This window comes from Haemaphysalis longicornis, unplaced genomic scaffold, assembly GCF_048455015.1.
Source record: "Haemaphysalis longicornis isolate Haplotype H1 unplaced genomic scaffold, Haemaphysalis longicornis Haplotype H1 scaffold_8, whole genome shotgun sequence".
NCBI lineage: Eukaryota > Metazoa > Arthropoda > Arachnida > Ixodida > Ixodidae > Haemaphysalis > Haemaphysalis longicornis.
The window spans coordinates 151,840,603-151,910,209 of record NW_027526445.1 but is presented as its reverse complement, the minus strand read 5'-3'; the positions used below and the strand labels follow the sequence as shown (position 1 = coordinate 151,910,209).

Below are 69,607 nucleotides of genomic sequence, written 5' to 3'. Positions count from 1 at the left end.
AAAGTTATATCTGGGCATCACAAACATAAGATGAGCTATTTGAAAGCAAAATATAGTTCTTTTATACAATTACAACATTGATTATTATTAGCATACCATGCTCTTCACCTTCAGGCGAATCAATCATTGCAAAATAGACAACAGAATTGCAAACATTGCAAAAATAGAAAACCAATCAAAATATCGAAGTGTAAAACGCTGCAGCCTAACGGCGTCTTTTCTAATTTATTTAACACTGAAAATATAATTTTGTAATCTCCGACTTTGTTGTACAAACTAGTTTAGAGCCACGGCAAAAGTTTCTCAAATAAGCTGAGTTCATTGCACCCCCCCTCTCTTACAATCGTTCTCCTACGCGCACGTTCCCCACAATCGTAATTTAGGTAACCTTGCTGTGGTTGGCCACTTCGTTTTTCCCATTAAATTTCACTTCGCGTACATCGATTATTATTACTCGCGTGCAATAGCAACCGATCCCGCTATCGGCCGCTGCCCGAACACGTCGTGCCAATGCAGCGCGCGCCGCAACTTCTGGCGAGTCGGTCATTCCATTCTCGAAGCTCGCGAGCTCGTTGTGAAACACAGCAATAACTCAGCGTTTTATAACATCGCAGTGCTCGCAATGCGTCCAAAAGTTCACTTCACGAACCGCAATTGTAGACGCACGGACCGCGCTTCCCACTCAAGGACAGACCACGGCGATGTCGCGGGCACGTTTTCGATGCATCTTTCGAGCCGCGCACTTCCCTATCTGGTGCACGATCTCAAGCATTATCGCCGCAATAACAGTAATGTCACTGTTCAGTACCGCAACAGACAAAACGAGTAAACTGCAACCGAGTCGACCGGGAAACTTCGAAAACATCGGCGGAGCGCAGTCAGCGTAAAATGCGCAGCAGCGCGGCGGCCATGTTTTTGCTGTCATGGCGACGCCCAATCAGGAGAGCCGTAACAAAAAAGGAGGCCGGACAGCCAATCGCGTGTTACAATCTATCGGTTTCTTCGTTTCACTACCTTTCTCTTTCTGCCGTTTGTGCGTCTATGAGCCAGCGATGACAGAAGGAGCGACCGGGAAATGAAAGTTAAAGAGTCGGCCGATCTAACGCGACCAAGATGGCGGCGCCCGGTGGCGTCGTTCCGGAGATACAGCGCTGCGAAAATTGCCGTGTTTTCGTCATTTTGAGGAAATATTTTGCCACCTCAGCAGATATAAATATTTTTCTTTGGCACTTCGCGATCGTTTGCGGCAGGGTAATTTTGTGAACGCATAGAATATAAAACGTGCAATCCGAAAATGTGACTTCCGAAAAAACGATTTTTTGGTCACTTTTCACAATCTGATCCCCGCGTCCCCCCTTAAGTACTTGTACAAGTTGGAAAGTCGGTGGATGTATGCTTTTGCGCGAATTCTCTCTCTCGGTATAAATTACGGGTTGTAGTTTACCAAACACATGCACACTGCGAGTTCTTGTAGCACACCCTAATCTTTTCGTCTAATGTGAAAGCGTTTTCGTTCTCAGCGCAGCGAACGAGGAACGGCAACCGTGCGGCGAAGCGGCGAGCACCCCGGCTTTTGACTGGCCCTCTGACTGCCCCGGTAGAGCTTGCCCAAAGCCGCCTGCAGCTGTTCCTAAATCTTGACATTCACTTTTCGCTTCAGCACGGTTGATCTTTTACGCCTTATCCGGAGCTTTTTCTTTTTCTGTCTCTCGGCAGCGAGCAGTAGCAGAGAGCAAATAAATTGGAAGCCGTCTCGGGAATTTTATTCGTGCTGTTTTTTTTCCATTCCAGCCCCGCGGTCGCGGAGCAACAAGAGTGCGAAGCCCCCGTCTCTACGGTCGACCGCTTCCCAGACTGAGCCCTAGCTGCTGCGTCGGCTGTTCGCCGTGAGGCTGCCCGCGATGGAGGAGAGAACAGGAGGGGGAGTCAAGACGGACACTCCCGAATGCCTGCTGTGAGAGGGGGAGGAGGAGAGGGGGAGGAGTCAAAGGTCACCACCACCATCACCGAAGGCGTCGTCGACCTGTTCTTCGGACCTCCAAGTTTTACCTCGAGCCACACGGCTGGCGTGTACAGACTGACCTGCTGCCTGGTGGCACCTGCGAAGCATCCTTTAAAAAAAGCAAAAAAGGGGAGGGGGGAGTGGCATCAGTTCGGTTTTAGCTCTCGACAGAAAGAATTCCACACCATCTTCCTTCAGTCCTGCCCTTTCTTTGTTCATTGTTGTTCTTTCTTTTTTGATCGTAATTTTTTGAAATGTTTTTTAAGGTCACTGGGTAGGCTCACTTGTTTCAGCTTTGGTACGCGTACAGCTTGGGCTTGTTAAATTAAACAACCTGATCGGCGTCCAGAAGTGCAGTGAAATTTTTCTCCCGAACCGGTTGGACAGAACCGGTCCTGGTGCAGTACCGGCCGTAGGCAACCAGCACCACTGCACACGCACTGACCATCTATGGCGTGCCAGTGCCGACCTTTTTTTTCTCTCTGCATTTTTCATTTACATAGTAGCTGCTGCCTAAGCTGGCAAGAGTTGTGTTCTTAGTTTAGCCTACCTTGTGACCTTAAAAGGTAAAGCACTGTCATTATACCCACTCTCTGCCTTGTTTTGTGCTAGGTCTTCATAGGTAATTTTGCCATTTGCTCTGGGGCGTTGGGTGGTCGTGTACAAACATCTTGCCTTTAGTTGTATATAGATGTGTGGGGCATTTGGCATTTCATTGTTTCGTCAAGTACGTCATCACTTAGTCTTTTTTTATTATTATTACGCCAAGTTCTGTATTCCTTTTTTTTCCCCCTGTCTCAAACAGTTTCATTTTTTTTTTTTTTCAAGCCAATAAACCTTTTAGTAATGCTGTTTATATTTGGTGCCTGTGGTGTCTTTTTCTGGGTGGAATTTTGTTTCAGTACGATCAGAGTCCTTCAATGCTTTACTGGTCACGAAACTTCTGCGCTTGTTTCATATAGGGACCGCGGGCGCCAGTACTGGCGCCACCGCTGCACGCAGGGCATCCAGCCGCCGCGCGCGTAAAACTCTCGCTGCGTTTGGTGTCTGCGCGCTGACTAAGTGTGTTTTTTTTAGTAGTAGTTAGCGATGAATCGTCCAGTCGTGTATATCACCTGCCTTCAATGGGGATTTATTTTTTCCAAATTACTGCGAACTTCAACTGCTTCTGCGTCCTCGGGCACAAGCGCTGTGCCGTCGTGTTCACGGATTTTTAAATCTCTATGCTTCTTTTATTAAAGCAAAAGTTGTAAATACCACACATACGGTAGGTTCGTCGTCACTGACTGCTACGGGCCTGTGGATAATACAATAAAAAAAACCGAAAAAAACCAAGTACACGTCGTTCAGACAACGCTATTAATGAATCCATTGATTGCTCTGGACTGCACAGAACATTAAAAGAGATAACCCAATAGTATTGTCGTTTCGGTGAGTTGGTGCATACTTGAAAACATCTAAAAACGCTGCAGAAATGCAAACGATAAAAACACGAAGAGATATATGATGCACCGTGTGTCGTCCCGCTTCCACGCTTTGCAATCTTTGCAAAAAAAAAGGAAGCGAAAAAAGAACAATAAAACTGATTTTATCACGCAACAAAAAAATTTCAATATTGCGAAGGGAGGCAAAAAAGCGTGGTCCAGCGTACATTTTTTTTTTTTTTTTTTTTTTTTTTTTTTTTTTTTTTTTTTTTTTTTTTTGCGCTGCGATGTGTGCAGCACACGGAGGAAATAAAATACTGCCACGAAGCCAAGAACGACGCAAAGCTTTTCTGAACGAAGTTTATTAAAGCGAACTCCTGCTCTACAAAAGACGAGAATGAAATGCAAACACGACGCAAAGCTTTTCTGAACGAAGTTTATTAAAGCGACCACCTGCTCTACAAAAGACGAGAATGAAATGCAAACGTCGAAGAAGCAGTCCGCAGTGTGACGTGCACAGATGAACGTTGATAAAGTGAGTTGCGCGACGTTTGCTAAAAATATGCATGGGGAACGTTATTAATTTTAGATCCTTAGATCCATGGAAATCGAATCGAGAACATTGTCGAAGAAACAACAAATCAAGTTAGCGACTAGGTGAAACCCTTTCCATATCGAACAATATTCTCCAACGGGACGTACAACAAAAGGAGCAAACGTGCCAGAACGGTTGAAACGCCAGATAAGAAGACCGGAAGCGGCCATGTACTGTTATGAAACAACCAACACGAACCCTAAGGGATAATTCGCGGAAATATGAAGAGTAAAAGCACAAGGACGTCCCAAAGCTTTTTTTACATGCGAGCCTAGCTGAGCGCAAGGTAATAGAAGTTTGCAAACAGGCAATGAAGCACCGCTACTACTTGACTGATTGTACAAATATAGGTCCAGGATGCTCTCAAAAGGGTACATTGCTTTTTCATCCCCACACACAGTACACTGTCACACACTTATAATCGAAGCTTAAATCTCCCGTTTCTGTCTTGGAATGGCGCGCCTCCTTTTCTCACGCATCTCCCCGTCGCTCGGTAAACAGAACAAGGAAACATTTTCTGTTGTATCGTGGTACAAAGAACGACATCCCGAGACACAACACGTGTCCGGCATCGTCGTTGCACTACTTCAGTCGCATCACAACAGCGCGAGATGCACGTTGCATTTTTCCCCGCACAAAACAAACGCAACTCACCGCGTCTCCGCCGTTCGAGCCAGGGCAACGCCGCCCGAGGAGTGACCTCAGTGAGATGGTGTCGCCACCGTGCGGCGGCCAAACGCAGCATATGAAGCTCTCTCATTGAGTTACGGAGCAGTTTCGTGACCAGTAAAGCATTGAAGGGCTCTGGTACGATGCAGCAACAAAGTGTGTGCGGACAGACGCTTCTTTTGCATTTATGCCTAGCTTAGAGCTGACTTGATTCACCAGTAAAGTTAGAAGGTGACTATGGGGCAAAGTCATGTTGACCGCCAGGGATGCTTCCAGGGAGGGTGGGACACAAAGCCAGCGGAATTAAGACTGTTAGTGTGCATTGGTGGCCAAAGCGGGTGCAGCGCTGCTGGGAGCAAGGCCCGAGATACAGCCTCGCCCTCTTCCCCTCTTCTGCCCTTTCTGTTTACTGGTGGAACAAAAGTTTGAAACCGATTCCTGTTTCAGGGAAATTTTCGTGAAACATACAGCTTTTTCCTCGATGCATTCAGGGTTTTATAGTACCGCCAGTGCTTGGCTCCGCAGCAAGAGGTGCTTTTACTAATAAATTTAATAATGTAAGTCAAAATTTAATCCTGCTTTATTGTATACTTCGTGACATAGGCTGTGGTGTATTAGAGCAGGTACAGTCTGTCAGAATTTTCTAGGCCAAACCTAATTCTGTACCACAAAGAATAAGCTTCTTAACCTGTAACTATGACAAAATTATTTTATCACGGGAAGAAAAAAAAGCTTTCTCCAGCTTTTCGGCATAAAATGTTTCAGCCTTGCTGGAGACGTAATTTTTTGTGGCCTGTGCATTTTTGGCGTTGTCTGAAAGTTTTGACAAAAACTGTATACCTAGCTCTAAGAGTTGGTATGCCAGCCCCACATAGCATTCAAACGCTGCTACCCAACGGGAACTGGAAGGCTGCCAGGAGACCATGCCAAATTGTGCTTGGTTACCGTTGGTCGTCTTAGATGACCATGTAGTGAGAAATCAGCTGGTGACCACGCGTAACAGAGTGGCTACTGACACTGGGATAGAAGAAAGGGGAGGCCATTAAGTTTAAAGAGGAACTAACTAGGAAAATTTGGAGGCAACGAATGGGCTCGAGTAACAGTTCGAGTGGACTTCATTTTCTGATGATGGTGGTCCTAGATGGTGCAGCGAAGCTGATCAGCACTCTCTGTTTACTTCCAATTGAACCTGTGCGTGCTGTATTTCGTTTCAGTTCGTAGTTGTCGTTTCCTGAAACATTTGGTAGGACTGGACAGATCTAGGGGCCAGTGCCATGTCAGAAAATCATATGCATGGCGGAGTTTTGCAGCATTGGTCAACAGTGGGCCCATATATTGCACGAGGGTACGTGCTTCAAGTTTGTTTGGAGCAATGCCAAAAAGTGTTTGATTTTGTCAGCTTCAGCCTATCACACAAGCAGGCCATAATGCGTCAACTCCAGAGCTAGCTTGCCGGCAAGTCTCGTGCCTATTTTTTGTTTTTCTCGTTGTGTAGCTATTGTAGTGGCATTCGTGTACTCCCCCCCCCCCCCTCTTCCCCTTTGGGAATGAGCGCTTCGTGCAAGGAAACGCCACGTGGTATGAAACCTGCCTGCTTCCTCTTTTCGTACCACAATTTTCGTACATGTACATTTCCCAGATCGGCCGCCCCTCCCGGGATTGCGTGCGCGCATCATTCACAAGCTAGAGGTACAGAGCTTTGCTGTAAAAATCACTAATCTTGGCCAAAAAAAATTACGGGGGATGCTTAGAAATTTCAAAGAATGAAGGCGAACACTCGTGCCTTCCTGCAATATATGCGACCACTGTTGGCCAATGCTGCAAAATTCCGCCATGCAGACGATTTTCTGACATGGCACTGGCGCCTATCTAGATCTGTCCAGTCATACCAAAGTGAACTCTTTGTTGATCTTCTGTTGTAGTTTCTGCTGAGCTTTGCGACTGCGCCCACCACCACCGGACCAGTGCCCTCCAAAACTCGTTTCGCTCGCTCGCCACCGCCAGGAGCCTCCTGTCGATCTGGTGTTGAGATTTCTGTTGAACGTTGTGGTTTTACTAACAATTTTCTGTGCCTCTCAGTGCGCATGCTTGACACAGAAACTGTAACATTCACCTTAAAATGTATGAACTGTGGGGGCTCAAACCCATATGCCTGTAGTGAAAACCTGCAGCTCTGGTCTTGTGCCATGCATACCAACGAGGGGCTCCATATGGTGGGCGTCCTGTTAGCAGTTGTAGGTAGTAAGGACTTTGAGGGAGCAGTTCATACCACCATACCTTGCACACTTTGTTTGGTGGTGTCCAGCCCTTGCCAGGCACCGTACATTTACATCCCCCCAACCGCAACCAAAAGCAAATGCACAGTAAATTGACGCGCAACTATTATCTGATTGCAGTTTACTCAAAAGTGGTCTAGCACGGGTCTAAGTGGGTCCTCCACTAGATGTAATTGTACGGAACTGGCGAACCTGTACCAGACTACTAAATTGAAACGTGAAAGGGTGCGAGTTGAAAAGAACATTGGATACTCTTGAAATAGAACCCCGGGCCTCCACTGGAATGTGGGGTGACCACATATCCTCAACACCACAACTCCGTGACTGTAGCTTGAAAAATTCATTTCATTCCTTTTTTTTCTTTCTCATGCGTGAGGGCAATATTTCTCAAAAAAAAAAAAAGACCCACAGTCAGGTGACCATCGACGAACACCTTAGAAATAGTTAGGTCGTTGTGGCCTTCGACTTAAAAAAACTCCCCCCACCTCCCCGAAGGGGATCGTGCGGAAATGCGAATGCATTGGGTGCACCGATGAGTGCGCTGCGGCAAGCAGTCACGGAGAGAGGCGCGCGCTCCACTGCATTTATATATATATTTTTCCGAGCGCAGCGAGCGGAGAGAGGGTGCGCGGAGAGGAGAGAGAGACCCGCGCAACACGCCCGCCCCGCGCGCGAGCTCTCTCCGCCGAGCTCCGCGATGCGAGCGCCCTCACACGCCCGAGCGCGCTCCTCCTCTCCACTCACTCTCCGCTACTCCGCCCGAGCTCCGCGATGCGAGCGCCCTCACACGCCCGCGCGCGCTCCTCCTCTCCCATTGCCCTCCGCTACTCCCGCCCGAGCTACCACCTGCTCCGGTTGCTAGGCGCGCCACAGCTGTTGCTAGGGGCGAGGAGGAGCGCGGAGAGATAACACCTGCGGGCGCACGCCGACGGAGCACGACAACCCCCGACTAAGAAATGCATTCGCATTTAAAACCCGTGTTGGGGACGTACTGAGGCTCGCAGAAGTACAGCATGCTAATTGCATAAGTGGAAATTAGGTGAGTAGCATAGTACGTTGCTTGGCAATGCAAACACAGGTATACGTGCGAAGTCACAATATTGAAAAGGAGGAAAGAAAGCAAGCTGAGAAAAGTATGATAAAAATGAGAGGACACGCTCGGATTTGGAGTACTAATGCGTTTTGAACCACTGTATCATAAGAAGTGATTTATGCGTCTTGCTAATGTGATGTGTGCCGTTGACCATTTCTCCCTCTGTTCCTGTTCCTCTTATTTTCATTGCCATTAAAACTAGATTCTTCCATTTTTCTTTTTTTGACTAAACAACATTCTCCTTGGCCCGTCCCCTTGAGGGGGTATGCGCTATTTTTGCGGGTCATCATCATCATCATTCTTTTCGATGGAGTCATCAGATTCCGCAAAAACGGGCGTACCCGCGCGCAAGCATTGCGCAGAGTCTTAGCAGGTCTCGCCCGAGCGAGGTGCAGAACGCGTCGATAGAGGAGCTGGTGAAGGTAAGTGCACGCTGGACAGTGAACAAGAAGGTATCTAGCTCACTGCACCAACCACATGGAGGAAAGAATACTAGATGGCCAACCATGAACGAACTCGGCTAAGCGGCCAATGGGCGGCCCTCTGGCGTACGTGCCGGCAATTCTGTCGAGCTTCCCGCACGTACGGTAGCCGCCATTAAACGAAGTAATGACAGGTGATCAGACGGCTTCAACGTGGGCTCGCAAGCTTGGACGTTCCCTGTCTTCCCTATAGGCGGCGTAAAAATCGACGCCCCACGTGACCAACCTTGACCAACCTAAAGCGCTGTTTTCGACCATCAAGCCCACCAGACGGCGCAGGCAAAATGTTACTTTTGGTATAGAATACAAAACATTCATTCCGTGACTCAAAGAGCCCACACAGTTCGCTTACAATGTGTTATTTAAAAATACTATTAACAAGTTCCGCATCAAACATCCGTTGAGCAAAAATGTACGCAACTTTTTACGAACAGCCGACTGGTGCACCACCTTGTTTCTGAATTCGCAACCACAAAGCCGCCAATTCAAATTGAAACCGCTGCAACGGCCGACCGTTTCAATGTGCGCGGAGCACCGGTTTCGTGACTGTTATTGCTGTTATGTGCTTTTGCGTCCATCAGTTGTTGAGAGGACTGGCAAAACACGAGAATTGAGTGCTTGTGGAATGACAAATGTGGGAAATTCCGCATCGGAAGGCAGCTGTTGAGGCCAGAATATTCGATTCTTCAAACAGAAGGTGAGTGTTATGCACTCCGCTAGAAAGACGGTGCAAAGGAAACCGTTGTCGCCGTCAATACTTCATTTGTGCCCTTCGTTCGAAATCTTAGCGCAAGTGAACGAGTTGTTATGGCAAAAAAAAAAAATGTTGTCACGAAAGCGACGTACAATTGCAGCGATCGAAATGAAATGATGTCCTGGCCTCTGTAAACTTGCGGATGTCAATAAACGATTTGTTCTCACTTGCTGCTCACTGTGGTCTGTGCCAGTCGAGGCCATCTGGTCACCTGGCGTAACATCACTTCACTAGCGCGGCGCAAGTAAACACGCGACCAGCGTGCCAGCCAGGAGCCAGCAGGAGCAGCCACGGCCGGACTCGACGCCCCTTTCGCGCGCGGGAGGAGGAGAGTCGAGTCCGGCCGTGGAGCAGCGAGCCGGCGGCCGCCGTGCGAGGGCAGCCATGTTATTAAGGAGCTCAAGCGGCCTGTGCAAAAAGCATCCGCCATGTTTACAAAGCCGTGTTTACAGCGCCATCAAGCGGGCGTACTGGGTAGTTCACGACGCCGCCACTACGCTTTTTCTGGCACTACAGGCAAAGCTAGACCTTTGCTTCTCTAAAATCCTCCCTGTTCTGTGACTGCACCAACTAACGAGTGAGATGGCATGGTTTACGAACGTCAACAAAGCTACGCAAGTTGCGCTCAACAGTGCTCCTGCAGACGATGTATGACCTCAGTGCTTCGCCGCATGGGAGCGCCTTCCTAATTATTTTTATTATGCTGGGTGGGCGAAATTCCCGCGGCGATCTGTCAACAGAGCGAGTCAGCATGACATAGCGCGGATGCTTTGGCAACGCTGGTGATGTCGCCGCATGTGTCGCCGTGGAGACATCGAAACATGGCTCGCCAGCTGCCTCTTTGCCTGGCTTCGCCGCATTTACGCGCTGGGGAATCTAGCCTACAGCCGTTGCGGGTGGCGGCAACAGCGACGAAATACGGTGCACATGGGCAACAAAAGGCGGGACAGGATGCCGCTGCTAAGGAGGAGGTGGAATAAACTTTTATTGGGGCCCAATCCGACGACTCCGTGTGTGGAGGCTGGCCAGTGGGGAGACTCCTTAGTCCAGGAGTCCCTGGCTCTGGCTGGCCATCCGGGCCCGTCTCACCAGGTTAAGCTGGGAGCCGGGTTCAGAGCTGCACAGCTGCGCCGGCCACTGCGAAGGGGAGGGGTGGGGATTGGGAGAGAGGTCGGGTGTGTGGGAGCATTCCCATATGATGTGGTAAAGTGTACCCCCTTCGGGGCAAAACTTGCATTGTGGTGAGTGAGATGTGGGGAAGATCGAATGCCAAAGTGTATTGTGGGGGAAGGTACAGGTTTGAAGTTGACGGAGTGTGATTTAGAGACAGGTGAGGTGGAGGGAAGGTGCGACGAGAAAGCTTGTAGTGTGTGAGAATATCGTTGTACGTGAGAGGGGGTGGGCATCCAGGGTTGGAGGAGGGGGGTCGGGGGCAATGGCCCGGTGTACCACTTCTCAGGTCGCGTCGTGCACCGCTTCGTTGCCGGCCAACCCACAATGGCCAGGAGTCCATAGAATGTGGCACTCCTCGGGGAGGTAAGAGTGTTCGATGATGTGTGGGGAATACTAATAATAGTCGTTTTATTCGTACTCAGAACGGGTGGAGCCAAGCGCAAATCGCTGTAAAAAGCGCTCATGCCATTGCAGCTGATACCCAACTTTAGAAGCGTCCGACAAGTTTACGTAATCGTTACTGCATCTAAGAACCCAACACATCTGTCTAGTCTTCGTTTCATCTCGCATGTCCGCTCACAACACTACCAAAACATTCAAAGCACCGAAGCAAACACGACAAAAACAACGGGAGGCTGGGTAGTCTAATGCACCAGCTCATTCCACTGACGAGGGGAGCGCCGAATGGTGGCGCTACCCATCCAGCTGCGGATACCTGACGTTCAGGAACGGTGGACGAGCCCTACTGCGCATGCGCCAACTAGACATCAAAAAACAAAGAAAGCGACTTTTTTTTTTGCCGGACGTGACGTCATGGTTTTAAAAAAATGGCAGCTGTTGTACGGTTACCTCGCTGCGATCTTCTCGCCGTGATTTTTGTCTGCCGTTGCAGCGGTGCATAGGTGTTCGGCTTGCGATTGTGATAATGGAGCTCTCGAAGAACTTCTGGAGAGAACTCACGGTGGTGTGCAGCGTGTGATTGAGACGCTGAGTGTGTGCGGCCGCCGGACGGTGAACACGGGCGTTCTGCATCAGTTGTCTAAGAAATATCAAAGACAAGACTATTGCGACCGGCCAACCACGAACGATCGTTCGCACGAAACTCTTGTCGCTCACCACACGGTCGTTGACAAGACTATTGCGACCTACAAAGGTGATTCCTGCGCGTCGCTTTGGTTCGTCGAACCCCGTGTCTTGTAATCGCTGCGTGTTGTCATAAGCTCCGGGACATTATATTCAGGAGGTCATGATCCATTGCAGAGGACTCTTGGCGCGCATAAATGAAAAGTTTGTAATTATCCACGTTAGTTTCGTTGGTCTCCAGAGGGTTGCGTTCCTGACGAGCGTATTGATGCGTATATCGCGGTATGGGAGCTGTACAAATGTGTTGACGGATGTGGAGGGGCACACTTCGTAGCTGTTCTTTGGGCGCTGGATATACGAGGAGTTCAAGGGTGTCTCGTCTGGTAGGTGGTTGAGGTGGGAGGTTTGGGAGTGATGGTAAGCGTCGTATTATGTACTAAAGGTATTATGTACTTCCAGTTCGACCAACTTGCACGTGGGTGTCGAGAGGGCACTGTTCGGTCTGTGAAAATATTTATTTCGCCCACCACCATATTTGGTGCCCGTTTGTGCTTCTGCTATCAGCCTTTGTCGTGTTCTGCTTGATTCTACACAGTGACAAAGTTTGATAACCGTAGCGGGACCCCGCACGACATGCAGCAGTGGGCCAAATTAACATTCTCAAATGCTCTTTCCATAACACTGTTGGACACGAATTCTTGTAACTTTGTTCCTCCTGTGGCTACACAGCCCGCCGCCATGATGCACAGCATATACTGAAAGTCATATGGTTTGTTGTTCCTATTTCAATGTATCTTGATGGTACATAGGGCAGACAAGGCCCTAACAGGCGGTGGTGGGAGCATGCCGCATTGCTGACGACTTGAACAGAAACCGATTTGGTGCTCCACTCCACGACTCAATGCACGCCAGGTGGCTGCATGCCAGAATGTGATACGACGAGAGTGCTGAAGTTGTATGGCACAAAACAGGAACGAGAAATCTTTGAGGCCTATGTGATAAAGGTGGGAGACAGATGCACTATAGAATACTGAATAATTAGTGTGAAATGTGCAGCAGCTGTAATTGCTTTTTACATTAAAGCAGTGTCACATGAGGGCATTGTTTACTTTGTAATCACTCTCAGAGGGAAATGAAGCTTCGTTGATGAAGCTCATTCCTGTCTCTATCCTTTCCTTGAGTCATGCCTGACATTTGACCAAAATTTCCACGATGAAGTCTCAATTAGCCTGCATAGCCACCTTCATTCAGTTCAGTTTTGATGCGTATTTAAGCACAAAACCCTGGGACGTCTGCCACTAATCACTCATAAGAAACTCTTGATGCCCGCCACACTCACCACTACCACTTCCACAACTTTGCAAAAAACAGATGCAAGCACAGCCATGACAGATTCCGCCATGCTTCCCAGTAAGCATGTCCCTTTATCAAGAAGGATGCATCACACCTCAAATACACTACGATGCATACAATAGCTAGTGATCATCTACCTCATCTGGACATCACGCCTTTCTAGAAGGGAATGAGGCGGCACACACTGATGCCCTCAAATTTACTAGCCACGCATTCGTAGAAAGCAGAAAAGACCTGCAGATTCCCTCACCAACCTCTAAGTCCAAAGCCGTTTTACAGATGCCTACAAACCTACACATACTACAACACAACATATTACCCAACACGTGCCCCTATGAATGCCCACCCTGTAAAGGAAGGAAGGAGAGAGAGAGAGGGAACAAACACTTATTTCTAAGTCCAAGTACTAATTTGAAAGTTCAATTTACCGGATCCGCGTAGTACTCCTGAATGCCTGGTCCTAATTTGAAAGTTCAATTCACTGGATCCACGTAGTACTCCTGAATGCCTGTGCGGATCCGGTGCTCGTGTTTGTAGAGAGCTTCCTGGGCAGCCTGGATGTTCACTGTCGGCGGGGGAGACAGCCAGAGCTCCCAGGAAGGGAGAAAAGTGAGGGATTGGGTAAAAGATGGTGGGGTGAAGTCCCAATTAGAATGAGGGATGGATGGGTAGGAAGAACACCTGGGGCAGGAAGGATGGCCAGGGCGCCGATAGATGCGGTGAAGAATGTGATGAGAGGGGAGTGAAGAGGTTTGAGCCTGTCGAATGAGGCACGCAGCCTCACGAGTTAGACGGGAACTGGAGGGTGGGTACAGGGTGCGTGATAGGCGTTGGGCGTGTAATTGGTAATGACGGGAAGCGCGGTGTTGAATACGAACAGTCGGCGGGTGGTACAAGGTTGGCCAGGACATGGGCGAACCCGGGAAAGGTACTCGGGTGAGCGCGTCTGCTAAGGCGTTTCCGCACATGCCAGCGTGGCCAGGAACCCAAACCAGTGTGAAGTGTGGCCGAGGATTCGATTCAAGTATCGGAGTGACGAAATCAGTGGTGTGTGGGTGGGTCTCATGGTTAGCGAAATTGCGAAGGGCTGACTGACAGTCGGAGAAGATATATACTGGCGTGGTGGTAGGAACATTAAGAGTAGCGTGCTCTATTGCAAGGGCAATGGTGTATTCTTCGAGGGAGGTCGAATCTGGTGGAGAAAGAAAGGAAACCATAGCAGTGTCTAAAGAAGGGAGTAGGAGAAATGAAGCCATGCCCGTTGAGTTTGACGGGATGTAGGAGATAGTACAGGGAAGACAGAGAGGTTAACCATCCAATTAACTGCACCCAATGCTTATCAGTGATTTCAAATAAATGCGTCAAACTCGCCTGAAACACCTTACTGCATTTTTAACTTTCATTCATGAAATTATTTGTATAAATTATACACTTATACTGAAGTGACCAGGCAGTATATTTGAAGGTGTGTGAACAGTCGCAACTTAGAATACTGTGCGAGTACTTTTTGATATTCGATTTGCAGCTCTGTTTCAAATATTTGAAATTTACAAATAGTAGAGGAGCGAATGTTTGCTCTATCTGAAGACGTGCAAACTTTCAAGCTTCACTACATGGTAAGACCTTGCGGGTTGGTTTTTCTGCATGACACCGAAGCCGTGCCAAAAGCCTAATGCAGAAGCCTTGCACCAAGCAAGTGTTCGCTAACTGTGGTGTATGTTAGGTCAAGTGCAACACTACGAAAGCAAAATTTATAATCTAAAATAGGTTTCCTATAAATATAATAGCAGAAGTGAGAAATAAAACGTTATTGCTGGCTTGTCGGTGAGGTCCTACCGGCAACTAGCATGCCCAGCCTCCTTTCAATCATTGAGGAGAGTGGGGGTACTGCTGAGTGCGTTTAAATATACTAATATGCTTACTGTGTTCGCAGTATTTTGAGGAACCCATATTTCTTTATGGCAATTATGCAAAATTCTTGTTTCACTGGTTTGCATGTCTGTGTTTTATTTTCTGTTACATTAAATTTTTTGTATGTCAAGCGCAAGTACCTGAACAGAGATGTGTCTAGTTCCGACTGCCTAAGCTGTCTTTTTTGGTGTAGTTATGTTTTATACACTCTAGAAACACCAAAACAAAGATAGTGTGGTTTGAAAATATTCAATTCGCAGCCAGCTTTTACTATTCGTATTCAAAAATATTTTATTGAATTCACAGCCAAGTTAAACTTGTATTCAATTCACAGACGCAAAGTTGATAATCACACACCTTTAAATATACATGTATATACAAAAGGTAAGTTGTCGTTTCTAGTGACAAAAAACACTCAGCTGCAGTAGCGTCGCTAAGGGGGGGCCGGGGTTCCCTGGGCCGCGGGTACCAGCCCCTCAGTAAGGGGGGGGGGTGCCACTTGTGCCCCTACAATGTGTAATGCTGACGTCGAAAACTGGAAGACAACTGTAACAAGACCACAGCTTTGGCCTGTTCAATTTACGTCCCCACCAGTCTATTCAAATTTGTTTCCTGGTACAATGGAAGAAAGCGAGGAGAATTTTGGCATCCAGGAATGTCGCGGTAGTCGAGGATGGGTGCGGCTTGAGGAGTTAATTGGCTGCAGGGTGAGCGGAGGCGAACAAGGAACGATTCCTGGAGAGGGGGTGCGTCGGTATACGACTGCGACGCTCGGAGGGGTGTAGCGAGCGAGCTTGCTTTTCAATGGGATGACAGGGCCCCTTCATCACGTCCAGGACCACTGTTGGGGCGGCAGACGAGATCAGTAGGGAAGAGGAGTGAAGGGGGAGGCATCCAAGCCTATGAGACTTTGGTCATGTGTCCTCGGTGGTTATTTATGTGGCTTTTTTTACGCACGAGATATTGTGTACGGGTCATGGTGAATGTTTAGCATTTTCTGGAGTCTTCGCAGTGACGCGGCGGACCCCGGTCCGGTTGCCATATTTGGTTGCCATATTTTCAGAAGGAAACCAAGGTGAAAATGACCTGAAAAGAAAAATATGGGGAAGATTGAATCTTGAGGAAGCGGGGACTGATAATTAAAACGAAATGAAAGCAAGTGTGAAACATGCAATGAAGGTTGGTGCGGGGGAGCTAACTGTACAAATTAAGCCTGTGTTGGGAGGAGGGGCGCAAGTGGAAGAGGAGGGGTGGGAGCTCAGTTGTCCAACATTAGGCGAGACAAATGGGTTGTTGCGATTTCCCCTTGGTTGCACCAGATTCCTTCAGTGCTTACACTAACCAACCAATTCGCGATTTAAGCAATCGCGAAGGATCTGATATCGGGTGTCGATAGCTCATATTTTTTGTCGTTGACTTTCCTTCATCGTGCCCAGGGACGCAGCCAGCACATGGCAATTGTACGAAGATGGCATTATATGGAAGGGGCGTATCCCATGCGGCCCCGTGTAATTAAACTACAAGAACAACGGATGAGTAGATTGTCGAGCAAATTATGCAAGAAATAGAACAGTTATGTAGGCATTTATTTTATTTACCTAACTTTTAATCAGGTAAATCTACGTTTTTTTATTTCATTCCCCTGTAAGTTAAGAGCAATATAAATGAGTATCTGCGTTGCACACATAAATAAAGCGGATAGCCGTGTGTTCATCTTCTTTCCATTTTATCATGGTTTTCGTGTGGCCGTCCCAAGGAGTTCTAAGTGAAGAAATATTTGAAGCTGATGACCTAAATATTTTGCTCTGGTAGGTTCATCTTTCAAGGTGGAGGGTGATAAAAAAAAGGACAGGACAACGAAATTAAGTGCATAACAAAAAGATAAACACCAGGTACGTCACCCACTTTTCATCATTAGGCATTCGATCCGCTGAGTGCTTCCATCTTGGAATATGGTCAGGAGACCCCACGATAACTGAAGTGGGAGTGAGGGGCAGTTTCTGTGTTAGTGAAAGCGTTCTGCTGAGTGCTTTGTGAACATTACAAGAAAAAAAATGTTGAACACTGTGCGACAAAGGATAGGACGCTCAGTGTCGTATACACGATTTTTGAGCTGAGTGCCCCTCCCCATGCATTGGGGAGGAAACATCTACTGGAACGACTCAGGCAGCACAACGACGATGTCCGGCTGCAAAACCGTCGCCCAGTACAGCAAAACATCAGACCGCAAAAGAGCCTTCGGTGAAATGCTCCAGAAGCGTGACCAACTGGGGAAAAAGATGCAAAGAACATAAATCCTTCCCTCCGAGCCCTCCCACTTGTGTACATGCGGGCACTGCGCTCCACAGCGAGGCGCTTTGTGAATGACCGGCGCTACAACGCGACTCCAGTCACCCCTGAAGGAAGAGGGAATCGAGATGGGTCCCAAACGTCTTGTTCTTGGGTATTACTTTTGGTTGGAGAGGGCGATATTATTTCATCAGCTACTGGGAAAAGGTTGTTTCATCTAGGATCTGTCTTGAGCTAGTCGACTGTACAACGACGTCAATGAAATCGTCACCAACATATCGGGATGGGCGCGACCGAACGGTTGTGAGCCAGCGTGTGGCGCTGATACACTCGGGCCCGTACGAATGTGATATTTTACTCAAGAGTTCTTTCTTTATCGCTTCGTAACCTCCTTTGATTCAGATTTCCTCCATTGGCTGGTGGCTGCTTCACTGGTAAGCCCGAACCTCACATATAATACTTTATACTGTGTTCGTTTTCCCAAGACGCCAACGTCAATTATTTGCAAATGTGTGGTGGAATCTTTTTACAACGTACGAAAGGAAACGACAACATTGTCGCAGACAAACATCCACACGACTAGCCGTGCACTGGCCGCTTAGACGACTCATGTACGGCCAGTCGTCTCTTTCAACGCTAAATGTTCCCTTTCTATCTGCTTCCATTCTCAGTAATCTCATAACAATAGAAATAAAGAGACCCGACAATGTATCTATTTCAAACGTACTGAAATTCTCACTTAGAGAAATTTCCAGCAGTTGCATGCTGCCACAGAGGCTGCCTTTAGTGAACGGGCAGGCGCAGGCGGTTTTTCCCAATTTATGGGGCGGCCGTTTCTTTCACATTGTATACCACTTTTCCTGCACAATACTTGGAAATAGCTTTTTTTTTAAGTCCGGCTGTTGTTTATTTCCTGGGACAACTTCTATTTCTCCCTCAGCCTTCTTTCACCAGGCTCCGCCTGTGGTCCTTCAAGCATAATATGTTCAAGGTGTGTTCCTAGACACAGGAAAATTGATGCGAATGAAGTGATTATTTGTCTTGCATGTGTTGCCTTTAAACAGCCCTATCATTGCTGGCCACCCTCCTCCAGGCCAGCGGGACGTCTGCATGATTTAGTCGGCACAGCGGGCTGCAAAGCTTTCCGAACACCTCTAGCGACCACCTTATAGTGTCGTTTTCTGACGAGGCCAGAGACTCTCTCACACCTCCATTGCTCTTGCAGGCATCCATTCGCTTGGTATCGACTGTAAGATGTGGTACTCTCACACTGCCACATATCAGCCTTCACTTTTCCCCTACCCTACTTTGCTTTGGCGCATTACACCCTGTGCTGCCGCAAGTAACTCTTGGCCACTCCTTTCTTGGCTGCTAATGGTGTTTTCGTGCTCACGAGTGACACACCATGATGCTCCTTACTGTTAGGATTTTTATCGATGCCTAATTCACTGAAAAGGTCGGTGTTGTGTATCAAGATCTGCACCAGAGTCGTTGTCTGGGGTTCTCTAAGCCAAGCTCGTGTAGCTATTATTGCCTAAATAACACGGCTTCTTATCTTGCTGCTTACTTTTCTAATACTATATTGCCAGTTCTTTATAAATAACTACACATAAATTATCCCGTGGCTTAATTTCGCATCGCATGTCGCATATTATGCGTGCTTGCAATGACGTTTCGAAGCCCATGCATTCAGTAGCTGTAAAAAGTTTTTTTACATTGGTATCTAAATGAAAGACACAAAATTTGTCGAGACCAATCGCTCTTGTCGCGCGATGAGAGCAATGCCAAGTGACAAGAGTGACGGAAATCGCTTCTGGTAGCTCTAGTCACAAGTGTGAACCAGCCTTCATATGCTAACAATAGAAGACATTAATATTATCAATAATAACCATAACACTAGTTTTATTATTAATAATTGTTTTGTATATGTGAGGGGGAGACAAATGTTCTGGGCCCCGGGTGCAAGTTTACCGAGCAACGCCACTGCTCAGCTGCCATTGCCACACTTCTGGAGAGAGAAAACTGACAAGCAAAACCTCATCCCTGACTAATTTCAGTTTTAAGTTGTAGTGGTACTTTTGTGCTGTTTGACAAGCAATAACTTATTTGCGGTAAGATTGCTGCAGACAAGTCCTCAGTCATGCTAAACACAGAATAAATGAACTTGAAAGCATTGCACATCATATTATCTGTTCTTAAAAGTACCAACTGAAGTACAATATTGTTCTTCGGCATGTGACAGCACACATCAAGGACATATTGGGTGAACTGTCCAGCATCTGTTGAATGCATGGCATTATACCAGCTTGAACGTGCCTTAGAAGGGATAATTTTAAAAACGGTAGCTTGAGATGGCCCACGAAAAAAAAATGCTTGGCACCAGGGCTAAGTGCAACTAGTTAATATTTGCTCATTCACTACTTGAGGCCTGGATGTGTATTATTAAGGCTTGGTTCCTACAGCTGGTAACAACAACAACAAAAACCTTTGTCCTGTGCGCAGCCCTACCTCCCACCGGGCTGCATGTCCTATTATCAGCTGGCTTAAGGTTTCAGACCAACAAAGTGATTACCAGACAGATTATGGTAGTTACTACACCTTCGCAATGGTGAACATTACCTGCCTGCCTCACGACTCCGAACACACAATTATACCTTCACACAGGTTAACTCCGTTGTAGCTGGGTCAAAAACACAGCCCTGTGGTCTACGTAGAAGTGGTCTACGTTTGCAGTGGCTAGCTTGGTTACGATAAGAGTGGGCATGCGCCATCCCAGTGCCCTCGTCTGACCGGCGTTGCTGCCTCTCGCCACGGCACGTAGGCGGCAAAACGCCCAGCGGCCTCAACACGGCGCTCTAGTAAAACACAGTGCAGAAGTTCGACGGGAACGCACTCATCACTGTCGTAAATCGAGGCGGCAGAACTGATGCAGAGCACCCGTGGTCACCGTCGCAACGTACTACGCGAAAATTAGGCAGTCGCACACACTCAGCGTCCCGATCACACGCTGCACACCACCGTAAGTGATCTCCAGAAGTTCTTCGAGAGCACCTTCATCACAATCATAAGCCAAACACTTATGCACCGCTGCAACGGCAGGCAAAAATCACGACGAGAAGAGCGCAGCGAGATGACCGCGCAACAGCTGCCATTTTTCTTAAACCATGACGTCACATCCGGCAAAAAAAAAAATCGCTTTCTTTGTTTTTTGATGTCTAGTTGGCGCATGCGCAGTAGTGCTCGTCCACCGTTCCTGAACGTCAGGTGCTGCGGATGGGACGGTGTCCAGTAGCGGAGGCAGATCTTTGGCGCGAACAAACTTGCCCAACAAGACGGTTGCAGCGCCAAGTACGTTTGGCACGGTGGACGAGAAACGTGCGAGAAACGCCGCATTGGGCTGAACTTCCGATTCGCCTAGAAGACGGCCCGAAATATTCACGCATTCTTCAAGACCCGCCAAGGGATATTCGATTGAAGTTTGCTCTCTCAGTCTGGCTTTTCGCGCCTTTCAGCCGACGAAAATAAAATTCTCTCCCACCGTGTGAAGAATGCCGGATGACCAGCGAAGTTGGACGAAACAGATACGGGACGAGCGCTCGGTTCGTGTCACTGTCTCTTTCTTCTGTCCCCGCCTAGTGCGCTTTTTATCATGTCGAAGTGGTCAGAACCTAGTCGTGTACAGCTTCGCTCTAAAAAAATCTTTACCTAATCTTTGTAACGTTTGAACTGGGCATGTTTTTTGACTAGACCCCAGCCACTATGTAATTAACGCGAAGCGCTCAAACCTGCGATTTGTCGTCCGCTCAAGGTTTTAAGTTTTGTGTGTAAAGGGCAAATGTAACCTGGGTTACGTGCAGGCACAATTGCTGGCGGTCTGCCTGCAATTTTCGCTGGCAAATATCTTCAAAGTACCCGCGCTCGTAGTAGGGTAGCAAATCACCGCAAAAACGGAGTAAAGCCGTAAAGCCGGCTCGAATCCAATCCAAAGCTATCCAAAACTACTCGCGCGCATGTGGTTCCATCTATGGTTCCATTTCATCTGACAAGCATGCTGCCCAGAGTTGTAGTACCTTGGTGCTAGTTTGTTAGAAATTTTTATGTAATCGTTTAGATCGGCCGACCATGGCAGAAGCTGTCACAGTCAAAGTCGAAAAGCTGGACGCTGCCGACGTAGAGCAGAAGTAAGTGCATTACCGAAACCTAGAGCGCAGCCGGTCTACCGGTGCTCCGTTCCTGTACTGTTTGCGCCGGCGAGTTTTATTTCCTGACCCTGCCGTTGGAATTTCGCCTTCCAGGATCATCGACCTGTGCAATGCGAGTCCGGCAGGCATCACCGACCAGCTTGTGCAAATGCACCTTCCTAATGTCGAACCCGCGATGAGAGTCCAAGCGTTCAACAAGTTGCTCGGCCAGGTTTGCGCATGCATGCCCACTTTCCCAACACAGCGTAATTTATGTTTGTTCTTTTAAAGTTGGAACCATTGTTTTGTGTTCTCCTGATCTTTAGGGGAAGATCGAGATCCTCAAGCAGAAGAACGTGCTGTTGTACCGCCTGAAAGACCCCGAAGACGACAAGTGGGTTACCTGATATGGTAGTGTCAACTGAACTCATTAACCGTGCTCTGCCAATTTCAGGAAATGCAAGGGCTCAGACCGGGAGGAGAAGGTCGTGTACAAGATTGTCGAAGAGGCAGGAAACAAAGGTAACAACAAGCTAAGGCTGAATATCATTTCGTCTGAGCCTGTGTTTCCGTCGTATCGCGTACGTTATCGCGCAGGAATCTGGATTCGCGACATTCGGGTCAAGAGCGGCCTAGTTTTGACTGCCCTTAACAAGATCCTGAAGAGCCTCGAAAGCAAGAAACTGATTAAGGCCGTGAAGTCTGTATCGGTAAGATAGTTGCTCGCGCACGTTATCCTTAAAAAGAAATTTGGCTCCAGAGTTGTTATTTTGAAAGTGGAAAAACATGTTTCCGTTTGCTTGTTGGCGCCTCCTTGCCAAATTCTCTTCAGGCTTCCAAAAAGAAAGTCTACATGCTGTATAACCTCGAACCAGACCGTTCTGTGACGGGAGGTGCTTGGTACAGTGAGCAGGAGTTTGAGTCCGAGTTCGTGGAAGTGCTGAACCAGCAGTGCCACAGGTTTCTCCAGAAGAAGGTGACACATGGCATGCGTGGCTTGGCTTGGCTTGTGAAAGATGCTGACCGTTCTGCTTGTCCGCAGCTCACGGCGGCCAGGGAGACATCCGATGACCCCATGTTGGAGAAAAGTGCCTCGTATGCGTCTTCGAGTGAGATCTGGGACTTCATCCACAAGCTCGGGATCAGCAAGGCATGTGAACTTCAACGTACCTGATCTTTCTGCCACTACGGCGCTCAGTTGCTAAGGGCACCACTCTATGTTTTGTGATGTCATAACACATTTTGCCCGTCTCTTTGTATTGGCGTACTTGAGTCTTATTTGCAAATAAGACTCAAGTCTTTTAAAACCTGAATGTGTGAATAGAAGTTCTTCAATTCTGATTCTTCAAGTGACATTTTCCTTTCATGGAAAATGTGAAGGAAAATGCCACGTGAAATGTATGAGTGCTCTCAGAGAGCACTGCAGTAACCATGTTTAAGATCATATTTTCATTGGGATTATCTCGTTGCATGCACATTTTGGCTCGCTTAATTTTTTTCAGCACTAGCAGAAATCGGTCAGCTAGTCTCTAAAAAAGCAGAAATTAGGCCTTATTTCAAAGGAGTCCGGGGGACGGTCAGAAGTACAGTTGAACCCGGGTATATCGAACTAAAAGTGTATTAGAAAATACCTTGATATAATCTACAATATAGTGCGTGAAAGGTAGAGTGGAGTGCATACAAAATTATCATCTAAACATGCAGACTGTTCGCTATAAGCAATAATTCAAAGTACCAAATTTTGATATATCTCAGGTCGAATGCATTTTCCTACCGTTTTTTGTTCTTTTTGCTATGAATGCAAGGCAGGAAAGGGAACTTGAAGGGGTTCAGAGAATGCAGTGTTTAGAAAGGAAGGTGACTTACCTAGTAATGAACTTACAGATAGTGACTACTGGCAGCTTGTTGATTCGGTTTTTGCCATTTTCCCGGGAATGGCAGAGAAAGTCGCCTTTTTTTTAACTATGTTGCTGCATCCCAGCAATGGGATGATAATTTCACTCAAAAGCTTCCCTTGCATGTTTAGCTAATACTTCTCCATCTACTTTAAATAGTTCATTAAAAATTGTTCTTTATTTTGTGGGAATCGTGGATAACCGCGACCTGCGATCCCGAGCCAGCGCGCGCTTCGGGAGAGACGCTTGTGCGCTGGAACCGGTCCGGCGCTCCGCTGGTTCGTCGGCGTCCCCCGAGAGATGGCGCCACCGATGTGTGCGGGGATAGGCGCGCGGGCGCGGGCGGCGCGAGCGTGCGCGCACGGGAGAAGGGGAGTCTCGTCGGAGACCCGGTCGGGACGAGATCGGCGGAACGCGGCGGTGATGGATACTTGTGTCTCAGGTGGGAGCTTTGTTTGTCGCGCGCCGTGAGTGCCTGCCTCCCGTTCGCGGTCACGACCCGGACGGCGTGATTCGTGAACGCCGTCGAGCCTGTGCTCGCATGCTTTGGGATTCCCCAAATAAACGGCTGTGCTTCGGCACTACTGTCTACTGTGTTCTCTTATCGGCGAACCTCGCTGGGCTGCCGTAGCCATGGGAGCCCGCGTGGTTGACACGCCGGGAGCTAGCGTGGTGGCTTACGCCAGGACTGGCTAAGTCGCCCCGAGGAACCCCTCACGTATATCCCACAATTTACATACTGCTAGCCTCTAGCCCAGTGGTTAGAGTTGCAACGCCTAGACAGGCAGTGGTTGGTCTCGGGTGTGAAACCCCAAACCAGAATGAATCTTTGCCACAACTGCACAATTTGTAAAGGTGTGCCACTTTTCGTTGCAGCCTTGTCGACCATATAATTGTGTGTGGGAGTTTTTTTTTCTTTCTTTTTTTGCAGGCATTGTCGGCTGCGTTAGACAAGCAGGGAGCGCAGTAATGTTTTTTTCACCATTTTGAGACAAATACGAGTAATTTCTTCTCAGAAAGTACAAACTCATGCTCTTACGTTCACCACCTTGGTTTTCCTAGACTGTTTGTACCCTCGTTAGCCAAAGTGTTTCCAAAGCCTGTAAGGTGGGATAAAACAAAATTGTCAGTTGGGCTAGTTGGTGTTTCTACATCGTTAAGTAGCATTTGAGACAGGATGAAAGATGAGGGCATCGTGTGTGTCCTCATCTTTCATCCTGTCTCAAGTGCTACTTAAAGGGACCATACAGACGAAATACAAGTTTGTTTTATACAAAAGATTTGGCGTTTCTTAGTGCCGCACATCGCATTTCTGGCAGCAAGTGATGCTGTAGTCACCGAGAAATCAATCAGTGTAAGTTAAAATTTTGATTCTCCCGCCAAATCGTGTTTCGTGAAGTCTGCCATGACGTCACACGTACAGGTCTTCAAGCGAACTTCTGGTGAGCTGTTCAACAGCCTGCAGCAGGCTGTGGGACCTTTTTTACTGTCGTTCCTCATAGATGGCGCCACCGTACTGCTCTGTATTGCTGTTCGCCTTTGCTTTGTTTTTTGACTGTGTTTGCACCTGGCTTGTTTTTGTTACGGTATGTAGTAATCGTTTCGTAAAACATGGGGCAGGTTCGACAAATAGGGTCATATAAGAGAATGTCGCTCGCACCAATCGGCTAGTGTCGTGTAAGACAACTCCTGAGCGCTGCAGTGCTTTGCAGCTAAAAACAAGCATAGTGTGCCCAGTACCAGCACCAGTGCGCACTGGTGCTTCTATATTTACGGGTACTTTTGTAACTTCCATTGTTTCCCCCCACCATTCTCACTGCTATAAAATGAATGTGCATTACACTTAAGTGAAAATAGCTCATCCGGCAAGCATGCCATACCTAATTTGCGTTTGCTTTTGCCGGCCTCAGCCAATCTCAAAGCAGGGCTTATGACGTCGTAGGTTGTGTTGCGGGAAATGAGCTAGTGGGTCACATAGCCATTCCCTTTTTTCCTAATTATGTAGCTTATTTGAGTGAAGTTTATGTTAAAACTGGTGTCAGTATAATTTTAACGAGGCAGTCTTTCAAATGAACCAAACTTGTGTTTTGTCTGTGTGGCACCTTATAACGGGATAAAATAAACCATTATGTAGTCACTTTTAGAGTCCATCATATGAGTCACCTTTTTCTACTGGCCAGCGAAGTACTGCCTCTTGAGTTCATCGACGCCGTACCTATAATGAGGCAGCGTGACCGCAAGGAGTAGTTCCGCAGGCTAGTGGGTAAGCTCTGTCTGTGTGGTTAGTGGCGCCCCCTACAGCGGAAAGCTGTGGCTGTGACTGCAGGTCCAGCTGAGCGTGGAAGACATCGAGATGATCCTGAACACCCTGATCTACGACGGCAAGGTCGAGAGGATGGTGGTGTGCGAGTCGAGTAGCCTGGGCGGCTCTTCGGCGAGCTCCGACGAACGCTTCAGGAACCTCTACCGGGCCATCGAGCCGCTGGTCGAGAGCACTGGACTGATGCGCATGCCTTGTGGGACGTGCCCCGTGAGAACGCTCTTTTTTGTCGTCTAGTCGTAGTGGTTGTCGTCTTCGTGGCTGGTTCGCTGTAGTGCATATGACATGGACAGGCGCAATATGGCATCATAAGGCCCGAGTGCCTTTGCACAATGTAAAACAAATCAGTAGTACCACTCCACTTCATGAAGGTGGATGACCAGTGGAGCTGTATAGGTTGTATTTGCTGGCGAGGCACGCATGCAGGCAACCATGTGAGTGCGCCGTCACTGGTTACGTCGGACTCCGCGGGATGGCGGTACTTGTCCGTGCTAAGCACATGATGCGTGTTGGACGTTTCAAACTGTACCCTACCGAACGCAAAGTAATGTCTCGACTCCAATGTGAGTGCGAGTAATAACATCTGTTGACGCCACCATTGAGCATAGGATTGAAACGAAGCAGACGACACACGCCGGTGTTTTTTTTTTTTCTGCGGCATGCGGGCGCAGTGGCACAAGCCGCGCCATGTTCGTGGCATTTCGGCCATGTCAGTGGCCGTTTCCAGTGTTGCCAAGCGAAGAAATTGACAGCTAAATGTATCAGTGAATGCCACCTACAGGAATGCAACTGAGATAATGTGCCCGATGCAGTGAGTAATGTCCCCAGCCAAAGGGACACACACTGGCTATTTCCAGTTTGATATGTACAGAAGCTGACCATATTGTTGGACTCCAAAAATTCGGACTTGCTGGATATTCCGGGCTTTCCCGAGGAACCGCCAGTGTCCCATAAGAGTACTGACTCGCGGATTTTTCAGACTGCTCTTTTATTCGGACTATTTTTTGTTCCCCTCCTGGTTCGAAAAATCTTTCGGCTACTCTAGTTCATCATTTCATTTGTATGCAGACTTGGCTATAGTGCCATCTATGGATGCCATGCTAGTGGTGCGTAGAGAGAAAGAATGCCGCAGTTCCAAGGCAAGCACTGATGATGCACAGGTGGCGTAGCTATCCTGAGCTGTATCTAGGCTACGAGGTTTCTCGGTCTACGGGCTTGGTCCGTGCAGGCATCGATTCTCCTGGAGACTAGTGCACAACAGCTCCACTGTAAAAATTACTAGGACAACTAAGCACTCCGTATGATATGGCAATTGCAAAAAGAAGTAGTAGTGTCTAATTTTTTTTTTCATACTCTGAATTTTTCAGGTGATCCAAAATTGTTACGAGGGAGGCGCTGTCTCACCGTCTACGTGCCAGTACTTCAAGAAGTGGCTTGGCGAAGATTTTGACGAGAATGCATCATTTGACGATAGTACGTATGCCACCGAAAAATTGTTTTTCGGGCCAGTCGTGGAGTATTTGGGTTGCCCCGAAAATGTGCTTCGCTAAGGAACCGTACAAAAAAATGCATGTCACCAGCTCGCTTAAGGAAGGTGTTTGTCAATGCTTCATCAGGACATTGGCACTTAGTACACTAGTAACATCAGTGGTAGATACGGTATAAACTGAAATAGAGGGCGAGATTTCTCCCAGAAAAATTCCTAAAGAAGTTCCTTCTCAGCTTATAAGGAATCATTGGCCAATGCTATTTTTTATCCTCAAGTTTAGGGGTTGACCTATAATTCAGTGCATGTGGTAGGTTACACGCATCATTTTTAAAAAGAGAAAGTTCGCTTCCTAGCTGGTGCGCGTAAAAATGCAGTAGTTGTAAATGCAAGCACTGTAAAAATGCGCAACCAGTTTATGCTAAGCACTGCCATCCAAACGACTATGGGATATGACCAAAATGTAGTTGTAGGCATGTCATTTTCTAAAAACATAAACATGACAGAACGCTTGCATCTGTTCTTTGACGTTCAAGTGCCACTACCGCGCAATCATGGTATTTCAACCCTGGCAGTTTGCCACAGCAGTTCAGTCTCACTGTTTGCTTCTTAAACTTCAGCACCTGTGTGGAACCCTGTCCGATGACAGTGTAAACCCAGAAACAATACAAATTACCAAAGAGTTCTGAGAGAATGACTTTCGAAACTTTGGAGCTATAAAAAAAAGCTACAGGATGGCCAAAAACTACAAAAACAGTGGCTGCATTTAATACACTGGCGGTTTTTTTCACATTTATTTTATCCTTAGTCATCACTGAACATGATTACAACTTTGAAATATTGCCACACTCCTAAGGTGGGCGATGCATACCTGCCAGGTTTCCCGAATTTTCCGGGAGACTCCCGAATTTTTATGGTTTTGTACGATTGTACGACCGAAACAAAAATCTCCCGAAAATGCACCCGTCTTCGGCTTAATCCTTTTCCCAGTATGGCCACAATGCGCCGGAGGTATACCTGACAATCCAACCCGACACCATTTGGCATCGTTATCAGTGAAGTGCTTAAAAAGTGTAGTCGGCCATGTGCAGACGGTGAACCTGTTCGTCCCATTGTTAGTTTACTGTTTATAGAAACGCAGCGCCGCCGAAACTTTGATTTACGCACGAGCACGGCCATTCTGAAGGTTTAGCAAGTCTCCAGTGGTGTAGCTTGTCAGTTTAGACGAAACAACAAAACAGTTCAGTTCCTGCTGTTTTGTATTGCGCTTGCAGTATGTACTATTTCCAGGACTTTCTGAAAAGGGTGGCGTTAGCAATGTCGAACATTTAAGTGGTGTACCTTGTTGGTAGTTTGGGCGAAGAAACAGTTCATTTCTTGCTATCTTGTAAGTAAATAAAAAAATGTGTGTAAAGTTACCCATTCTGTTGTTGCCCCCCCCCCCCCGGTAAGATCTCCCTAATGCCATCCCGGCAAATCTGGCAGGCATGGCGATGTGATGTTTACACTAGTTGTGGCAATACAATTATTTTTATTATAGTAATTTTGGTTTGACCTTTCAGCACTGTATTAACACTGGAATATTCCCCTTTCTCTTTCAGTTTTCTGACATGGGGAAGGAGCTAGAGCACCTTACAAAGCTTACAATACAATACAATAAATGTGCAAATAAAACAAGCGCACAAACACTTATTCGTAACTTTGTTTTATTGACAACAACGTGTCTCTTTGTCACCCCCTACATCATCTCAGAAAACTTTACACCAGCTAGCTCCTAGAGCTGAGCTGTTCAACAAGTTTTGTCCACCATAGGACCGCAATTCAGTCTTGTTTTCTTTATATAAGTGCCTTTAACTTTCAGAGCACCAAGCTTGCCGGACAAAGGAGAAATCTAACCACTAACAGCAGCAGCAGTGCAAGCTGGGAACAACCAAATGCAAACACAGACTTTCACCTCTCGCGAGAGAGTGACCGCCTTGGATAAATAATATTGCTGCTATGAGGGCAGAAACAATGCTAAGTCAAGAAACAGAGTGTCATCGTGCTTGTAAATAAGGGGCATAAAAAAAATATACATGTCTCTTTCCCCCCCGCCCATTTCCCCGGCCCCCTCCCCCCGTCAGTTCTGGCCGTTGACGGGATGACTGCCGTGTTCAAACTGCGTCTTGTTGCGCATCAGGTAGTTGGCCAGGTATTCGATCGGGTTGGGGGGCCTGCAACAAACGCAACAGGAGACGTGAGTGATATTCACACGCGCAGTCGGTCTCCCGCTACGTCCACAAATGCTCGATTGATTTGATTTGATTGTACGGTATAACGCGCCGATTGTTGGGTTTACCGTGCCGACGCAACGCAGGCGATGAGGTGCGCTGTAGTGGAGGGCTCCGGGTTATTTTTGACCACCTGGGGACCTTTAACGTGCGCCGAAACCTCGAACACACACACACACACACACACATGGGCGTCCATCCACAATGGCACAGGGTCTCTTCTCATCTCAAATGCACCAAAGCATATCTGACCCCCGGAAAAAATAATACAGGCGTTGCCAAAGCAGTTTTGGATGTCGTAGGATGCACGAACACTCACTGTTGTAAGAGGGAGGACAGAGGAGGGTACAGTTGTCCTCGTGTGTCCTTCCCCTTTTTGCAACTTTGGAAAACTGCCAGCAATGAACACCACAAAGAGCAAAAGCGTGTAACATGCACCCTGATTGAACAATAATAATAATAATAATAAAAAAACATATTTTTGCGATTTTAAGCTCCCGCCAATTCTAACCACCCTCCCGGGGACTATCTGGGGGAAAAAAAAAAGCAAAAAAAAAAAAAAAAAAAAGCGCCCACCTCCCTGCGAGGGGAACCCTGTGTAGATGCGACACATCGTGGGGTTCACTTAGTGTTTCGGTTGGATTGATTCTGAAATCGTGTGAAACATGTCGGGAACGCGTATGATTATTATGTTTTATGATTACTATTATGTTTTATTGGCCAATCTTGGTCAATCTCTCTAAGTGGTATGCTTGGGGCTTCGCTGTCGCAACGACCTTTACTCCGTCATTGTTGCTGTAAGTGGGAGCTTCTTTTCTTTTATTGCCCCATCATGCGTTGTATCAGTAAATTCTTGACGTAGTTTGAATGAGTCAAGGATATAAGGCGCGTTTGTAGCATTTGATTCTGTCTCGGTTTTGTGGCGCAGTGGGAAGAGCACCATGTACCTCGCGTTCCGCCCACAGGGTCGTGGGATCGAAACCGGGCGCTGCTAACTATTATTTTTTTTTATAGTGTAGGGGGAGGGGTGTGGACGGACAACGCCGTATGGAGGGACAAGGCGAGTGAATGAGATGCAGTCGCATCTAAAAGTTTAAATCTAAGCACCCCTTTTTCTGTAAGGAAGTGTGCGTTTCGCAGGCTGCCAACCGCACTTGCTCACTCTGTTCATTAGCCTGAGCTTCAAAGTGGCGCAGACTTCCGCGGCCAATTAGAGTGGAGGCATGCGTGCTCTCGCCTGCTGAGGTTGGCCGGCTGTGTCTCATGTTGCTGCGTTCCGACATGACACAACAGAAAACACAACACGACGGGAAGGCTGCAGAAAGTGCCTCTGGCAACCCTCGATATAGATTTTAGGCACCTGGAAGCGGGTCCAAGTTGGCGTTGTGGCCAATTTCTTTGAGAAACGTTAGATTACACACCACTTCGAGGGAACAGGAAACACCCTACTGTGGGATACCGAGAAAAACAGCTCAAGCCTCGTGACACAATCGAGTGGTAGTGAGAGTTACTGAGAGCCAGGCATAAGCACTGGGTTCACTGTCCACGGTTATTTTCAATGTGGGCTGTATACAACTTCTTTGTGCCTGTCTCACTGGTAAAAGTATGTCGCTGTGTATGTGTGTGGGGGTAATTTTATATTTCTCGAATCTAAGCACTTTGGGCACCGCTATTGTGAAAAAAAAAAAAAGGGCTTGGAATGGACTACATACAGTAATAAAAAGGGGGAGTGGGACTAAAAACAGGATGGGCAAAAATACATCTCGCCATAATTAGAATAACATGCCTTTACGGATTGCTTTCAAATATTTAAATTGTTCAGCATTGTTGGGATTGCGATATTCATGCCAATTTCGATTGGCTAGCTTTCCTCACTGCTGTAGCGCACCGCGCCTCGCTCAGGTGACGGGAGTCACTGTGGGAGCGCGCCAGTTCCCAGTGGGTTCGCCTTCGAGGGCATGGTGACTTCGCCCGTTCTCCTTCCTGCCTTGCTCAGTAACCGGTTCTGAAACTTCACCTTTATCACTACCAATGGGCGAATGGTCGCGGAATGTTCCGGGACGAGTTGCGTGCGGACCTTTCCACCAGCTGCTCTCATAAACCTGGAGAACGCGCGGGGTACGGTGTTCCTGGCGAGCTCGAGCGCATTCTCGCTACTGCACCGGTATTCCGTTGGGGAGTCGATCCATCTTGATCTCGAGAGTGTTGTTCAATGCCTGTTTTCCAATGTTATTGTTATGGCCCAGTCTGCAGTTGTGTATTTGATTTGCACAATGCAATAAATGCTACCCGTGATGTCCTGTTTCTGTCTGCTTCTCTGAACACCCGAGCCCACCGCAGCCAGTGCTTCCAAGGCACGTTTGCTGAGTGAGGACGGCTGCGGGGTGGGGAATGACTAGTGCGTGAACATTTTAAGCCACAGCATCGACAAACGAAAAGACACCTGGAAACAGTAAAACGCATGCTGATAAGTTATGCGGTGAAATCAAGTGCTTGGTGCAATGTCCCATTTCTGGGCAGGTTGTATGACACTTATGCAAGACACTGTATATGATCACTTTCAGTATGAACCTTACTGCATGCTCCTGCTGTAACATAAACCTGTGACCGGCTACTGTATTTCTTATATTGTAAGCTGACACTTCATTTTACGAATTCAGTACACAAAAGGTACCACAGAACTTGCCGAGCCTCTAGTCCAGGCTACTATTTGGCTTGGGTGAAAGAAATATCAACATTGGATTGGGGTGGGCCACAAGACAAGCTTACACCCCTGTCACACGGCAGATCTAATGACACTTGGAGCGAATGTCATTCGCTGCAAACATCACTAATTAGGCGCTACACGAGAATACCGAATGAAATTTGAGGCGAATGACGTTTAGCGGCTAACTGAGGTTCAGGAGCTCATTCAGCAGCCAAGTGAGTAGCCTCGATGGCAGTGGCGTGTCACTAGAGAAGAAAGTTTAGTTATAAACCGAAGAATACTTTTTCTAAAAAGTGTTAGCAAACTTATATTTTATCCTTCATGTTGTTTTTCAAGTAAACAAAGACCAACAAGTACTAAGAAAAAGGAAAGAAAATTTCGTCTCCAATGCGCGCACTACCCTAATATGGATTTTTCTGTGGACTTGTCTCGACTTGTGATGTCTACTGATGCCACCACAGATGTCACCTAAACCAATTCTTAATGTTTTAAAAAGATACTATGTACGAAAACTTTTGTAGATGCACTTGAAATTTAATTTTGCAGATTTTGCGAGCTCGCTAATCGTCGCCGATATCACTATCAAATGACATTTGTTTCGCCGTCTAGACCCGCACCGCCAAACCGAATGTCATTAACAGCTAATGTCATTCACTTTGAATGACATTAGATTTGCCGTGTGACAGGGGTATTACACTGGGGTTCAGAATGGCAGCAGCTCACGTAGTGTATCACTCTGCCAAAGCGATGGACCGGAATGTCAACGCACATGCGCATTTTGAAAGATGTCACTTAATGCATAACATCGTCTCCTTTTTCTCGTGTAGTTAGTTTGTTGTCACTTACGAGCAGCTTAAGTTCGAAAAAGCACAGAAACGGCTTGTGTCACATTCACAATGCTCGCAGTAACACATTGTGATGAAGCGCAGGGGCAACTTTAGTAGTCGTTCTTAAGATGTACCAGAGTATACGGGATGACAACGAAAAGCCTGACCACAGGCTAGTTCAAAAAGGACAGCAACTGTGAAGGCAATGGCTACATGGAAGACGGTAACAATAAATCCAGCAAAAACGCCATTCTTGTCTCGGCTGTCATCTTCACCCATTTTTCACCGGTTTACGTGTGGAGAATTTGTTTTAAGGTTGAAGCTTATCTGGCTAGAGTTCCATGTGCTTTCCATGTCTGAACAAAAAGTCATGTGCCTATGAGGCGCGACGCGTTCGAAAACGAACGTCCTGGTGTGTGTGCAATTAGCATGCAGTCAGCACTAAAGTCCCACGCCATTCAAAACGTTGATTGGACCTCAAGCATCTATGTCTCATCACTTGGATATGCATTTTGACTAGATTGGTTTATCAGTAAACGCCATTCACATGGTAAGCAGGGTCTCTGGTTGATAATGAAGGTTTCTCAAAGGTTTGCCACTGTGGAACATGCGTCGGCCATGTCTACATCCACACTGCCCTCTCTTTGTCGGCGTTCCAAGCGCTTATGTGTCTAGTTTCCTTTGTCTTTTTGGGGTAAGAGTCCTATCGTCAAAACAAGTTGTTCTCCACGTAGAATTTCCCTCTTCTTCCGTTGTCGTAACAAGGTAGCCGTGTAAAGTCCAGGCTCAAGCTTCACTGAGTAAAATGGCTCATTAATTGCCTTACATTTGGGACTGGCTTGACGGTACTAGCGCTCCCCACAGCAACAAGCAGAACACGCATACAAGGCCAATTCTGGGACAATTACGACTTTTTCTACCTCCAGCAAAAACTGCCTTCTCCTAATACAGCAAGCGGTGTGTGTGGTCATACAATAACACAGCAGGTACAAATGCTGTTGCGCTCAAAAATTAGACACAAACATAGTATGGCTTAGCTGATAATGTCAATGTATCAGACGGTGAGAACGTCTTATGCGCAAACACTGACAGAAACCCACAGCTACACCATATAAATGGTACGAGACATGCGTCCACAACGCCTGAGGGCACAATATGACAAGCTCCAGAACCCGAAAAGCCACACATTTCAGTCTGCACTTATACATCAACACAGACCGCTGTCCTCAGCAGTAAGTTTGAGGGCCTTTGCAGTTTTAGGACTGAGCATAGCCGATTGCAGACTCACACATGTTGTCATCGTGCAATTGCTGTTTGAAGCGTGCGCCACCGCACTTCTAGCAACGTAAGCCTGTAAGTCAAGTCAGACCTTCGCACTGCTTTGCGCGGCCTAAGCGCAAGCTTCAAATAATACAGGACTGGCATTGCTGCAAGATATGCGAGAGCTCAGATGGACCCCCCCCCCCATTCATTCTGGAAATTAATGTTTACTTCCATTGACTTCCACAAGAGAGAGAGAGAGAGAGAGATTTTAATGGACATAAGCAAGGAGTACTTGCCCAACGATTCTGTAAATTTCGAAAATTATTTTCAATCAAATCTGGAAAACCTGCAAAGTGCATAAACTTTGTTGTTCGTTAACTTTTAATTTGCAGGAACAATTTGGTAGCAGTAATAGTTTGGATTAAAATACTGGATTAAATAAATCTAATGACCCATGGTTGGAAATGTGCTTTTCATCTCACCCCGTTTCACTGAGCGCACGCTACCAGGGGGTGAACGAAAAAAAAAGTTCGACGGGCGCTCGACCCACTGAGGGATAAGCACTCGACTGATCAACACGGCCGGGTCATTGCTAGCGTTACAGCACGACCAAGCTGCTCTTCGCAGCTCGCGTACGTACCGTTCCTTAGCGAGCGTCGATAATGCCTGGAGCAAAATAGGCACCACCGTCTGGTCCAGGTACTGCCTCGTCGGTAGACTGTGGAAGTCCGAGTCCATCTTGGACTTCTTCGGTAAGCTGGCCCCGACGTTTTCCTTGTCGACGACGGTCTGCGAGTGGGAACAGACGGCCAGCGTGAACCTCGAGTCCACGCAAGGCTGGAGTTTTGGGCAGACCGTGATTAAGACTACCACAGTCTGCAATGGCGATCGTTGGTTCGAGCGATTCACCTGATTGTTTTCGGCAGCGCCGGTGGCTACTGTGTCCGTAGCGGCGCGGACTTCGTCGACCACATCTGGCTTGGAAGCGGTGTTTTGATCTGAAGCGAAAGAAAGCACGAATTTAAAGCTCGTACGCTTACTTATTTACGAGCTGGGGAAACAGTTCTCAACAGCAACAATGATAAGTGCCTCGCAAGTCGGCCATTCGGTTGTTGGTCGTTGCTGCTAGTGGGTCTAGATATTGAGGGCTCAAAAAAGGAACCTAACTGGTCCCGCTAATGCTTTTAAAACCCCAGATTGCAAGCATCAATCGAGCAACGCACTCTTTCTCAGCTAAACTTTGTTTGAATTGGAGAGTCCGATACGAAAAGGAAAGCTTACCTTCCGCCATGATCCAATATACACGGAAACTACGTCACGAAGCCGGAAGCTCTCAATTTAACGGCTTCGCCTTGGCCGATGGCTTGGCTTATGTTGGATACGCAACGGGAGTTTTGTAGACGCTGCTCTGCTGGCTGTTGCTGTTGTGGGAGTGGCCAGTAGATTGGGGTTGCATAGGGACTTCGGCCGTTTTAGCTAACGGCGAAACAGTTATTACCGTTTGTGGAAGGCTGAACGCGCGGCTAGAAAGTAGCGGAAACGTGGTAGTCGGGCCAGTGCCCAGTTTTTCGCCGGTCGTTACTGGCAGTTTCATCCGCCACAGTATGGGTTCACCATTGCTAAAAGATGGTGGCGATTTGCTTCAGCAAGTAAGCGCTGACAATCTTGAGTTGCTAGAACAGGTCAGACAGCGAGTACATTTTTTCCCCTCTCGGCCTGCTTGCGCATCCTGGCAACGGAGCGATGCATGGACTGCGTCGGCACCACATATCGTTGTTACAGCACTGCTGCTCCTGTTGCATCGGTGTCCTATACTTTCCTTTGTGTTCGCCTTTTTTGTTGTGATCTTTTCGTAGTTTTTCGTTGTTCGTGTTGTGTGTAGCTTGTAGCACGTCATCTTGGCGTCGCCAGCAATGGTGTTTGCATGCTCGTGCAGGTGCCGCGAGTTAGCTCAGCGAGTAGTAAATAGTCGCCTGTGCTTGCGTTCGTGTTCAATATTTCTGCCGTGAACGCGCTCGTGTTCTAAGCAAGGCCTCTTCTCACCAAACGCTGAAAGCGCATTTCGTTTCCCTTCCGCACACGTCGCTACAGATTGGCCTGTACCTGTCTTTGGAGAAGGTAGAGCACGCAGACAAGTTCTACAAGATGGTCGTTGGCACGAGACTACTGCAACACTTCTGGAAGAAACTCACAAGGGAAGAAGAGATCGAGGCCTGCAGGGTATACACCTAGTGGCTTTCTTCCCCTTTTCAAGGAGTACTTACGAGGAGGTGAAAAGGGAAAAAAAAATCTGAAACAGTTGGGCTGCATCAACCACAGAGTATCGTGCGAAAACAGCATACATTTCTAATTGCAAAGCATTTCCCAATGGCTCACTGCAAATAACTGCTACTCTGTTGGCATGCAGCTCTTTTGCTAGGTTTCAGAGTACGGGCCCATATGTCTTGTAACATGCTGTGCAGGTATTGGTTACAGTGTGGGTGCACGACAGAGTTAATAAAGTTAATACGGTCAAACTTCATTAAAACAAAGCAGTATCGGGACAGCAAATTTGTTTGTTATATCCGACATTCGTTGTAACAGTAGAGGTAACAATCGGCTCTAACAAATCGACGATATAGCTTGCGCAAAAATACTTGATGCAAAAATGCATTTTTTAGGCTTCAAACTCACTATAAACAATGTAACCTTTACCTTTCTCCTTGTTGCATTTCAAGCTGAATGAACCAGAACATGAGTACGTGAAATTACAACAGAGCAGAGTTCACATGACAAAACAGGCATGTCTTTATTTGACGAAGGATACATGTGATCATCTGGTGGCTACTCACAGCACCGAGCAGGATGGAGTTTTCCACAGTGTCCATGAACAAAAGGGCCTTTATACTTCTGCAGTTTCAAATTCCTGAGGGTTTTTCCTAGTAGCTTCTCAGCCTCCTGATCAAACATTTCTTTGTTATATCCAATATTGCCTGTGGCTCTCGCAGTTTGTTTCGTTATAAAAGAGTAAATGTCATTGAAATAAAGCATGACCAATCTGAAGTTCGTATTTAGCTCGCTATAGCCGATGATTCGCTATATCATTGTTCGCTATAACGAGGTTCAACTGTACTACCATTGCAATGATTGGGTGCGCATTGGGAATTAAGAGCTGAGGCCTAACGTTTCATTTGGGGTCTTATCGTGTCAACCGATACCTGCAGTTTGAATTGCAACGAGTTGAATTGCAACTTCACTGGTCGATATCCCTCGAAGATGGAGGCGAAAAGTGAAAATGCCAGTGTGTTAGAGATTTCGGCGCACGTTAAAGATCCCCAGGTGGTCAAAATTGATCGGGAGCCCTCCATTAAAGCGTGCCTTGTCGCCTATGTAGAGTCGGCGCGTTAAACTTCATAATCAATCAATTTATCTCCGTCAAAGAGTGTGGGGGTGAAAGTCACGCCGTTTCGTTTCCAAGTCAGTGCAGAATGGGCAGTTCCTGTTTACACCTAAGGCCGTCTAGCCGCAACTTCCTTGGTCAACTGCTGTGCCCCTTTCTCTTAAGATTTGGGTCAAATAAAATTTTCACCACCACCAAAATGAATTTGCTGTTCAGCCTCTATAGCTTAGCAGGCAGTGTTGCGGTTCTAATGCATGTGATTCAGGTTCAAGCCCCAGCAATTCTAGCTCTCATTTGTATTTCTGGGATATTTCCTATTAAAAAAATGCTCCTTTAGATCGGTTGTACACATTCTTTTCGTAAATAAGGGTGGTTCAGTATCTTTTAGGCTGGTTTAGGTGCAAAGAGAAGCTGCATTGCATAAGAAATGACCATCCTACACCGATTTGAAAACAGAATGTCGCATTCACTACAGCCATGTTTGATGGACAGCTACTGTGACAGTTACTGTTACTGATGTTTGACAGCTGCCGTGTTCATGACGATGGTGATGGTGACGGAACATACCGAGCAGGGGATTCGACAAAGAGTATGTGGGAATGGTGGGGTGGTGAGTTGACATTGCAGCCAAAAGGTAATTGACGAATCCATTGCGAGCTTCTGATGGCACCTGTCGTCATTGGCCAATCTTGTTGGGTGGGCATGTGACCATCCTAAAGACCATTACGAAACTGCATTATGGTAGCCTATGGAGCCGGCCTGTCACACAGACTTTATAGCGTTGAAGTATCATCAATGAAAACAATAATGCTTTTAAATTCAAAGCATGTTAACAGACTTAACTGTGCCCGTGCTGAGGTGCTACAAGTCCATGTTACGGTAGTTTCATGAAACCAGCATATGACGCATGTGATGCAAAAGTCAAGTATTTTCAGGTAAAGCCGTAATGCTTTCACATTAAAAACACGTAAGCATACCTACATGTACCTTAAATGCCATTGTTCGTATGGAGTAGGTTGCCTTGCTTTCCCCCACTTCCGTTGGTTCAAATCCGCTCCTGCCAAGCTTTAGTTGAAAACGTGTAATTTTAGAGCCGTTTGCAGGTTGCAATGTTAGGTTTCTCACGTCATGACGCTTTTGCATTAATAAGAATGAGTTAAATGAATGCACTGCATTATATTCATGATTGTAATGAAAATACAAAGCACAGCAGGTTTGGTGATTGGTGGTATCGCCTCTTCGTCCTGAAATATTTTCTAGAACAAAAATTTCAAATTGTCCCGACAGGTTTTCTTTCTCAACACTTCACCACCCAACATCGGCCAGTTAAAAATGGTTGAACGCAACATCTGAAACGTTCGACATGGAATGACCCAGTGGATTTTGTGCACCCACGATTGTTGAGAAGGGCAGTGGGTTAAAGATTTAAAGATTCACAAGAATGGATACTTCCGTAGTGCATGTGGCCTACCGTATTTTCCGGTCTATAAGTCGCACCTTTGGATAAGTCGCACCCCCCTCAAAATGACAGTTTTTCCGAAAAAAACGTTATATAAGTCGCACTGGTATATAAGACACACTTGTTCATTAGGTAAACTCATAGTGAATCAGATTGTTAGAACGTGCGGCAAAAGTACATGGTTGCGGCGGCCGCCGCCCATAGACACGGGCATATAACATCCAAAGTCTAGACAGAACTTCTCAAAACTAGTTTATTGATACACATAATGGCATATAGAGACGGCGTTTAGGCAAAACCATCGAAGTCTTTTTCCTCAGACTCGCTAACAAATAATTCAATATCTTCAGTGGGAGTTCCACCGGGGCATCACTGTCGTCCTCCGACTCTCTGTTGTCTTCTTCGCCAACATCGTTACCACTTGCGGACCGGATTGCTCTGGCCTTTATCAACCCGGCTACAACTGTTTTTGTAGAAATGGAGTTCCAAGAGAAGGAGACCTATTTGGCCACCTCTCCAAACGTCGCGCGTCTCTTGCGTGCTGTCGTAAATCAGCGCAATAAAGGTGTCATGGCGGACGGAAGTTTTTATTTTGTTTTTGCAACCCAGTTTGATCTTACTTTGAATTTATTCTGAACTGTAGTTACTGTGCATGGCCTAAAGTGGCGCGTGGTTGTCGCAGGCCATTATCATTGTTTTTGACTAGAAAAAGCTGCAAATTCTTTGGTGCAACGTCCCGAAGCGACATATGGGCTATGAGAAATGCCGTACCGGTGGGCTTGCGATTGATTTACACCATAGAGCTGTGTCTCAATGTGCGCTGGCAACGCGCGGCCGCCGCGAACCAGATTTGTTCCATACATAAGTCGCACCGGTGGATAAGACGCACCAACGAAAATTTCAGAAAAATACCGCGACTTATACACGAGAAAGTACGGTATAGTGTAAAGCGTTTTTGGGTTACAGTTGTGTCCACAAACCATCTAGGTAATGTCCTGCACACCTAACGGCTTGCGAGGGGTCTTTCAAACAATAACGGTTGGCACTGCTGGAGTGAAGACTCCAGTTTTCTTGTGCTAAAATCTATTAAAAGAGTGTTAACTGCATTTCCAGGTTTTGATCGTTAAGTTGATGTGTACTCCTGCTCTTAACTGAGGGCCGTTTCGTGTACTTGTTTGATTTCTGCACTGGTAATCTTAAAGCGAAAGCTTTCTTAGCGGGACTAATGGCGTTCTGATGAAAAGAAAAATTACCCCATCTTCCCGTAGGGGAACCCTGAGTAGTATGCGAAGCAGCCATGGGGTCGACTGAAGTTCCCATTAGTTTTCAGTTCGTCGTTTCCGTTGACGTTCAGCTTCGCGTGCCTTGGTTGTATCAGTAGCTTCTTGACGTAGTTTGAATGAGTGAAGGACATAAGGCGCGTTCGTAGCACATGCTCCCGTCCCGGTTTGTAGCGCAGTGGGAAGAGTGCCACGTACCTCCCGTTGCGGCCAGAGAGTCGTGGGGTTGAAACCGGGTGCCGCCCAACTATTTCTTTTTATAGTGGACTGCGCCGACGTCAGCCTAAACGCTGACGGGGCTGAAGAGACGCGCATGCATAGTAGTGTGCGGACGGCGGACGACAAGGGAGGGAGGGACACAGCCTCGAGCATGAGATGCTCCGCATCTAAAACTAATGCATTTCTCGATAGACTGGTTGAGCAACCTAACAACACCTCCAGACGCACGGCACATGCGTGAAGCCGGGCTTCCATTGTGTCAAAACCATTGTGAGCCGCACGCGAAATGTCAACAAAACAAGATAATACGACAGATGGCGTTAGTTGTCCACAAGGTGTTGTTTTTAGCTTTCATGGGACGTTTGAAATCATCGAAACTCCATGTCCGATGGCCTATGGTGCCGTAAGGAGAGTTAACTGGGTCCTGTTGGAGATAACCGTTCTGTGGCTTTTTATCAGGGGCTGAATACGTTTCCGTTCGAACATTCGCCAATTGAGAAATTCACATTCCTACATAACGGCGAGCAAGCATCAATAGCACTATCAGTTCACTGCACGGCTGTGATGGGTTGCATAGAGTAGCTATTCTCTACGCTAACTATAGTTAAGTTGAATTGGGAATAGATATTACTGCCACCACTTTTCTTCGTGTCTGTTGTCATGTCTACCTAGGGAACTTGCAGTTGCTTCGCCCACGTTCGTTACATTTGTCATACCCGTTTTGTGGTTACATGGTGTAACTGTATCTGTAAATACAGGACCACTGTAAACATGTTACATTTGTATTATTGAAAGGTCCACCCTTTGTGTTACTATTCTGCTTTGAGTAAATTACCTGACAATTTTTCCCTTTACAGGTTATTATGTGCAGTGCAACTGAATGCAAATTTTTTCCTTGCATGCAGAACGAAGCCTTGCTCGCCATAGCCGACTACGTCAAGAAAAATCCCCGGGCAACGGAGGAACAGATTCTCAAAGAAGTGCAGAGCCAGATCACTGCATTTGTTGAGAAGATTCAGTAGCTGCCCCCACGGTGCCCTTCCCCGTCTTGCTGTGATATCCAAGCTCCAGCTTTGTTTTTGCTACTCGGATGTAGTTTGGTAAGGAAAACGTGCCGAGACGCATGAAATCACTGCTAAGGCTTTTATTCTCTGCATTCCAAAAACGTCACAGTACACAGACATACGTGATTCGCTTTTCCTGCAAAACAACCCCCCCAGGTCTGTAAGTTAGCTGCAGATTTATCAATGAACAGCTGATGTTGGTGAAAAAGGTATAACACCCAAACATTTTCCTCTCCTGAATTATGGAGGACATAAGAGATGAAAACGGAAAATTCCATCATAGCTGTAACGCGACAAAAGTTGTAAACCCAAGACGGACAGAAAAAGAAAAATCTGCAGCTAACTTAATAAGGCACGTTCGTTACGTATACACTCGTTTCGTACATGTGACACTGGCAATGTATAGCATCTATCTGAAAGTGGTAGTAAAAAAAAGTGCATGGGAACAAGCTTAGACTCTGCGGTACCACCGTAACATGCAACAAATATACACCGTCATCTGTTATAAGGCACAAATCTTGCGCGTGGCACACTTCTACGCATTATAGATACTGGGGGGAGAAATGTATAGGTGTGCTCGCTTTTTGATTATGTACAGATTTGAACATCATACTCAACAAAAAGGCCGCGGCAGTCTGAACTTGTCGCTTACAGTGTTGTTGCCTTGTGAATGTTACGCCTGCCAAATTTGGGGTTTGAGCTGGGGTGTCATTAATGGCGGTAATGTTTTGCAATTCAAATTTTTAAGATCAACCATGTCTTTTTGCTTGCTGAGTGTCTAGCATTAAAACTGTACTGTTCTGCTTATTTTATTGTATGCTACTGCTGGTGACATATATGTATGCAAAAAAATAAAAAGAAGACAATGGCATTGATGGGATGCAGTTGTCATTCCTATAAACTTTAAAATGTCTCAACTACACAATTTACTTTTAAGTTCCTTAGCACTTGAGCACACACATATGAAGGTATTTGTTAAAACACTTTGCACGTTTTCTTAGCAACTTTACATTAAGGCACGTACCACAATAGCAGCATTCTTTTTTTTTTATAAATGAGCGATAAGAGCGCTGAAGTTTGGCCAAATACTGAATGCTCATTACAATAAACTTTTTAGCAGCATTAAAGCATGTGTGTTAAAGCTAAACTGTGCTGAATTAATGCATGGATTGAAGAAATGGTATCTGTTTGATGACGCTGCCTTGATACTTTGACGCCACTTAAAATAAACTCATCTGTGTGCATATGACACTCGTTTGTACAGTGTGGGATACTCCAACCAGTTACAACTGGCAAAAAGAAAGAAAAAAAAAACACACCGGATACACTTGCCAGAAAAACACAGGCATGCCTTTGGCATTCACAAGTGTTGATGTCTCCTTAAAATTGGCTCCAAAACTTGATGCTAAACTACATCCGAGTTGTTCCCTCATCACGCACCAACTGTACAGGCAAAGTCGTCGGCTTACAAAACACTGTGCTGATGCTCACAGCGCCGAGACAAACATGCCTCTGTAAAGCACAGCTCCCTTTCCATGGCACTCCTGAGGGATTTGAAGGCACTTTTAAGCGTTCTATGTAAAATGAGTTGCGCTACCTTCGGTCTGCGGTTGTAACAGCCACACCTTGCCAAGCATTTGATTCCCTGACCGCCTTTCGCGCCTCGACGCTGTTTCAAGCCGAGCTTCTGATATTAAAACCGTTCATCAAAACTGGATTGGATTGCCGCTGGATAGGAGAGTTCACCAGCCATTACAACCGCGACCTCGGGCTACGTAGCCTTGCGATACAACACGACACGCTACAAATACCCTGGTGGTTTCTCGCTGTGACCTCTCGATACAAAACTAAGTTCACAACCTATTTATTTACAAGGGATCTAGTTACTGGGCCCAGGCTGAGAAAGGAAATCTAACAAAAAAACGAGGGCAATAGACCCCCACCAAAAATGCACCTCCAGGGTCGAGTCACGGGGATAGAAGTGGAAGGGAAAAACCACAACACAAAAACTAGGAGAACGCGACAAAAGGAGATTTAAAATTCATCGTAGCTTACAACTGAACAAAAGATTCCATAAAAGCACAGTCGCAAGGCTGAATGTCGAGATTTAAATGCAGTTTGACACACTAGAGATCTCTCCGCACAGCCGTGAAATGCCAACAGCACGATTTAAAACCTCGTTTGTGACACACTAACAATAAGAACCACAGGACGGCAACGTTTTGGGTGGGATTTGAGAGGCAGTTTACAATTGGCCTCAAGCACACACTAAAATGGCATCTGTATGATCACAACACTGTTGTTGAACTAAATGTCGATTGCATCGCGATTCACTTCGCACCCGAGTGAATTTTTACGAAAATAAAACAGATGCGACGACGGAATGCAGTGAAAAAAATAACAAGGTGCAAAGGTGTAAATAGGAAGAAAGGAATCAATATTGATTCGATTTTGATTCTTTGAGTTGCACATTGCCGCTTCAAGCACAAAAAAAAAAAAAAAAGGCAACGCAAGTAAAGAAAATGGGTGGATAAAAAGGCAACAAGATCGTAATAAAATACTGCTTTGAAAAATAAATCGGAATGGGTTTTCCAACCATATTTGCACAATGCTGTCAGTCACACCAGATTGCAACATCTTTCTGGCACTGACCAAGAAATGGAATGAAACAAAAGGAGCACATAGGAAAACGCGTGCACAACAAATAAAAGCACTTTCTTTTTTCAATCTGTCTTCTACAAGATTCCGTAAACAGATCTGTTGGTGAGAGAAGTTTCAAGTACCCTCCACACTAGAATAGCTCGTAAGTGAGCTTATCCTGGAACTTAAACAAAAAATGAAGTACGGTCTGGCCTTTCGTGAGTTCAAACCAAATAATTTTGATTAATTTTGATCTGTTATACTTTCTCTCTATATCCAGTAATTAAAAAAAAAAAAATCAACTAAGTTAACTACGCAAGCCCACTAGACACCAAAGAAGCGGTGAGTTGAACACTATGTGAATAGTGGGCTGAATTCGGTTGTACATTATTACCATAACGCTGTTGGTACTAAAGGGACCATAATGACAAAATACAAAGTAAATTCCATTCAGGCCCGTAAGGGTGACATTCATTTGAAGTGTGCTTTAACTGGCATTATTGATACTGAGAAAGAGGTGTCTTGAATGAACCAAATTCTTATTTTGTTCTACGGTTCCTTCAAATACTGACGTTGCAAAAAAAAAAAAAAAAAAAAAATCTTTGCCAAGTAAGAGTTTTGGGAAATACTTTACAAATGCTCCTTTTTCTACTTTGCGAAGCACACAATTTGCGCTCTCACGGTTGAGCTCGCAGTGATTGTATGTAGCTTCACAAAGCGAGGAGGTTCAGCCTACTGATCTTCTCGGCCTCCACCACCCCCAATGTTGTCTCCCCTCTAGGCGGCGATAAAACTTTGTAAGAGTGTTCTATGATACTCTGTGCAAGTCAGAGCGGATACGTACAAAACTGACCTGAGATTTCAGCGAGCGCCTGCCCAAAGCACACCAGTTACAAAAACAAACAAACACCGAGTAGGGGAGTGGCTGTCTCCAATGTTCTTCAGACAACGGTGGTTGCGCCGGCGACCTCCTTTGGTCAGGCAGCAGGCCCATCTTCAAGCTTCCGCCAGACGACCTGCTCAGAAATCAAAACATCGCGGATGGCCGTTTAGAACAATGCGACCGTGCAAGTTTAAAGCAACAAAGTGGAGTCTTCAATTGAGGATATGAGAATGAAAAGTTGGTGAACAGTGCGTGTGGTAGGCTCTCGTGTTCACATGCCCGCATGCATCTTTTGACAGTGCTTGTCACGGAGCAAGATAAACAGGAGCGCCGACTTCGCTCTCTCCTGCGGGCTCTTAATGTCCATAACTCGCGGAGCACAATGTAGATGGCGCAGCGAAAGGGACCTGAGCCGGCGGCGGCTAAGCGGCCGGCGTTCCCCGTGCGCCGGCGGGCGAGTTGGCGGAACGCATTCCGTCGGCTCTGTCGTCTGCTTCGGCGACGATATTATTGGGCACGGACTGCTTTGGGCCTGCTTTGGCGCCGCTTCGCGTTCATTGCGCGCCTCCTTCGCACAGTTGATTAACTTGTTCGACAGCACCTTCCGGGTAAATCGGACCCGAAGGAATTGAGTGGCCGTACGGCAAAGATACGTTAAGGATTGGTTTGCATGGCGGGAAAACAAAATATAGAGACCACATACAAACATATGGCTGCTATACAAACACTACCTTTTGCGCGGTGCTTGCCGAAAATGTGGCTCCGTTTTGTAAATTTGGGAATACCAATTTGGCTGTGTTTTAACAGGTTTTACACAAGGCGAAAGGAGCAACTGGTTCTGATCACTGGTGATTATAAAAGTTCCCTCAGCTTTCTCGCAGTTCTGCAACTTGCGTCCAAAACAGAGTGCGCCAGAACACGGGCCGGCACTTACACGCTCATCAGAAAAGAACAGAAATGCGATAACATCACCCGCGACTGCCCGCGACGTAGCAATCTGCTCAAGATCAAGTCCCTGACAGTGCGGTCTTTTCACAAGCCTTCATTTCGCGATAACTCGCCGAAAGAAAAGGTTTAACGAGCCGGTTGTTTTGCTGGTCAGCCGCTTAACGAAAAAAAAAAAAAAACGCCGGGAACCCTGGTAGGCCAAAAAATTGCAGCCATACAAATCGCAGCATTTTTTTTGGAGACCGCGGTGTTATCGACGAGATAACACGACCGTAGAGCGACAGTGAACATCGGGAGCTAAGTTGCGGCATGAGTTAAAATGAAGTATGCGTTTGATATTCTTGGGTTCCTTATCAAGCTGACAGTGTTTTTGTACACTTGATACAACAGGGCAGCCGTCCAATTCAGTCATTGGCACAGAAATGTGCATCATTGCCGTTTGCCGATGGAGTCTCCGGGCGACCCTCGTAAGCGTTGTTCGTGCGCAGAAGCAGCATAAATAATTAAGCACGCGGCCGGAGAGCGGGATAACAACAGAGAGTAACCTTTGCGCTGCATCGATTCGTCGTAAGCAGAATCACGCTAGACTGTGTTGTGGCGTTCCATATTACTCTTGCTCATTCTTTGGTGCTTCTGAAGTCGTCGTCGTTCAGTTGCGTCTTACATGTGCGTCTTACAATATTTTTAGTGGATATTCATAATGTCAGACTAAACGTTCGGGAATAAGCGATCGCCATGTATGCGGCGGCGTGCGATTATCTGCGCCGTCTAGTGCGGCCGCGCACGGGTGTTTAAATTCCGCGCGTGCACGCATGCCTCCTGCATAGTAGGACAGGCATAAGACAGACGTCGCTGCGCAAGAAAAGATGCCTCTGGGGAGAGCGAAGAAGGGAAGAGCCATGTACAGAGGCACAGCGACGAGAGGGCGAACGAAGGAGGAAGAGAGCAAAGGGAAAGCTGGGCGGCCGGCGGCGCGTGGACATTATCGGCCCGAGCAAAAGATTTTTTCTGGGCCACAGTCGGCGCTCCTCTTTATATCTTGCTCCGTGGTGCTTGTGGAAGGCCAGACATTTCAGCAACATTGAAAACTGCAACAACGCCTACCGCTTAAGCTCGGGCATCATATTTTTTGTTTGTTAGCTGAGGTTTGTAAAGTGTGTGACCAGCAAAAGTTCCAGAATGCCTTGACTTTACATTTACATGTTTCTACCTCAGTGTTTCTTTCAGAGAAAGACTTGGGTGAGCTCCACCAATCCCGTTTCACTATCCATTCGCAATTTGCGGCACAGGGTAGACTGCTTATACAGTCAAACCAGAGTATATCGAACCCCTTTACATCGAATTACCATTTATATCAAACTATTTTTGGACACAGTACATTTACAATGAGAATATACAGCAAAAAGTACACCTAGATCGAACAAAAATACCAGCGACAACCGATATATCAAACGTCAGAGCCACAGAAGTACCCCCCAAGTTGGCTTTCCCTTGGGGCGGAGGAGAAATTCCGCTGGCACACCCCTCAAAGTGGTTAAGCCTGGCCGATCATGGGCAGCGGGCATCTATTTTTCCTCCTTTACCTCACCCTCCCTATTGTGACTGCGCCATCGCGCCATGTAGAGCAAACCGTCGACTCCCCCCCCCAAAAGACCCCACCCACACGGTATGCTTTTTTCCCCTTCGTTGTGTTTGGGTCGTTTACACTTTGTGGGCTTTTTCGTAAATGTAGCTGTGGTGGCTAGTGCTAGCGTCACTAGATAAAGGCTTGTTTAGTGGCTCTACGTAGCCTGAAGGGGCTAAATTTGCCTTTCACCGTGAAGCAGGCGAATGTAAATCGAGTTGAATTTGGTGAGAAGTCGGACATTCCCATCAGGCACGAGATTCCTGAGAGCACCTAGTCGAAGTAGGTTCTGGGCAGATGCCACTGAAGAAACCGTCCGAAATTGCTCCAAATCTGCTGGCTTGTGTGTGCCAGTGATGACTGAAAATCATGAGTGCAACGAAGCCGCTGCCGGTGTTGCCGAAGTTTGCTGACCACGGGAGAGTTTGGATGACCTCGTTGCCGAGTGCAAGTGAAGGCGGGCGCAACGAGGAAAGCTTTGACGATCCTTTGCCCACAACCTCTGAAGTTATGGGTGCACTCGCACAAGTCTGACGCTTCTTCACAAGTGTGAAAGGTTGCGGCCTCAGCTGCTGCGACCCTTTAGACAGTGTGGAGAAGTGTGTACTGTCTCGGGCAGCAAGGTTGTGCAAGCAGAAGAAGATACAGGGCTATTTCGTGCAAAAGTAAGGCAGTTCCACCAATAAAGTGTTTTATACCGTATTTACACGACTGTAAGTCGACCCGCCCCCCTCAAAATTGCACCTCGAGTTCGTTTGAATGCCGTTTGAATGCTGCTGTGAACGAGTGTCATCTGTCATGGGACTCATGACAGATGGGACAATTCAGCATAACACAGAAGTGAAAGAAGCATGCGGCAACGCAGCCGCCTACAAAATCTTCCGTCAACTACCAATAAGCCCCATACGGCAGCTCTTCCATCAATGATCGATGCTCAATCGATGCTCGACGATCGAGTAGATGTTAAAAAAGAAAAGATTTTGTATAAGCACGCGGAATAACCATGCACTGTGGGTTGAGCGGGAAACTTTATCCCCAATCATGAGAACACATTCGCTGCGAGATGATAACCATTGAAGATACCGGCAGCGGCACTGCCGAGCGATATCAAAACAAACAACATGGTGGCTGACGGAAGCGGCCGCTCGCGATTTCCTTCGATTCATGAGTATGTTATTCACATTAAGGAATCGTTTTATTTGTCCCTAATAAACAAAATGAGTATCACCGAATCCCTTGAATCAATGCATGGTGCTGACGTAGGCAGAATCATATCACGTTGTTCAGTGCACTTCTGAACACTGTTGTGGAAGGTAAGCCGCTTGAGGTAAGGTGGACAAAGGGCACAGATCGGGAACGCCAACTTTCAAAGTCGGCTGCACCTTCATTGACGCCAGAATGTATGCAATGGTAGCTGCTACGCTTCGACTGTAACCACAGAAACGAGGGTGTTATGCTTTCCCCAGCTCGTAGCACCCCTGATTTCTCATTTCTCTTGCCGTTACAAGTGGCACAAAGTTCGATTTTGATTTTAACTGTCAAACTTGAAAAAAAAAAAAGGGTTGACCTACAATCATGTAAATACGGTAAATGCTATGTGCTTTTATGACATCCAGTTCCTCAGCTTGCTTATATTGAATTATCCCCTATATCGAAGTGATAGGTGTTTTATGGGAGTTCGATATAACCGGGTTTTACTGTATAAAAAAACGGCTCCTCGATACTCACGTTGCACATTTCGCGTACAAGTGCCTTTTCCCCCTCAGCAAGCTCTTCGAACTCCAGCTCGCTGTCGGTGGCCTTGTCGAGCTGTTCGTGCACTTCCAGGACCTGCACAGTCGTAAAGCGAAAGCCTTCTTAGTGGGACCAATGGCGTCCTGTCAAAAGACTAAGGCATTTCCCCATAGACCGGATGGTTGACCGAAGAGCTCTGATATCAAAGATTCCTGGACACACAACGCATGCGTGAAGAAACCGGGCCTGCATTTGGTCAAAACAGTTACTTGAAAATTTCTAGACAAGACAATACACGCATCGATGATGAAGAAGGAGTACAAAAGGAGTATAATCTTTGTTTCATAAACCAAGTGTTGATGTACATTTAGATCGTTCATAGATGTGTTTACACAATGTGCAAAAAATCTTCGCATGGGCTTGTTCTTAGTTTGCAATTTGGGTTTTTGAAGGTTTGGCAATCGATCGGAAGCACTACCCGCGAGATGTTTTGGATGCGTTTGACACGATTAGGTTGTTCTCAGGTGAGCACGCGGCACGACGACTAGCAATGAACCACTTCTTGTAGTGGAGAGCTGAGCTGCAAAATTGCTTCAAGGTAAGGCTCGCAAAGTGATACAACCAACTTTCAGAAATAAATTTTCGCTTTACAAGCGATTTTCCTGTCGTTTATGTTTCATTCTCGCAGCACCGAAATTCCCCCAAAAGCGAATATTTTTGGCTTCCCTTGGCAGTTTCGTTACGGCAGGGTTCGACTGTAGTACGTTAATGGCCTGTGAGTCTGTCAGCAACTGTCATCAGCTGTGCTGTCATCTGAAGCAATCACTGGCATGATAATGTGCCTATCACATGCCAACAACCACGTGCACACTAACAACACACACCATGAAACACATTCTGTTGAACAGGCAGAGGGAGATGACAAAATGATGTCGACGAATGCAGGTTGAATCCGTCACACGACACTGCCCTCTCCTGTCTGAGTATTCGCAGTCAAAACCTATACTGGAAAACCCTAGTGTAAAATAATGGGGAAAGGGGCATGGGAGGATGGCCATCCACTCACCTTCATGGCATACACCACTGCCTCTGGCCTGGCTACGCCAACGTACGGCTCCTGGGGGCAAGAAACCAACACTTGTTACATTTGACCCCAACTGAGACAAAAAAGCAAATCGTTGCTCTCTTTGCACTAATCAGTGCTTTCTGGAAGCATTAAAGATCCTACACCAGCACGTAAGAAAATATAAGCGATAAACGAACGCTCGTTGGTACTGCCTTCCTGTTACAGGACCTATTCCCGTTTCCCTCCATCCTAGAATTGCCAAGTCAGCCCAACGCACCTGTCACATAAAGCAATCCCAGCATGACGTCTTTCGCCCCCGTGTACAGTGTTTCTGACAACAAATCACAACACAGCTATTGAACTGGTGCACGAGCTGATGCATTCGGTGTTCCGACTCCAGCACAGCAATCAAAAACAGTTTCTGGGATACCTATTTTCGCAGGTCTAACCCAGACCAGTGTATATTCCACAGTCGATGTAACCCCACAAAGAAAAGAAAGAAAGAAAAAAAAAAAAGAGAAAATCCACACATACTCCCCACGCAACTTACTGCAGAATGCAACCATTTAGCCTTCGTAACAAGGAATACTACACAACTGCATTGTGTTTACCCATACAACATACCTCTACTGATGAAACTTTCTAATTTTTTTTCACCAATGCACGTAGAGTGCATCATCCAAGGGGTAAAAAAGAAGAAAAGAAATGCAGCCAAAAACCACATTTCTGCACAGCCAGGCCCACATGCAAAGTTGAGCACTTGTAGATGGCTTCTAGGTCAAGGATTCTCAAAGCAAGTTCCTTGATTGATTGATTGATTGATTGTGGGGTTTAACATGCTGACGCAATGCAGGCGATGAGGCGCGTCGTAGTGGAGGGCTCCAGATGAATTTTGACCACCCAGGGATCTTTAACGTGCGCCGAAATCTCGTACACACGGGCGTTTTTGCTTTTCGCCTCCATCAGAAAAGCGGCCGCGGCGGCCGGTAATCGAACCCGCGACCTCGTGCTCAGCAGCACAACGCCTTAGCCACAGAGCCACCGCGTCAAAGCAAATTCCTAGGCAGGGTTTTCTCAATTCAGCCTCAGTTTGCGTTTCCCTGAAAGCCTCTATTTTTGTATCCCTCCCCAGTTCCGCTTTTTTAACACAAAAACATGGCATTGAACTTAGGTGTATTTACTATCAGATGTGAGGCTTGCTGTAAGTGAGGCAGATCCTTGCATTAACCCACTGCTGCAAGCAAAGCTTGTTCATCCATCTCTACAACGTACATGCTTTCTAGTGCATTAACCGTGCAATAAACTTTTGAGTGGAAATGCAGCACCTTTAGTATATTACGCAGAAGTCTAGTAAACAACCCCATACAGTAGGGAGGCAGAGTGTGGGTTCCTCAACAGCTTACCAGCAGTTGTGAGGGTTAAATTTAGGCCATAATGGCACAGAAAGCCCCTGTGCAACGTAGCAATAAGCTCCCCTTCTAAGATGCACCAAAAAATCCACTTCAGAGCGTCACTGCACTAACATGCAAACATGCACACATTTTTCCCGGGATATACGAAGTGCACCTACGGAACTTTCCAAGTTCCCCTTGCCCGTTGAGTGCAGCGTTGTTGTTGGCGGCAGGATGTGGCTTGTGTCGTCCGGTTTCCGATAATGCGGGGCACGTGGGATTCCGCTCTGGTGTTTCTTCTCGACGTTTCCCTGTGGCTTGTGTGGAACATCCTCGGGGTGCTGCGTGGCAAGAGAACACCGAAACGTGTCAAGCAAGTGTTGAATATACGCAGGATTTCGCTTCGTTGGGCATCACACCAGGAGGGGGGGGAGAGAACATCAAAAGGCAAATGAAGGTAGAGAGGAACAAAACAAAACAAGGAGAAAGTCTAAACACGGACGGATGCAAGTTACAATTAAAATTAAAACCCGCCATGGTGGCATTTCAAATGTTTGTTCATTATTTTTCTTCGGAGGTACAATTGAACTCCACTATATCGAACGCGTTTACACTGAATTATACTGTACATCGAACTATTTCTGGACAAAATATATTTACAATGAGAAAATATAGCAAGAACTATACTTATATCGAACAAAAATACCAGTGACTTCCGATATATTGAACGACAAATGCCGCAGAAGTTGGCTCTCCGTCGCAGCGGAGGAGAAATTCTGCCGGGACAAAAGCAGTTTAGCCCTGCCGCTCATGGGTAGCGGGCAGCTCTTTCCCCTCGTTCATTGTTTTTGGATCGTTTATGTTTTGGGGACTTTTTTCCAAAGTGTAGCTGTATTGCTAGAGTTTCTCAGTAAGTATCTCTATGGCTGTGGTGGCCTGGTCGTGGCTAGCACTAATCTCACTAAATAAAGGCTCATTTGGTGGCTCTTGCTAGCGAGAGGCGTGAAGCTGGCAATCAAATTGAACCGAATGTGGTGAGAAGTAGGACGTCTTCAGTGGTGCGGGAGAATCCGCGGCAGATGTTACAAAAGAAACCATCCGAAACTGCTCCAGACGTGCCTGTTTGCACGTGTTGGCGATGACTTCGAAAATCCTGAGGAGCGCAACGAAGCCATCGCGGGTGTTGACAAAGTGTGGAACGAGCTGTCGGAATTTCTGACTGCCATTGCCGGATCAACGGTTGGCAAGTCTGTGAGTCTGGATTACGGCGCCAGAAACATGGCATAGTTTGGAAGACTACATCGCCAGCATTGCACCGAGCGCAAGTGAAAGCGGGCGCAACAAGGAAAGCAATGATGATCCTCGCACTAGTGCGGCGCTTCTTCACAAATGTGAAAGGTTGCGTCCTCAGCTGCTCCAACCCTTCAGACAATGTGGAGAAGTGCGTACTGTCTCAGGGAGCGAGGCTATCCGAGCAGAAGGTATACACGGCTATTTCGTGCGAAAGTAAGGCAGTTTCACCAATAAAGTGGTTTTATAAATGCTATGCACTTTTACGACATCCAATTACTTAGCTTGCTTATATCGAATTATCCCCTATATCGAGCTGATAGGTGTTTCTTTGCGAGTTCGATATAACTGGGTTTGGCTGTATACACTTAGAAATGGCTAATTATTGTATCGTATAAATTTGGAGCTGCGGAGCTCACTGGCCAGCATAGCTATTACAGAGCGAAGGCATCTTTGTAATGCAGCTGGCCGCCACGGACCTAGCAACCTGCATACTTTCGATGCCAGCAGTAAGTGGTCATGCACGGTATGTCAGCATATGCAGTGCACCAACCGCCACAGTTCTGCCGAGCATTACACCTGGCGAGAAATCTGCTTCATTCATTCGTGTTTGTATTCGGGTGCTTACTTCGAGTCAAACTCTTACTTGGTCTACCGACTTGCAGCCGTTCACAAAACATAGGCTCCGCCACTACCAAAGCTGTTGGGTAGCAGCCAGTCACTGCTACAACAAATTGAATTCTGCATAAAAACCTGCCAAGCTGAGCCAGGGCTCCAATAAGGTTTTACAGTAGTGCAAAATCAATCTATGTTATTATCACTGCAGTCTCTGTTGACAGGTGAGTAGTCAGTAGCACAAGCTGCTCAGCTAATAACATTGCATGAGGTCTGCAACAAACATGAAGGGCTATCTAGATAATTTATTTTCGTCATGTTGATGTCAAAAGCAAGAAAATACTCCTGCTGACTTTGCTTGCTACTGCAAATGCGATATGCATGCTCTATTCTTCTCTCAAAAGGCATCTATTATGTCAAACATTAAACATCTTAAAGGGACCCTGCAACACTTGCCATCGACTACTAGTAATGTGTTTCGGGGATAAAGTCTATTGTCCCAGAAATCTCCTCCCGCAAGAATTATGAAAATCCGTTCACAATTAACGAAACTGCGCGCGATGAGAAATCGCGCATAATCGTTCCCTCTCAACTCGACCGCGGAACGCGACGAAAGCTGCACGCTCCCTCTCTCCCGGAGAGGGGGGCGGCTCGCGGCGTTCTCTTCGGCGGCCTTCGATATATCACATGCCGGGTAGTTTTCTCCTTTTCTCCGCAACGCGGAGGGGCCTATTTCCGGTCTGGTGCCACAAAAAAGCAGGCATGGGTGCCTGCTCGCAAGTGCGCGCTCGGGCTGGTAGGGCGTTTTTGAAGCAATAAACGTTTGTAGTCGAGTGGTCCCGTTGTAAAGGAAGTATTGAGCTCATCACTCAAACTTCGTGCGCACTCAAAACACAAAAGAAACGGCAAAACTGTGCCTACAGGTTCAGGCATAGAAGGGGTTCGTACACAGCGATGACGACGACGGAAATGGGAGAATCTAGCTGCGAAGTTGACTAGTGACAGCCGATCGGGCAGCCATGGCCTATGTGACGTCCCTTAGGCCATGCCAGGGGTTGCATAATGAGGACAACTGAAGAGACAGCGGTTGGTTTTTCCGCGTCTTTCACATCGATTTGCGCGCTCACCGCTTCACGTGCACGTGTAATATTTGGCTCAGGTATTCCTGGCAGTGTAATCTAAACGTCGCGCAGGTTTACTTGCACTGCTCAAAGAGTGTTGCAGGGTGCCTTTAAAAACGAATCTCTCATGTGGCTCATACTATGGTGGATTCCAAAGAGTTGAGAAGCGGGATGGACACCACTCCCAGCAGTGTATAAAGCGAAATCTTGTTCCATCTCCTCAAGAGCTGGCGACAAGTATGTGCGTGTGTGCATGTAATAAAGAGATTGTCATCACAGTCTGTTCCTGTTGCATTTCACTGAGTAGTAACGGCTGCCTGTCAATAATGGAAGCTTGCTGGGACACTCGTGCACAAACCACTAGAGGGAAATGGCTAGAGTATTACTCACAGGGTCCCTGGTGATGCCCTTCTCGGACTCCAAAAGCTCAATGCGTTTCTCCAGATTCCGAATGTAGCGCAGGACTTGCTCTGTTGAGGAAATAAACAGCGTGCCCACGTTTACCACCCGTTCGAGTGCCACAGTAAGAGCAGTTTACACACAGGTGTCATTACGAAAAATCTTGTGCAGTTTAACAAGCTGTATGGTCGTCCACAGGCATAGAATAACGTCAGTGTGCTTGCACACTTTCTTGGCTGTAAAGAGAAATTAAAAGCCACCACAGAAGTGGTACAGCTGCATTTCAAAGAAGGCAGCATTGATGTTTTATCTACGTTGCGCTCCATACAGCTTCAGTGACAAGCCCAGCTTGTCTCCTACAAGACTTTACCAACCCTAACCTGCGAACGAAAAGACCAGCACACAATGGACAGGACGCTAATTACAACTTGCACAGCTGGTTGCAAATTCCTTTCTAACCCACATTTTTCCGCGCTTCAAAATCTTGCATGGTGTACACAAGCCACAGTTAACTACCACGAAGTTTAACTGCCAAAAACTGCCCTGTGCAGAATGCAACCATTGCTACATTGGCGAGAGCGGCAACTTTGAAAGACAACTGCGCGAACACGAGAACGACGTCAAAAACGAGAAGATTGCATTGGGTGCGCTGGCAGAACACGTGGAAGCCACGACACATAAAATGGGTTGGGAAGGTGCATCAGTTATCATCAGAGAAAAGAAATGGCTGTCACGCCGATATTTCGAGTCCCTGATGGTTCAAATGGCAGAAAGAGCACTGGACCACAATGCAGGCAATACACCACCCAAGTATGCAAGATGCCCAAGGAAACACTTGAAAGCTTCAAGCTTCGGGATTTTTCGCTGAGTGAACAAGACTTCCGTATGGAACCTGAAATGTCGTGTTTGCCTTTTTAAATAACTCTTTGCTCGGCCATCACTTGTTTTCAGCTATGAATCGTTTAACCCCCGCGCACTTATTCCACTGTGTGCATCAAACCTCCCTGGTGGACTCACCCGCCGTGAGGAGGTGGCGCTACGAAAGATTCGCGTCGGGGCTGCTCTTACACCAGCTGTCACCCACACCTGGCCCCCGGATCGACGGGCTCCGTTTGGCCAGACATGCCCATTTTGCACCACGTCGGCATCGACCGCAGACATTCACCATCTTCTGTGGACTTGCCGTGGCCTCCAACGTTCCCGACAGCAAGTACTACATAGTGTGGGGCTCAACCCAGGCCGGCCTCCCGACTACAGACGCTGGCTCTTTGGGCCGTATCACCGGAGCCTTTTAGACTTTCTTAGTGAAAACTTCCTCTTTACGTACATTTAAACACACTCGCCCCCACTGTTTTAAAAAAAGTTTACCCGACCAGATTTAAACCCAAGTGTCAGCCCAGGTTTCAGCCCGAGTTTCAGTCTCCCATCCACCACAGTGGCACACAAAGTCACCGAACAACTTGCAAGGTGGAGGAGAGCTTGCTCCACGCGAGCAGAGGACCCACCGTTGATGATGGTGCGATGCCGGTGGATGGCCTCCTCGATGGCGGGTGCTCTCATCGGTTGCTGGTTGTGGTGGCTCCGGCTGGGCAGGCGGCTGCCCCCGTTGTGGTGGTGGGGGACCACCGAGGGAGGGCGGACGTGGTGGACGTTGCCGGAGGGGACGGGAGGAGGGGGAGGGGGAGGAGGTGGCGGAGGCAGGGAGGGGGACGGGCGAGGGGGCGGGGAGGAAGGCAGCGGGGAGGGCACCTCCTCGTGGTTGGTGATGGTGGACGAGGAGCTGCCGTCGCCGTCGTCCCGACGTCCCTCGGGGATGCTGTTGCAGCTTGGGCACAGCGCCTGTGCTCGCTCCTGGTCCAGGTACAGGCACAGCTCCTGGCACGTGGCAAGGGAAGGACGGTCGGTTGTCACGAAAAATTGGGTGTGATGTCGCAAGAGGGCAAAAGGGTAGCACTAGCGTCACTAAATGAGCTGTGCTTAAAGAGTACCGCCACTTCATGCGCCCGGAAGCATCTGGGGGACATTTTGTTTCTGGCTTGCAGTGTTGCCATCTCTCCTAATGAAATCGCTGCCGGCTGTGGCGGCAGAGAGATGGCCGGAAACAAAATGGCTGCGCCCATAAGTAAGCAAATATCACGTGGTGCCGACCGACCAATGAAAATCCTGGCGGCACATAACAATGAGAGAAAAGAGTGCCGATACTCTAAAAGCCTCTATTTAGTGACGCTAGTTAGCACCATTAAGCACTGTGCCCCTGCCAGAGAAGAGACTACAGGCAGGGTGGACAAAACAATGGCTTCAACGAGCACTTCATTCGCCCGTGTCGTAATTTTATGACAAGCGTACTGCGCGCTTCTGTCTCCATGCAAAGATACCGTATTCCCGCGCGTATAACCCAAACCAAAAATGCGAAAATTTCAAAGGTGAAGTAGAGGTGCAAAGTATTTCCTTTGGTGCAGCTTTACCACAATGCGCGTTGGGCCATGGTGCCCCTACAACAGCAATAGTGACTGAGCCACTCTTACTCCATTGACAGTGCTTACTTTGCACACACAGCTCAGCAATATACCGACCTGAAAAAATGTATGCGGCAAGTCATCCAGTCACATAGTCAGCTAGATACTAAGTTCTTTTGCATAAACAAATGTGTAAGTTTTGGGTCGGAACGGGTTAACACTTGCCACCGCCGTACCTTGAGCTGGAGGTTGTCACGCACGAGGTCCTGCTGCCGGGCGTCGAGGCCGCGCAGCTTGCCCTGGTAGGCAGCCACCTCCTGGCGCATGACGGAGGCCGTGTAGCGGCCGAACCGCTGCCACTCACGGGCCAGCTTGCGGCCCTTCTGCCGGTCGTCGTCCAGGAAGCAGCACAGGTCGCGCAGCTCCTGGCCGTCACGCTGAAGCCGCTCGTTTACCTCCCGCAGCTGCCGGATCTCCGTCAGGTGCACCTGGCGAAGAGAGGCGCACGGGTTGAGAACGACAGAGTCAAAGGCCGCCTTATCGCTGCCGACTGTCACATTGATTGATCAATTGTAGGGTTTATGCGACGATGCACTGCAGGCGATGAGGCATGCCGTAGTGAGGGCTCCGGATTAGTTTTGACCACTTGGGGATCTTTAACGTGCGCCAAAATCTCGTACAAACGGGCGTTTTTGCTTTTCGTCTCTATCAGAAAAGTGGCCGCCGCGGCCGGGAATCGAACCTGCGTCCTCGTGCTCAGCAGCACAACGCCTTAGCCTCTGAGCCACCGCGGCGCGTTGCCGACTGTCACAAAGTTCTCACTGCAATATCTGAGCAGACTAACCCTCGCAATACTCGCATGCTAACTCCTCCTCCACTTGAGCCTCCAGTCAAGGAGATCCTTGGAATCGATTTTCGCATGTAAGAGGACTGCGGTACCCTCCACTCAGTCAAGTCAAGGAAACATATGCAGGTGAGGACAAACTCAGAAGGTGGCCATAAGACTGTTAGGTATTCAAAAAGCGTTACACAAACCTTCTCTCTCAGCTGCGCCAGGAAGTTTAGCGGTGGTAACGCATTTGACAAAGTTCTTTCATCTTGAAAGTGCAGAGGTGCACTGCCTGACACGAAAACGTAGAACAGGGTGAATTACACAAGAACAGACAAGGTGAGGCGCAAACTATCAACGGTTTATTATCATGTGAAGGGGGGCGGTTATGTATGATGGACATGAAAAACACACATGAAAAAATAACAATAAAACGCAATACGTGACATGATATCTATTCCTCACATAGGAAACCTATTTCACGCGTCGAAAGCCGGATTGAAGGGGCGCTAACGCAATCTCCTTCCACTCCTGACAACATTGCAAATGCTTCGAAGATCTCACGGGTAATCTTGTCTTTGGAGCGGAACAAGATGGTTGTCCCCTCAAAATCGGGCGAACAACTCTTATCACAACTCTTAAAATGCGCGGCCAGATGTCCATTTACCCTCAGTTGCGCGCAAGCATTGTGATGTTCCTGTAATCTGTCGTTGAGACAGCGGCCTGATTGCCCCACATAAGACCTACCACAGGAGAGGGGGATCTTGCATACAATACCCTCTGCACAGTTGAAAATCTGGCGCCAGCGCCATGTGCCACATTCGAAACCTTTTTTCGTCTTCTGATTACCTGTGAAATCTTCGAAGCATTTGCAATGCTGTCAGGAGTGGAGGGGGATTGCGTAAGCGCCGCTTCAATCCAGCTTTCGACGCGTGAAATAGGTTTCCTAAGTGAGGAACAGATATCATGTCATGTGTTGCGTTTTATTGTTATTTTTTCGTGTTTTTTCATGTCAATCATGTATACCCCCCCCTTCACATGATAACAGACAGTTGATAGTTTGTGCTTCACCTCCTCGTCTGTTTCTGTGTGATTCCCCCTGTTCCATGTTTTTGTGTCAGGCAGCGCACCTCTGCACTTCAAGACATTAAAACACCAACTAGCCCACTCCCAAGCCTTGCTGAAGGTCCTTGCAGTGTTCTCAAATCAAGCAAGAGTCCAATATTTTCGAATAACATTTACGCAAATCTCCACCGGCTGCACACGAAAGTCCAGGGTGCCAGGGTGAGGGTGACGCAGTGTGCCTTTTCACTGCCAGTGATGAGTTACCTATCCTGAGGTTTTCAGAGGGCTTTCAAGCTGCACAACTTTTTTCCCGTCTTCAAATCATTTGGCTCTCTTTGTCTCCAATCTTACTGTTCTGGCAGGCTGTTTTCTTCTGAGCCAGTACAACAGCCAGCAACAGAGAGCACCATATCAAGGAATGGTAAGAAGTTACGAGAGTTTTCCTTAACAGCAGCAGGACAACAATTACCTTCACTCGAATGCACGATATCAGTATGCTTAAAAATCCTGGTTCAAATCTTTCTAACCTAACGTTTTCATACTAAAAACACATACTAAACAGTCCAACATCTGACAAAAGTTTGGTTTTGAAGTCCCATTGAAACGGTGGCAGACATCAATCAAAACTGACACAAGATACGATGGGCTATGTCTCTCTCCAACAAAGCTTCGACAATGTAATGCTTACTGGGAAAGCATAGTCATCATTTTGGGAGGAGACCTGACAAGTGATAAGCATGCACACTTAGTTTCACCCAAGTGATGGTCACTGCGGACAAGGCTTCCACGGGCAAAGACGTGTTTTTTTTTTTTTTTTGGTTCTGAAATAATCGGGTTAGTGCTGTGATCACCAATGTTCGGGTAAAACAACCTGGACCATGAAATGCCACTGTCATGCTAAATTTCCGAGCAAATGAGTGAAAGCTTTGCCAAAATAAAAAAACGTTTTAAAGTGGCCGAGTTAATAACTGCAACACCCTTTACTTGACGATGCTGTTGAGGCAGCCTGAATCTATTGAATTTAAGACTATCACTCGATTTCAAACTTGCCCAAAATGATTTTAAGGGCACTCCATTTTTAACCGCTGCACGCAGCTTTGTCTAGTCCCGTTATTTTAGTCAACATTGCCAATGTGTCTACCCCCATGTTCTGTTCAACTCGTACAGTGTGCACTCTTGGGCATTGGGGAGGCGGGAGAGGTACAATTCATGCCACAGGTCCAGTATGGCAATACATTTGCCCAAAATTTTAATAGCAAATCTGTATACAGCTACCCTTCAATGATGGTTGATGTACGTCTGTCTGACATGAAAAAATTTTCGTCTCCAGTTTCTAGGGAATGCTCTGTAGCTCTAAATATAGGTACCTTGAAAAAAAATCATACTAAAATTGGCCACTAAGACGACCCTGTTCGTTTATTCGGCCAGTTTTTGTTTACTTCTCACAATTAGTTAGTCCGCAGTGAAGTTGTAACCGTTACAAAATTCCCACCTGCTGGAACTGGAAATCTTGTATTGCTGGAACTATCTCGAAACAAAATATACGAGAACCAACCGTCAAACCGAGTGTAACATAACACCAAGTTTCATTCACATTTCATATTTAAGTAGTTCGCCGAACGTTGTAAATGTTGCGGAATTTCCATCTGCTGTAAATACGTAGGCTTCTATGGGATGCAAACAGGCAGCCCCACGTTTGTCCGCTAGAATAAAGCTTTAGACCGTCCAAGTTTCATTCAGCTAATTAACTAGGAGTATGCTCAATCGCAATTACAAACAAACGTGTCTTGTTTCACGCACTCCCTGGACTGCACCCTGGTCAATGCACATTGGCACTTGAGCTTTCCTGCATGCCATTCTTCACAGAGTGGAAAGGCTTAAAGGAGCCACGAAGACAAAATACAAGTTGGGTTTATTAGAAAGACTGCTTACCCGCCGCGGTGGCTCAGTGGCTAAGGCGTTGCGCTGCTGAGCAAGAGGACGCGGGTCCGATTCCCGGCCGCGGCGGCCGCTTTTCTGATGGAGGCGAAAAGCAAAAACGCCCGTGTGTGCGAGATTTCGGCGCACGATAAAGATCCCCAGGTGGTCAAAATTAATCTGGAGCCCTCCACTACGGCGCGCCTCATCGCCTGCGTTGCGGCGGCGCGTTAAACCCCACAATCAATCAGAAAGACTGCTTAGTCCCGATAACAATGATACCAATGTCATCGCAATCTTCGAACAAATAACGGAGATATTAAAGAAAACGTGTGAAGCAGTCGTGACCCCCTAGCCAATTTCCCACAACGTTTCTACGACGTCACAGAGCCTTGTTTGCGCGATTGGCGGCAGCCTAACTGACCTGTCGCGACGACACATGACTGGACGTCTGTAATGGGGCCTCTAGTTCCATTTGACCGCATCACTTGAATGCTAACGTGCAGTTAACGCACTGAAAATTATGTTTTATTGTTGGCCCGTATGACGTCATTCTTGCTCATAACACGTCACTGTGGTGCAAAATTTGAAAGTTTTTAAATACTTCTTGCTTTTTTTTCGTTAAAAAGAACATCTTTTGAGGCTGTAATGCAGCTGAGTGAGATACTGAATCCTAGTTCTTTCAAATTAAACAAAGTTGTATTTTCTCGTCATGGCTCCTTTAATGAGTTTTTCTCCGACTCACCTGCATCCGACGATTGACGTCACGCATCATGGCCCCGTGGTCGAACATGAGCTTCAGGTTCTCCGCTTCGACCTTCTGCAGCCAGCGCAGGATCTCCTGGGGCGGCTTGCGCAGGAGCTCCTCGTTGCTTGGGCGCCCCCTAGGTGTCGCCACTGTGGCCATGCCTTGTGGCTCGCCGCCGGCTCCCGGCTTGGCCGGAGCCGGCTTTTCCCAACCGTCTGGTGGACCTTTGGCTGTGTTCCGGATCATTCATGGTCTGGGGCTGGCGACAGTTGGGTTAGTTACCAGCCGCAGCTTGCTGCTGCGAAAGAGAACAAACAATGCGTTTTGTATTAATGCGAAGTCGTTATATGCCTCACGAGTTAAAAAATGTGATGTTGTCTATATCGGGCAGAGAGAAAAACTGGTGTACCATGATCTAAACTAAAAATAAAACTGTGGCAGACATGGGAATCAAACTCAGGAACACGTGGTGACAGGCAGGGGACCTAACCACTGCGTTACACAACCACTACATTACATCCAAGCCACGTGGAGAAATAAAACACAAAACGAGAGCAAAGCCATCATGTCTCTATAGAGTGTACCTTTAAAAAAAAATTCCTTAGGGCACTTAACCCTGCTCACATGCTTTCAAATGCGAAACATTACGCCTCCCCCTGGAGATACAGTATAGCCCACTTATAAAGAACCCAGTTTTAACGAGATGGCGGCTATAACGAACAAATCTTCGTTTCCCGTTACCATTTGCATACGTAGATTGTGCGCCCAGACATAGCGAAAAGCGGATATAACGAACTGATTTCAGTGTCCCGATGTGTTCGCTATAAGCGGGCTTGACTGTATCCATCAGACTCCTGGTAACCACAGGAGATGAAGAAAGAAAAGCAAAGGAAGAGGAGCATGCATGGTGTAGCAGTAAAGGCTTCTTTAAGATGTGTCGCCACAGGAAGCCATAAAGCTCTCTCATTCAAAGCACATAAGCAGACTTAAGTGTCTTGAGGAATTAAAATGTAAGCTGCTTCTCAATGCCAACACACAAAGAGGCTACTGTATTTAATTGTCAGGACATCAAAGAGGGCAATAAACATGACCTGAATACCTTAATAAGTTCGTCTAAAACCTGTGAGCCGTGTTACAAGTTTCGCTGAATTACAGCCATTTTCCTTGCAAAAGAAGTACGATTGATAGTACCATTTCTCGATAGAACCTCCAAACTCATTCCGTGACATTGGCTGGGATTCAGCACTCGCAAGTTCACAGGTAAAAAGTGAACAAATGGCAGTCATGTTTGACATTTATGCCTGTGCGTGAAAAACGAGACGGCAATATCAAACGTGTAGTAGGCGAAAATTTAAATTTTTGCGGGTGGCAATGAAGCTAATGTCAAACCAATGTGACATGATTGTAATAGTTGCGAGGGGGTCAAGAAGAATTCCCTGTGATTTCATTTCTTTCACGCTTTACAACTACACTTTTCGTGAAATAAACAATTACGTGAGCTCAACCACAGAATGCAGCTGCAGATAGGTGTGTGACAAAGTGCCTTTAGTGCACTTAAGTGTTCAACAAGTAATAGCAAACGGTACAAATAAACTCACGTCTAATATACCACAGTCGAACCGCCAATCAATACGGCAACTACATCACTGCTCTTGCCCTTTGTTTTTAACTATTACCCCTTGTCATATCCTGAACCAGAGCGTCACCACATGCCGTACTACACATACACAGCATAGGTTAACGTGAAACTTTGGTTAATAACGATTACTTCTAAACCATCACGCGCGTGACCAAAAAACGTTCCAAGACTGCTGCATTCGAAACTTCAGCACACCTGTTAAACCAATGCCACTAAACTCGTGGCAGAGATAGGCAACGAGTGTATACACAGGTACTAATGCAAACCGACGAATTTCTGCCGACCAAGATCATTAAAATCTCGTGCGGTTAAAGGCAACTTCTGTGCGAACACTACGAGCAACACTTATATGGAGTCCTGTAACTGAACCACTGGCTGCAAATAGTGAAAGCTGAACGACAGAAATCCTGCTTGACATTCGGATTCGTCATACAAGGCACGCCAACGAACAAATTCCACGTGCTGGTGAAGACACGGCTCGACGTTACCGTCCAACGCCAAACGTGGGACGAGATCCGCTCACTAGGCGCGCACTAGCTGTGGACCAAACTCACGGGAATCAAGTCCGTGTCGGTCGCCTGCACGTGACAAACGTCGCCAAGGGCACGTACGGCGCATCGGCCAGCACAGGTCACATCGGTTCAGTTCCCGAAGGGCGTACGCGCTTGTAGTAGTACCGCCGCCGGCTTCCCCGTAATTGCCCCTGGAAAGTCTGCTTCTTGATTTTTTCTTCCCCAAGCTTTACCGCAGCGGTATCCAATCTCACAACTCCTTGTAAACGTCGCATACCAAGTTTCCCAAACCCAAATAGGTCACGCAAACCGCGCGAAACCAGCGCCTACGTATTTGAAATGGTACGATCAAAATATAAAACAAAAAATACATCACGTTCGCCCGCTTCGCCGAACTCCGGCGGCGGGGTTATGCCCCGCGAGTAACATTTGACACCGCGCCTGACGCCACCCGATCCCCAGCCCGCCCTAGCTACGGAATACCCGGCATGGCGCTCTTTTTTCGGCGTCGTTCGAGAGAAATTTGAATCGGCGACGACCGCGGTGCAGACCACGAGGTGGGCTTCGCTGCGCCAAGGCAGCCACCGCGCCAGCGCGAAGAAATCTCGACGCGCGCCAACTGAACTGCAACAACGTGTCACGAACGAGCGGACGAAATTTGGCACGATCGTGCCGTATGCGCTACACAAGCGTGCACTCGGGGTGTCAGCCGCGATCGGCGACGCCACGTGACTTACGTGTGTCCGAAGTGTCGCGCGGTTGCGTGAGGTTTTCGATCCGATTCGTGTATTTACATACGGTCAACATGGCAACGAAAACTAAACAACAAAATGAAGGTATGCGGCTGTTCCATCTAGCGTGCGCTGCCTAACCGTCGCAAACGTCTGCGCGTACAAACCATCGTGAAGAACATAATTTACTCTAAGCAAAAATATTACGTTCACACTTTATAAAGTTTGAATCGCTTCTACACAGAAACAACGAAAGCCTGTTTAAGGGGGTGAGCACCGCAGACGGAACAGCAAAGATGGCGATCTTTGTATGGTTTAGTTTTTGTTTCGTTGCGTGCGCCCGCCGATTTGACTTGGGGGTCACGCCGCAAGCGGAGCGTACGGCCTTCGGGCGTTCAAGTTAAGCCCCAGATTGTGATAAATCACGCACGGGGTGCCGTAGATACCTTGTGGTTGTGGTGCCAAAAGAAACGGCAGAAGATAGGAAAAGCGACATGCACCGCATAATAAACTCTCTTCTTCGTCGTTATCCGATCTGTTCTGGAATAGATGACACACAACGTGCAAACTCGCTTTAAAATTTCTTTAAAATAACAAGGGCTGCTGGCCATAGCTGTATTGTCGTCTAAACTGAAGCGAGAAATAAAATGTGGATTGCAGTTGATGTGGAAGTGGCAGCGACGTGAAAGACGAGAACGAGGGCTGTGCACCGCCGTTTCGGGGTCCTGCCGGTGCGGGTAGCGGGCAGCGGGCCATTCGAGACCATGAGCGACGAAAGTAAGTGAATCTGTATAATTAGCATATAATTATTCGAGTAAAAATAATTAGGCACCCTGAACGCTGGCAGTGCTACGGTGTCACGCATACGCATGCATGCGTGCATCTTAGGCAGCACAACCTTTATATTGGTTTGAACTTTTTGCAATTGCAGCGGAGTCAGCTGAGCAATCTCAGTCTCAACTGTCACAAGACTCTGCGTAAGTGTCTTTCTTTTCCCCTACTCCTTGCGGACGGGCAGAAGCAGTTGCCGGCTCGTCGGCGTATTCGGCTGCAGACAAAAACGACAGTTCAAGTAGTACGGAATGGCAGTCGAATCAATCGCAAGTGCCCTTTATGATTTCGGGCTTAAATGGCCTCCGCGAACGCTTCCCTTGGCAAACGTCGCTTTCGTAACAAAAATTCATCCAGCTTGCAATGTTCGGGCAGTTTGGGCGGCTACTCACAATGAATTGCCTCCTTGCGATCTCGAAGAAAAACTGTTTGAACTATTGCAATGATGTTCGATGGACAGTTTCAGGCTGTTCCAGTTTACGTTTCCACGAAAAAACCGCCTAATGATGACGCTGTTCCAACGGAGGAGCGTATATACTTAAAACGTACATATGGCTCTTGGTTTCAGAAAAGAAAATTCAACCCGTGATTGGATTATTGATTGTAGGGTTCAACGCGCCGACGCAACGCAGGCGATGAGGCGCGCCGTAGTGAAGGGCTCCGGATTAATTTTTACCACCTGGGGATCTTTAACGTGCGCCGAAATCTCGTACACACGGGCGTTTTTGCTTTTCGCCTCCATCAGAAAAGCGGCCGCCGCGGCCGGGAATCGAACCCGCGACCTCGTGCTCAGCAGCGCAACGCCTTAGCCACAAAGTTCAGTCCGTGACGTCACCAGTAGCACTGCTCGGTTTCAGTGATCCCGAACAGACCGTGGCGCGTCCTAGGCCTCTCGTGTTATACGTGCAGCGCCTTAGGAATGCGGGCGCATAAAATTAGGTGGATGACCTGCGAAGTGAAGTGAAGAAATGAAATGGAGGGAACGTGGATGACCAGCGAAGCTGCAGCACATTACACAAAGTTGGTTAGACAAGGGCGCACGTATTTATTTCAACATTTGTACTGATAATGGCGATAGCATTAGGATTACGGTGATATACAGTGATTAGCTCGTCTACAACATAAGGAAGATTCTTGGTCAAGTTTAAGTCTATGCGTGACCGAAGCAGTTCAGTGATTTGGACTGGGGTGGAAAGTCAAGCCTATAACTCTTCAAGCCCGAACTGAGTAAGCCATTTCTTGTCTGGCTTTAGAATGTCCTTATAGAAGTCTCCAACGGTGATCGCTAGTGAAATGCCGTCACGGATAACCCATGCAAAGTGCGTGGTCGCAAAATTTCTGAATGTCATACTTAAATCTCCTTAATGATCACAATTCCGCTTTTCGCTTGTACGGCAGATACATTTCCACAGTCGGTGGCATTGTCACACTTCAAGTCAAGGGTGTATGGTTCTTAGGAAAGTTAAGTCTGTACATGACCAATCTACAATAGTGGACGTGAATTATAGTGTTGCAGTCCGTACTCCTCCCACGTAAATTGGATGAAACGCTTTTTGCCTGGCTGGCAGACATCCATATTGTAGTCACTGGCGACTATAACCGGAGTGTGTTGCATCTCGTGCTCGATTCTCCAATCGCTTTTCACACAGCACCCAGTCGATCTCCTTGTCTTATGCGTTTCATTCGTCGCTCTTTATAGGCACGCAGCTAGTAGAATAAGAATAGAATGCCCCTGTGCACGTTAGCAATTATAGCCGAGTCATTATTTCTATTATTAGTTATACTAAAATGAGATATGTTCTAATAATCTATTAATAATTCCAGTTATTCTATCATGAATTAACTCTGTGCCAATTCCACACAAGTGCACCATGCTTATGCGGGTATGTTCGAGGAGCGGTCTTTTGTTCTGGGACACGAAAAGTCTTTCCATCCTAACCATACAAACCTAAAATAATACCAGAGTGCGTCTCTTTTCCGGGGTCTTAAGTGCTACGCTGGGAAAAACATCATGCAATTGTTATATAGGTCAGCTGCACCATACGATGTCAAGAAAACTGTTCCTGGCTCCACTCATAGGCTGGAAAGTGCGTCAGCGCCGTCTGTCGAAGGTAGTCTCTTCGCCGTTCGGTTTAGGCTTAACAGCTGCGGCCATGTGTCCCTGCCGGCCAGCAGAGGACCAACAGACTGATGGTTTTGGCACTGCCGCCTACGCTCGACTCGAGACTGTCTCCAAACGCATCTCAGGTCTCACATTTCCTCCGTACCTTGGAGACGCGGTATTGAGAACATGTCAACTAAACGTGTCGGATTCGTGACTGGTCATCGGTTTTTACCACGCAAGTGTTTTATTCCCGGATACGCAAAGATTTGACCGACGTCATATCCGTCACGGAAATGACGCCAGTACAAGGAAGCAAGCGGCCTGTACAGGGTGCACCCCTGCACACAGGGTCTTCTTGCGGGAAAGCAACTTTTAGTACTAAAGAGTACGTTATACTTACTTATGGTTGTTCGTTTTCGGGTTTTATATTTTAACACCAAAGTGTTTTATGCCGGTATACACAAAGATTTCGCTGACGTCATATCCGTCATGGAAATGACGCCAGTGCACCTTTGCCGAAGCGACCCGCCAGCAGGACGCCGCTCGCCAAGCACACCCGCAAGACAGCCGCCGACCCGCAAAGCGTGCTCAGCTTCAGATTTCGCTGCACATTTCACTTTCGTGTTTCACTGATTCCCATGACAGAGAAATCAACCAAGGTTTTTCTCTCTGCGTTTTGCCTACAGCCCCCGATTGTTGGTTAACTCGCCTTTTTTTTTTGTATTTCACGAACTCATGGGTTTATCAAGCAAAGGTCAGCAGAGTGGAGACGGATACATTACGAGGGTTACTATCGGGGGCTTAATCGCGCGTGCCTGGTCTCTGCCACACACGACACGGCTCGATCTACAAGCTTCGCGCGATATATCAAAATCTTCGAGGCTGATCGACCAGAGCGCATTATGTGGAGGCTCAGAGAGCTCTGGAATTCCATCGGCGGACGCTCGTCGAAGAGGGAGTACAAATGCACGTTACTCATGCATACGACGACCGGGCGTTCGACAACTGAATGCCTTTGCTCTCCGGCTGTTCGGTTGTGCTCTCTCGCGCGGGAAAATTTAGTGTCGCGCCGCCATTGTTATTCGCGCACGTACAGCAGAGGCGGAAGGAACGAGGGCGGGGAGCGATGAGCTATGGCGACGACTCTCCTCCTTTCTCAAGCGCCTTCTGAGCACTGCTGCACGCCAAAAGTGCGTGCCGTCTCCGCAGCACCTGGCTGTATTCCTTTTAGCAAGCCCGACCTGGCCCCATTCAAAGGTCCTCCGCCTCTAATGCGCAGTCATAAGTACCGCAGAAACTTTTGCCGAGAATTCCAGCGATACTTTTAGCAACAAATGAAATAAAATTTGTTTATGGATACTGAGACTGAGGTGGATGTATGTTGAATATGTTTAATACGACTTCGACTGGTGTACACAGAGGCGAACAGACGGGTGACTCCAGCTACAGCGAACACGGTTTATTACCACTCAGCGTTTTCTTCTTCTTCCTTCTCCAGCCGCGCGGTAGCAGCGCCGCGGCGGCCGGCCGTACAACAGAATATATGTAGTATGCGGCAAAGCATGTCCACGGTCGATGCGTGCCCGCTTGTAGCGTTATCTCCAGACCCC

At 47.2% G+C, this 69,607-nt stretch overlaps 5 protein-coding genes across 12 annotated transcripts in view; 3 read left to right on the top strand and 2 right to left on the bottom strand.

The window, feature by feature from the left end:
- Positions 1-2,858, top strand: part of LOC144149403 (serine/threonine-protein kinase VRK1-like) — a 34,762-nt gene extending 31,904 nt beyond the window's left edge. For 2 of the 3 annotated variants that reach the window (XM_077680960.1, XM_077680962.1), the window contains exons 15-16: positions 1,521-1,597; positions 1,792-2,858. In XM_077680960.1, the coding sequence (XP_077537086.1) occupies positions 1,521-1,597; positions 1,792-1,890 (176 nt within the window). In that variant the 3' untranslated portion in view covers positions 1,891-2,858. The remainder of the gene's footprint in view (positions 1-1,520; positions 1,598-1,791) is intronic. The other variant, XM_077680963.1, reaches the window with a different exon arrangement.
- Positions 2,859-21,088: 18,230 nt separating this feature from the next.
- Positions 21,089-28,678, top strand: Polr3f (RNA polymerase III subunit F). Its single transcript, XM_077680794.1, has 10 exons — positions 21,089-21,285; positions 21,400-21,517; positions 21,612-21,679; positions 21,740-21,807; positions 21,883-21,995; positions 22,118-22,261; positions 22,328-22,435; positions 25,507-25,710; positions 26,868-26,973; positions 28,588-28,678. Exons 1-10 carry the CDS (start codon positions 21,227-21,229, stop codon positions 28,593-28,595), a joined length of 996 nt encoding a protein of 331 aa, XP_077536920.1. The 5' UTR covers positions 21,089-21,226; the 3' UTR covers positions 28,596-28,678.
- On the bottom strand, positions 28,676-35,399 carry LOC144149248 (protein dpy-30 homolog). Of its 2 annotated transcripts, none has more exons than XM_077680796.1 (4): positions 35,335-35,399; positions 34,963-35,051; positions 34,694-34,842; positions 28,676-29,199 (listed from the first exon to the last, which is right to left on the bottom strand). In XM_077680796.1, exons 1-4 carry the CDS (start codon positions 35,342-35,344, stop codon positions 29,106-29,108), a joined length of 342 nt encoding a protein of 113 aa, XP_077536922.1. In that variant the 5' UTR covers positions 35,345-35,399; the 3' UTR covers positions 28,676-29,105. The 2 variants fall into 2 exon arrangements, with proteins under 2 accessions (XP_077536922.1, XP_077536921.1); XM_077680795.1 differs by lacking the exon at positions 35,335-35,399 and adding an exon at positions 35,143-35,282.
- A 62-nt stretch (positions 35,400-35,461) lies between these two features.
- On the top strand, positions 35,462-42,334 carry LOC144149249 (uncharacterized). Of its 2 annotated transcripts, none has more exons than XM_077680797.1 (3): positions 35,462-35,735; positions 36,145-36,273; positions 41,296-42,334. In XM_077680797.1, exons 1-3 carry the CDS (start codon positions 35,658-35,660, stop codon positions 41,410-41,412), a joined length of 324 nt encoding a protein of 107 aa, XP_077536923.1. In that variant the 5' UTR covers positions 35,462-35,657; the 3' UTR covers positions 41,413-42,334. The 2 variants fall into 2 exon arrangements, with proteins under 2 accessions (XP_077536923.1, XP_077536924.1); XM_077680798.1 differs by having other exon boundaries at positions 35,469-35,702.
- LOC144149246 (coiled-coil domain-containing protein 85C-like) lies at positions 41,520-65,194 on the bottom strand. Of its 4 annotated transcripts, none has more exons than XM_077680789.1 (9): positions 65,069-65,194; positions 62,178-62,478; positions 57,858-58,109; positions 56,671-57,040; positions 55,157-55,236; positions 51,920-52,081; positions 50,350-50,400; positions 49,278-49,379; positions 41,520-45,110 (listed from the first exon to the last, which is right to left on the bottom strand). In XM_077680789.1, exons 2-9 carry the CDS (start codon positions 62,424-62,426, stop codon positions 45,072-45,074), a joined length of 1,305 nt encoding a protein of 434 aa, XP_077536915.1. In that variant the 5' UTR covers positions 62,427-62,478; positions 65,069-65,194; the 3' UTR covers positions 41,520-45,071. The 4 variants fall into 4 exon arrangements, with proteins under 4 accessions (XP_077536915.1, XP_077536916.1, XP_077536918.1 ...); XM_077680790.1 differs by having other exon boundaries at positions 62,178-62,475; positions 65,069-65,174; XM_077680792.1 differs by lacking the exon at positions 65,069-65,194 and adding an exon at positions 64,374-65,056.
- Positions 65,195-69,607: the final 4,413 nt, after the last annotated feature.

Excerpts from the sequence above, each read along its gene's own strand:
- Polr3f (XM_077680794.1), top strand. The coding sequence starts at position 21,227 with ATGGCAGAAGCTGTCACAGTCAAAGTCGAAAAGCTGGACGCTGCCGAC. Across the intron at positions 21,996-22,117 it reads AGGCCGTGAAGTCTGTATCG|GCTTCCAAAAAGAAAGTCTA; the intron begins GTAAGATAGTTG and ends AATTCTCTTCAG. Across the intron at positions 22,262-22,327 it reads ACAGGTTTCTCCAGAAGAAG|CTCACGGCGGCCAGGGAGAC; the intron begins GTGACACATGGC and ends GCTTGTCCGCAG.
- LOC144149248 (XM_077680795.1), bottom strand. Across the intron at positions 34,843-34,962 it reads GCGCTGCCGAAAACAATCAG|ACCGTCGTCGACAAGGAAAA; the intron begins GTGAATCGCTCG and ends TCCCACTCGCAG. Across the intron at positions 29,200-34,693 it reads TCGACGCTCGCTAAGGAACG|GCCCCCCAACCCGATCGAAT; the intron begins GTACGTACGCGA and ends CGTTTGTTGCAG.
- LOC144149249 (XM_077680797.1), top strand. The coding sequence starts at position 35,658 with ATGGGTTCACCATTGCTAAAAGATGGTGGCGATTTGCTTCAGCAAGTA. Across the intron at positions 35,736-36,144 it reads ATCTTGAGTTGCTAGAACAG|ATTGGCCTGTACCTGTCTTT; the intron begins GTCAGACAGCGA and ends ACGTCGCTACAG. Across the intron at positions 36,274-41,295 it reads AAGAGATCGAGGCCTGCAGG|AACGAAGCCTTGCTCGCCAT; the intron begins GTATACACCTAG and ends CCTTGCATGCAG.
- LOC144149246 (XM_077680789.1), bottom strand. The coding sequence starts at position 62,426 with ATGATCCGGAACACAGCCAAAGGTCCACCAGACGGTTGGGAAAAGCCG. Across the intron at positions 58,110-62,177 it reads ACGTCAATCGTCGGATGCAG|GTGCACCTGACGGAGATCCG; the intron begins GTGAGTCGGAGA and ends TCTCTTCGCCAG. Across the intron at positions 49,380-50,349 it reads CAGTGGTGTATGCCATGAAG|GTCCTGGAAGTGCACGAACA; the intron begins GTGAGTGGATGG and ends ACGACTGTGCAG.